General features: G+C 38.6%; 1 protein-coding gene, 1 long non-coding RNA gene and 1 pseudogene across 3 annotated transcripts; 2 read left to right on the top strand and 1 right to left on the bottom strand.

Moving 5' to 3' along the window:
* The first annotated feature begins 13,358 nt into the window (after positions 1 to 13,358).
* On the top strand, positions 13,359 to 15,940 carry LOC141574826 (guanylate-binding protein 6-like). Its single transcript, XM_074352098.1, has 3 exons — positions 13,359 to 13,935; positions 14,687 to 14,967; positions 15,665 to 15,940. Exons 1-3 carry the CDS (start codon positions 13,815 to 13,817, stop codon positions 15,938 to 15,940), a joined length of 678 nt encoding a protein of 225 aa, XP_074208199.1. The 5' UTR covers positions 13,359 to 13,814.
* Positions 15,941 to 28,021: 12,081 nt separating this feature from the next.
* On the bottom strand, positions 28,022 to 60,269 carry LOC141574789 (uncharacterized). 2 transcript variants are annotated; one of them, XR_012501938.1, is made up of 8 exons: positions 57,031 to 60,269; positions 55,855 to 55,950; positions 50,841 to 50,981; positions 47,747 to 47,920; positions 35,121 to 40,930; positions 34,900 to 35,022; positions 32,028 to 32,128; positions 28,022 to 30,072 (listed from the first exon to the last, which is right to left on the bottom strand). It is a non-coding gene; the product is annotated as an uncharacterized LOC141574789 (long non-coding RNA). The 2 variants fall into 2 exon arrangements; XR_012501937.1 differs by having other exon boundaries at positions 34,900 to 40,930.
* A 7,259-nt stretch (positions 60,270 to 67,528) lies between these two features.
* On the top strand, positions 67,529 to 71,381 carry LOC141574825 (diphosphoinositol polyphosphate phosphohydrolase 2 pseudogene; annotated as a pseudogene).
* The last annotated feature ends 708 nt before the right edge of the window (positions 71,382 to 72,089 follow it).

Here is a 72,089-nt window from a genome sequence, read left to right as displayed (position 1 = left end):
TCTTTAATCTTTATTTTCTAATTATGATAAAAGATTTTCATTTAACTAAACATATATATTAAGGAACAGATGTAAAATGTTAAAAGCCCTTTACTAACAAAAATACCCAGGAATCCCCGCCAAGAGGAAAATGCTTGAAATATACTTGTTGTATACAGCCTTGCTTACATTTGTGCCATGGATTTTCTATTTTTCTTGTTTGCTAAGGATACTTAAGCCGCCTTTGGCAACTTTACACGGGGGGAGAGATGTATCAAGAAGGGGGGCTATGAAGGCCTTCCAGTGCAGGGCAGACCACAGAAAGCGGTGGCATGTGTTAAGATGTGACTATTAAATAGCTTTTCCTAATCTCCTCTCACCATGAACTACACACCCATATTCGAAATGTAATCAGTGGATATAGCATGACTCTGCTAACTGAAAAACAGCATGAATTACTTTTGCTTTCAGCTTCAGTTTTATTACCATCATACTAGATGGACCAAGAAAAGATGAACCTCCTCGCTCTTTTTTAGCTTTCATGAAGGAGAGTCAGACTGGTAGGAGGAGCTAGTGAGCAAGGTGTGAGAGGCACTGAGAACCGTTCTTTTATCCCCAGTGTGTGGAGCAGGTATGTCCTTGTCTTTTACATGCAGTGCAAAATTGATGTCTTTTCTGTTTTTATTGAAATAGAGTCGATTTACAATGCTGTGTTAGTTTCTTGTGTACAACACAGTGATTGATATATATATATTCTTTCTCATTATAGGTTATTACAAGATGCTGAATATAGTTCAATAGGACTTTGTTGCTTATCTATTCTGTATGTAGTAGTTAGCAAGATTGATTTCAGATTCAAAGTGACACCTGAGGAAGGGCAAGTGGCCTGCTGTCTGGCATGCAGGGGTCTGTGGCTGGCTTTAGTTCAAAGGAAGCTCAGCTTCTCTGTATGGACCAGTAGCAGCTGCAAAGTGACAGCCAGACACACTGTGTCCCCCTCGATGTGCTTCTCCTTGAGAGAGTCCTCCTGGGGGCCTGCCTGTCTTGCTCTGTCAAGCTCTGTGGGCTGACGTTAGAATTCAGAGAATAAGACAGTCCCTGGCAAGGAGGTTATAGGGAACTGTCATCTATAGAGATTGTTTCTTTTTAATGTTTCTATTAGTCAATTTAAGAAAGCTCACAGTGAGAGATCTGTAAATCTCTATGTAGAGATAAATTTAGTCCCCTCTCCCCTGATCTTTATTACTTAAACATTACGATCACATCAAAACTATCTTTCTCTTTCTGTCTCTCTGGCTCCCTCTTCCTCCCTCTTATTCTCTCTCTTCCCCTGTCCCCCAACCCCCGAACCCGCATTTGTGGGTTTGTTTTTCATAAGAACATTGGAATCATTTGTAGCATGTTTTGTACATACACAACCTAGTTTTAAGAATCCCTCTGGGTGATTTTTTTTCTGTAGATCACATTTTGAAAACCAACCTGGAACAGGATTGAATAGCTGCAGTTTGTTAATTTGATGTTAAAAATTATGTGACTTATTCACAGCTAAGAAATCACAGGTCTGTTTCTTTAAAATATTTTTTATTGAGTTATAGTCATTTTACAATGTTGTGTCAAATTCCACTGTGAAGCACAATTTTTCAATTATATATGAACATACATACATTCATTGTCACACATTTCACTGTGAGGTAACACAAGATCTTGTATATATTTCCCTGTGCTATACAGTATAATCTTGTTTATCTATTCTGCATATGCCAGTCAGTATCTACAAGTTTTGAACTCCCAGTCTGTCCCTCGGCCCGCCCTGCCCCCTTGGCAACCACAAGTTTGTATTCTATGTCTATGAGTCAGTTTCTGTTTTGTATTTATATTCATTTTAAAAATTTTTGAGATTCCACATATGAGAGATCTCATATGGTATTTTTCTTTCTCTTTCTGGCTTACTTCACTTAGAATGACATTCTCCAGGAGCATCCATATTGCTGCAGAATGGCGTTATGTTGTCCGTTTTTACGGCTGAATAGTATTCCATTGTACAAATATACCACTTCTTCTTCATCAAGTCATCTGTTGATGGACATTTAGGCTGTTGACATCTCTTGGCTATTGTAAATAGTGCTGCTATGAACATTGGGGTGCAGATGTCTTTTTGAAGTAGAGTTCCTTCTTGATATATGCCCAGGAGTGGGATCACTGGGTCATATGTTATGTCTATTCCTAGTCTTTTGAGGAATCTCCATACTGTTTTCCACTGTGGCTGCACCTAACTGCATTCCCACCAGCAGTGTAATAGGGTTCCCTTTTCTCCATAGCCTCTCCATCATTTGTCATTTGTGGACATTTGAATGATGGCCATTCTGGCTGTTGTGAGGTGATACCTCACTGTAGTTTTGATTTGCATTTCTCTGATAATTAGTGATCTTGAGCATTTTTTCTTGTTTCTAATGATCATTGGTATGTCTTCCTTGGAGAATTGCTTGTTTAGATCTTCTGCCCATTTATGAATTGGGCTGTTGGTTTTTTTCTTATTATGTCATATGAGCTACTTATATATTCTTGAGATCAAGCCTTTGTTGGTTTCATCATTTGCAAAAATTTTTCCCATTCCTTATATTTTTGTTTTGTTTTACTTATGGTTTCCTTTGCTGTGCAGAAGCTTGTATGCTTAGTTAGGTCCTATTTGTTTATTCTTGCTTTTATTTATACTGCTTGTGTAGACTGCCCTAGGAGAATATTTTTGAGCTGTATGTCAGATAACGTTTTACCCATGTTTTCTTCTAGGAGGTTTATAGTATCTTGTGTTATGTTTAAACATTTGATCCATTTTGAGTTTATTTTTGTGTATGGTGTAAGGGAACGTTCTAGCTTCATTGATTTACATGCTGCTGTCCAGTTTTCCCAAAATCATTTGCTGAATAGACTATCTTTATTCCATTTTATATTCTTGCTTCCTTTGTCGAAGTTTAGTTGACCAAAAGCTTGTGAGTTCATTTCTGGGCTTTCTATTCTATTCCGCAGACCTGGTTTTTATAAAGTTGTTTCTCTCACATTTTCCTGCAGCTTCCTTTAAGTTTTCCATTTAAAGAGGGGGACTGGACAACTCTGGTCATTATAATGTAGCTGTTAGAGGATCCTGTTTTACCTTTGTATTCTTTTCTCCCACAATGAAGAATCAGAAAAAAGGAGATGGTACAGGAGCAGTGTTTGAATTTTCTTGCTGCTTTGCTCTGAAAAAAAAAATTATAGACCTTGTTTCTTAGTAACCTGAAGTTTGCAGATTGTGTTCAAATATGTAACCCAATTTGTTTAGTGCAATTATTGTGGATAAATCTCCATCTAATTCAGTAAGCATGCACTGAAATCCCATTTTGTGCTGCATTCTATGCTCATATATAAGCTTTGACTTATCTGATTTTATTATCAAAACATCCTCCAGACTGGACTTACCATTTTTTATAATACCCCTATAATTATTCTTAAAAACTTAGGTTTAGCTAGGGGAGGCTTCTTGTTTAAGGCCACACAAGTAGTAACTGATAAAGCTGGTATTTTTTAAAAATATTTTTGATAGTATTTGAGGCATCTTGAATACTTGACCAATAAATATGGAACTGAATAGTTGAGACATTTGAATATAATATCATGTTTATATAGTCTGATTATGAAATATGCATAGATATTATAGGGAACTTTTATTATAATGACAATCAGAAATATGCCAGAAGAACCATGGTATAATTGTGTTTTTAGTACTTAATTTTTAAAATCAAATTTGCCTTGGAAAACAATCACAAGGGAATCTCATATCCTTTTCACCTAGATTTACCCACTGGTGGCATTTTCCTAGATTTGCTTCCTCTCTCTAAATATATGTATATGTCTCTCAATATAATATAAAACAATATTTGCATTTTCATTCTTATTTTCATTTATGGGATTAAGTTGCAAAAATCCTGACCCCTCTCAGCTAAGTACCTTGGCCTAAATCTCTCAAGATTCAAGACATCCTCCTGAAACAGAAGAAGAGTGGCAAGTGGGAGAAGGAGCAAGTGTGTGGGAACATTGACCTAAAGTGTGCAGTCTCCTTCTCAAAAAGGGGAGGCAGGAGGGTGGGAAAAGTCTTCAGTAGTTTACCTATGAGGATGATGTTACCTGTGCGTTTTTCCATACATAGACTTCATTATTTTCAGGTAGTTTATTTTTATTCTTAATTGTATTTTGTTTCGTTTTCACATATTTGTAGACTTTGCAGTTTTATTCCATCTATTAAATTCCAGTTTCATTTCATTGGGTTCAGAAAAGATACTTTGTATGAGTTTAACCTTTTAAAATTTGTTGACTTGTTTTGTGGCCAAAAATAGGGTCTATCTTTGGAAATATTCCATGCCCATCTGGGAAAACGTGTTTTCTCTTGTTGGATGAGAGTGTTCTGTATATGTCTGTTAGGTTCAATTAATTTATAGTGTTATTCAAGTACTCTGTTTTTTCTACCTATTATTGCAAGTAAGGTATTAAACTATTGTATTACAGTTAAGTGATCTGTTGCTCAATATTGTCAATGTTTATTTCACATATCTTGGAACTCTGAGGTTCAGGTATACATATTTAGAATTGTTTATCTTCTAGATAAACTTGACTCTTTTAACATAATGTCCTTCTTTGTCTCTTTTAATAGTGCTTGAAATAACTTTTTTTTCTCATATAGATATAACGACAACAGTACTCTTTTTGTTGTTATTTGAATAGAAAATCTTCCTGGGGTGTACAGTAAGGTGGTAGTTGCTCAGGCTGACCTGTCTCTAACCTGTCTGGTGGCAAACCAGCACCCATTCACTCCTTCTAGTCTAGGCTTCTCCAGCCTTTCTATCTGTTTCAGTCTTTCTCCAAGTAGCCAAGGGGATTTGTTTCCTCTGTGCTGGACCCCAGGACTGGGATGCCAAGTCTGTGGATTGACCTACTCACTCCTCAGTGTTAGGGTCTATTTGCACAGTCTTCCTTTTCCTCTTAGTCCTTCCCTAGGTGCACAGGTCCCAACCTGAAGTTTTTACTCCTCCCGAATTATGTGGAAATATCTCTTGAAATCTTGTTTGTATAGGAGTTCTGCCAGTTTTCAGTCACTTTTCTGTGAGAAGTTATTATCCCTCATCTTGACCCCCCTCCTCTGGAAACAGTATTCTTGATTGGTAGGTTCCCCCCTACCCCATCACTCAGTTTTTAGCAATTTAAACATATCATTCCACTGCCTTCTGGCCTCCAAATATTTTGTTGATAAATTGACTGACAATCTTATTGGATGTGATGAGTTACTGCTTTTTGTTGCTTTCAAGATTCTCTCTTTTTCTTTTGACAGTTTGATTATAATATGCCTCAGCATTGGTCTCTGAATATTTATCCTACTGGAGTTTGTTGAATATCTTGCATTTGTAGATTTATATATTTCATTGCATTGGGAATTTTTTAGCCATTATTTCCTCAAATAATCTCTCTGCCCTGCCTCTCCCTTCTGCTTTAGGGACTTTCATAATGTATATACCTGTCTATATGACAGTATTCCATAAGTTTGTTAGGCTGTATTCACTTTAAAAAAATTTTTTCTTCCTTCTGCTCCTGAGACTTGATAATTTCAAATGTCCTGTCTTCAACTTTGCTGGGTCTTTTTGCCTGTGCAAGTCTAATCCCCTTTATATGTATTCAAATGCTCTTCCCCTGAGCTTTATCACCAAGGCTAATTCCCTGTTGAAAATGTGTAAATTCATTCATTGTATTTTCCAGCCTCAGAATTTCAGTTTGGTTCCTTTTTTAATTATTTTTATCTCCTTGTTCATTTTCTAATTTTTTCATATATTGTTTTTCTGATTTTCTTTAGTTATTTTTCTGAGTTTTCCTTTAGCTTTTTAAGCATATTTTTAAAAAGTTATTTTAAAGTCTTTGCCTAAAACATCTAATGAACATGTTTCCTCAGGGTTGTTTTTTTGGTTTTTTTTTTTTTTTTTACCACTTTATATTCTTCTTTGGAAGGGCCATATTTTCATTTATTTTTTATGCCTTGTTATTTTTGTTGTTGTTGTTGAAAAATTGGATGTTTATTTATCTATTTATTTATTTTAAATGAAGGTACTCAGTACTTAACCCAGGATTTTGGACATGTTAAGTACATGCTTTACTACTGAGTTATTACCCTCCCACCCCCTGAAAATTGAGCATTTATGAAAGCAGTCACCTTTCCCATTCTTTGCATACTGGCCTTTTGACAAGGAAGTCTTTTCCTAAGCTGGCTCTTGATTTTGAAACTTGGGATTAAACTTAAGACAAGTTCTAAAGTCTTTTTAGGCTTTTTTGAGCATGCATCTTCCCTGGGCCTGTGTTTTGCTTTTTCAGTTTTCCCATATATGTGCTCCTTTTAAGTATATTAATTTCCCAAAGGATGCCTCCTTTGAACTTTTGATTGTCTATTGTGTGTCTCCACCCTGAAAAGAAAAAGAAAAATTCAGTTTCTCTTCTCAACTTTCTATTCTCTATACTTATTTCTGGTCACCACATACGTGAGCATTTTTTCACAATAAGCAATTCTGACCCTAAATTCCAAGAGTTAGTTTATATCCTACAGATTAAGGGCTCAGTCCCACAAGACTTCTCCTCAGTTCAGATGCAATTACAAATCCAGGTTGTCACCTGTGCTTCTGACTAACTGGCTGTACATTGGAGTTACCCATCTCTTCCCCAGGTTCAATGATTTGCTAGGATGGCTTAAGAACTCAGGAAGGAGAGTTTGCTTACTAGATTACTGGTTTATTTTAAAAAAGGATACAGCCTATAAACAGCAAAATAGGAGATGCAAAGGGAAAGATATCAAGAAAAGCATGTGGAGCTTCCATGACCCCTTTGGATGTGCCACCTTCTAACAACATCCACATATTCATCAAACCAGAAACTCTCTGAACCATTTCAGTTAGGTTTTATTTATTTTTTAATGGAGGACTTCTTAGATAGATATGGTTGAGTAAACTATTGGTCATTGGTGATTAACTCAACTTTCATCTCTTCTCTGCTCCCCAGTGGTTGGAGCATCAAGCTAAATGTTACAACTTTCTAATAACATTGATTCCTCTAGCAAACAACTCCATTGTAGTGATCTAGGGGCTTTACAAAATCACCTCATTAACATAAACTCAGTTGTTGTTGAAAGGTGCTTGTTATAAATAACAAAAGACTCTCCTTTCATCTTTATCAATCTGGAGGTATTTTAGGAATTGAGGACAAAAGACCAAAAGTTACAAGAAAAATAATTTCATCTCTCACATCACATAGGGTTTTAAGAGCTATAAACCAGGAATAAGGACATTGATCAAATTTGTGTTTCTTATTATACATCTCAATATCACACACCCATAATGTCTTGTCATAGGTGTCTGCAGGTCATTCTCCCTGCAGCTTTAACAAGCAATGCCCACTGCTTCTCCCTGCCTAAGATCCAAATAAGGGAAAAGATAACAGTCCTTCAGTCAGCCCATGAGGTGTCAGAACATTGTAAATGCAGTCTGCTCTGCTCTGTTTATTTTGAAAAAGGGAATTGGAAACTCAATTGATGCCTTAGATAGTCTATTTTATATATTCACTGGTAACCTATTGCTCTAGGCATCTGTGGAGCTGTTTCTCCACATTTTTCCTTGAGAAATACCTGCTGCTTCTTTCCACCTGATATCCAAGTTTTACCACCACCTACCCCTCTGCCACCCTTCCCTGAGTTTCATGTGAGGTGAAACAGAGACCTGAAGAGGCAGCCCTGACAGGTTAGAACATTATAAAATTCCCTCTCTCTGAATCAGGGGAGGGAATTGGGAAATGATTTGCCACTTCCTTAAAGACCTTACCACAATGGGGACAGAGGGCAACAGAAAAACCACAGAATTTCCTACCATTTTGAATGAGGCTGTTTCTTGATTTGGTATTTGGTTGGTTGCTTTGGACCTTTGACTGTTTTATGGAACTACTGTAAGGTTATTCTAGCTAGTATTTTGGTTGTTGTTTATATCTCCTTGGGGAAACAAGAGCTTAGAGTTTGCTAGTCTGTCATTTTGCTCAAGTATGTAGATTTTCAATCCTTTCTCAATGACATTCACTCAGCCTTTGTGAGAACCATTTACCTCATTTCCAAAGTAGTTATGTTAATTTCTAACTTTCAGTCTCTTGTGAATATCAGTTTAGCTGGATATGTAAGTTATTATCAAAGGGCTTGGTATATTGTAGGCCTTCAGTGCATCATAACAATAACTTTAATTATATTATTATTTTGAAATAACAGTTTGGAGAGTGATATTATATTATTTCACTACCAATATCATGAGAGACTTGAGGGAATGATGTGGGAAAACCTCTGCAGTATGCTAATTCTAGGTTACATTTTGTCTAATGGAAAGCACAGAACTCTTACTTACCTTATCCTAAGTTGATAGATGCTTTGTATAATTCTGAGTTAGAGAATGGCTTTATAATCTGATTTCCACTAAGAAGCTCTTCTAGGTTGGCAGGTTGCCATGGCATCCAGACCCAAAATGATGGACCCCATTTGTCTTCTGGAAAGTGTCAAGGTTCTTTCAGTGAACCAAAAATCTCTGCAGATTCTTGGTGAGATTTCTTTGCCAGTGCTGTTGGTGGCCATTGTAGGGCCGTATCATACAGGCAAATCCTACTTGATGAACCATCTTGCAGGTCAGAATCATGGTGAGTGTTGTACAGGGTCAAGGACCAATTGCTTGATTCTAGCTAATACCTCAGCTTCTTAATTTTTGTCCTGATCTTGTGTAGGGAAAACCAAACTTCTCTTAACAAATCAAATTTCCACTCCTATTTCTCACTGCTAAACCACTGTCTTACTGTAATTCATTATCATATTGTATGTTTTATTCCTGTAAAGCAAAATTTCTCCTACCAATTCTCACAATCCTACCTTATTTTACATGCTTGAGCACTGGACTCTTGCAATTGTGTCTACTCGCTCTTGAAACACATTTTGCTTTTTTATGGACTATACTCATCAACATATAAATGTGTTCAAATGTCTATAATCTTAAAAATATTTCCTGTATGTCATATAATACTGTGGCTAACACCTCTCCCCACTTTTGAAAAATTTGTCTGACAAAAATTATAATCTTGATTTTTTCCCACCTTTTTCTCTTCCCATGTCTGACTTCAGTCCATTTCTCTCTGGCTTTGAACCTCACCGTTCTTTCAAGATACACTTGTTATGGTTATCAGTGACTTCCATTTTGTCTGATTCATGGATTCCCCTTTGCCTCTATGTTGAGCCCTTGCTTGGTATCTTTATCACAATTAATGTTCCTTCCTCCTTGAAACAGATGACACACAAAGTAGGACATTCTTGAGGAAATGGAGAAAGCACCAACTCGTATGCTGGGATACTGACATTCCAATAGATCTGACTCTGTAGCCCCTTGGTTGTTTAGATTATCTGCTCTAACTGAATGCTGCTTTCTCCCCTCTCCTCACAGGCTTTCCTCTAGGCTCTACAGTGCAGTCTGAAACCAAGGGCATCTGGATGTGGTGTGTGCCCCACCCACACAAGCCCAATCGTACTCTGGTGGTCCTTCTGCACAATTAGAGCCTGGGGGATGTGTGAATGGTAAAGCAGAAATTCACAATTAAATCCTTTTTATTCTGGATTTTCCCCTTATCTCTCCATGGTCCTAGAAATTTTACTGTTTAATCTGTAAAATCTAGAAATCAGTTTTAGTAAATAAGGCAAACTATGTTTTGTTTGAATCTCACTTCTAGGTAAGTTATCATAGTGTCTTAGATAAATTCTTTTATTTCTTGGCACTGTGTGGATGACTTAATTACATTTAGTAAGTCATTATTGAACGGCTGAGTTCCAGGCCTTTGGACTTAGAATTGTAGATATCAGTGACCAAAGTAAATGTCCTGCCCTAAAAGAGTCTTTAGTTCAATTGACAAGACATTATCTGCAGTCAGATTTAATACCATGTAATTGGGAAAGAAGCAGGCTAGAGAGAAGAATAAATTACATTGCATTGCAATCCCCAATTTCTGGGAATTTCATGGGAGCCCCATGGCTGGATTGGCTTTTTTGAGTTATCCTGTGTTTCGGACAGGGGTGCTGATACATTTTTGAAGAGCTGCTCCAGAAGCCTTTCTAATTAAGAGGGCTGACACGTGAAGACTGTCTTCCACCAGCACTCCCAACAGCTGGGGGAATAAGTCCTTCAGTTTTGAAAGGCAATCCAGGCAGCACCTGACTGGTTTTGAGAACTTACAGTTAAGCATAACTAAGAAAGAGAAGTATCAATCTGTGAGTGAGGAAACATTTCTGATTCACCTTCTTAGCTACAAGGTGAAGAGTGTATTTGAGGGTTGGATTTAAGAGACGGGTTTACATTTTCTATGATGAAGTTCATCAACTACTCACAGAGTGTTCTGGAAATCTGTGAGACACCTCTGAATGTGCAAGTTCTATAAAAGTAAGTTTTTGTCCTACAAGAAACATTTTAAAATGGATTTTTGGTGTTTTAGCTTTCTGCTAATGGGTAAAATGAACTATCCCTCCTTTCCCCGTTTTGAGATTTATTTGGAAATAGTACCTACATTTTTATAGCTCTGTCTTTTTTCTCAACAGGAGTTAGAAAGTCTGCTTATTTTTAAAGCCATATATCAAACAATGATATAATCTTGCTGTTGAAATAATTGCTTGTCATAACTGCTACTTCTTCTTATCCTAATTGATTATTTTTAAAAACTGGGTTTTGGGGAAAGAAAGTAATGAATAGACTCTTATCCCCCCAAACTCCCATTTAGAATCTTCTCAACATAAACCACAGTTTTTGCATTTACACTGGGAGCAACTTTACATGCCATTTATAATAAAAAAAAAAAACTATTTCCAGTTTATGCCATCATTTAGACAATGCTATGATTTATACAACTTAGCCTGGGCTTTAGGGCCCTTGATTAGGCTGCATGAAACTCACCTTAACTTCTCCACTTGCCCTCTGCCCTCAAATGACTCTGTTCTAACTACAAGACCCCTGTCTTCTCCCATCTCTAATTTTGTTTCTCTGGATTTTCCTGTCTATGGGATCACCTTCATTTCTTCAGTTCCACATTTACCAGTTCTTTAATATTCAGCTCAAGATATTGAGGAAGCTTTCAGATCACATACTCTTTCTCCAAATTTCATAGCCCTGTTCTTCCTTGATAGACTTCTAAATTTATTTTAGTGTTATAGCTATAGGTTTCACTGCTTATATACATTACTGAGAGTAAGCCTTTTACAGATACTTCTATCTTTGTTGCACTTACTGTTATGGATGTTTGTCCACTGCTTTGAAATTATCATGTTGAAAGAAAATTTTCATTTTTAGCATTGCTTTTTTAAAATCTAAGAACAGTGGGGGATATTTAGTAGCTTCCTGCAAGTATTTATTGATTGCATACAAGTTAAATACCCAGTTATGCCAACTATGGTATATTTTATATGGACTCTGATTAATAAATATATGCAGAATGAATAAGTGCCCACACTCATCACTGAATTCCTAATTACACAACAGGTACTGTATTAGTTTTTCTGTATATGTTATTTTACTTTATCCAATTGAGGAAAAAGAAAGCACTGTGAACACTAGAATCCTTTTATATATGAAAAATTTGCAAACACAAAAAATGTCTCTGTAATTGTCAAAGTTGATATCTGCATTTACATCTGTCTTCAATTTCTTTGCATGGTGAGTATGTTAGCTGAAATAATAAATGAAACCATGATTGAAGAAGTGTACAGATGAATTTCTAATGTAGGGGTAAACTTCTAACTCTCTTGTTCTAATGTGCTTTCTAGGATGAGTCTAAGAAGGATTCATGGATCTTTGCCCTGGCTGTGGTTCTCTGCAGTAGCTTTGTCTAGAACAGCATGAGCACCATCAACCACCAGGCCCTGGAGCATCTGCAGTATCCTTCCAGGTCCTGAACCACCATGTTTCACTGAATTCATGGGGATGAGGATAGAGTCAGTCTCTCCCTTCCTGTCATTTAGTTTCTTGGGTGGAACAGAGGGGACCCATGGCAAAAGAGTGTGTTTATAATATTTTTATACTAGAGAAATGTGGGAATTGTTGGTAGTGAGTTTCTTTTCCCTAACCAAATGTTAGTTATGCGACAGAACTTGCAAAACATCAGGGCAAAGTCCTCTCAAACACCTGATAGAGTAGAAGATTCCACAGAATTTGTGAATTTCTTTCCAGACATTATCTGGACTGTATGGGATTTCACCATGGAGCTGTAGTTATGTGGTCAGCCTATCACAGAAGATGAGTACTTGGAGAATGCCCTGAAGCTGATTCCAGGTATCAGAGTATGGCCTGGGCAGTGTACGGTCCAATAGAGTGTGGGATCTACTAAACAATATCCCTCATCTCTGTGATTGCATTTGTATTTGAGACTAAATCAAAGTCTGTGAAAATGGTGGCTGGAAAGTGGGTTGCAAAGATCTAGGGGCTACAGTTGAAGTTTACTCAAGAAAAGTAAAGTGTAAAGTGAAATTACTCAAAACCAATTTGTTTTTTATACATCTTTAAATTTAGCATCCAGATTTACATGGGTGATGAAACATTCTAAAGACTGGACACTGTGTTTCCTGTTCCATCAATTTTTCTCTGTTGAAGAAAACAACTAATCAGCTAATTGTTAGACATGAAACTGCAGTGAAAAGCTTACCTAATGAACAAAATATAGATTTCACATATTATTCTTTTCAAAGAGGGCTAGAAAACTTTCTAATCCTGTATAATTATATCATCTACAAAATGACTGTATGTTCTAAATAAACCTGAAGAAGTGACTGTCTTTACAATCTATGCCTTTTCAAAAATACTGACAATTATTAGAATATTCATTTTACCTTCCACATCATAGCTTTCTCCTAATTCCCACATGTTTACCCATGAATTAATTACAAGTTAAAAAATTATTTTCATGGGTTACATTTCCAAGGATGTGTGTCTATTGAAACCTTGAGAGAAATATCAATCCCAATTTAGTCATTCTTCCTTTCATGTTTCTATTTATGATTTCTCAAAACAGCTATTAAGAAATTGGCTGGCAGGAGAGGACCAGATATGAACATTTACCTCAAAGAGTTTATAGATTAGAGGTGATACCTTAAAATTATATTTCAGGTACATTTATACTTCAGAGGTTTTTACTAATAAATACATAACACTGCATCAATTATTTTTAGCATCAAAACAGTTTTTCTTAAATAATGAGGATGTCATTCCTAATATTCCAATTACTGTCCATGATCCCTTGTTTGTAGCTCTCCTTTTTGGTTCCACAGCTCAATTCCTACATGAGGTTGAGTTGAGCAGAAAGTTTCATGTGACCTTTCATCCTTTTAGCTGCTAGTTAAGCAAACACATCATAGACAACCACTCTACTATGTGCATGTCTGGAGAGACCAGCCATAGGTTTCCTTTACTGGGTCAGATGTCTCCCTAAATTTCTCTGCAGTTATATCATTGGTATAAGTCTGATGTGCAAAGAAGTATTGAATGTCTATGTTAAAACAGTTCTATGTGTAGAAATGACAAAGACACACAAATCCCTGCCATGAACACCTGTAACCCCCTCGCCTCAAGACTCTACACACTAATCCCTGTTTTTCTGTCCCTCAGGGAAGAATCCCAAAGCCCAAACATCCAATCTACCCAGAGACTGCATCAGGCATTATTTCCAAGATGGAAGTGTTTTGTCTTTGACTGGCCAACATAGGAAAAAAAATTCTAGCCAATACTGTGATGGCATCTGAAGACCAACTGGATCCTAAATTCCAGGAGCAAACAAAAAAATTCTGTTCTTACATCTTCACTGAAGCAAGGACCAAGACCCTCACAGAAGGTATCATGGTCACTGGGAAAGGTGAGTCTCTTTTTCCCATTTCCATGGGGACTGCTATGTGTTGAATATTTTATATAATGTGCTTTCTAGTATTTTTGTTTGATTCTATAAAGGATTCTGATTTTACAGACTTTTATACTCCATGAAGAAATCTGTATACTTTATAATTATCTCACTTTGGGGGATTTACAAATTCCTTCCCCAAATTTCAACTTTTGTCAATGATATCGGTGACTCCCACTTATCTGAAAACATCCTCCACTTAGAATATAATCACTCTCTTGGTGTAAAAACAGAATACTGCATGTTTTCAAAGAAAGTCCTATACAATAAGTGTTCTTCACAAGGAGAATTCAAAAGATAATTTGAGAATTTAGAGTGGTCCAAAAATAAATATTAGCCCATAAATCTCTGAAAATCCATTCAAAGCCTCAGAATTAGGAATAAATTAAACATAGTACACTTTGCCTCATCTGTCTATCTATGTAATCTGTATTGCTTTCAATTTTTAAAATGAGAAACTGTATTTTCCAGGTAGCCCCTAGTATGTTAGATAGAATTAGATATTAACTTTTTTGTCCTGTGGCCTGGAAAACCATAAAAATGAAGAGTCAGAAGGAAAATGAAGGTGATAATAGTAGAAGGAGGTAGGGGTGCGTGTGTGTGTTTGTGTGTGTGCATGTGTATATGACCCTAGAAGCATAGTCTCAGAATCCTGGAGCCATTGATTGATAACTTGATATTTAGCCCCTAAATTTCCTGGCTTCTTCAGGGCTGAGGACTCTGGTTGTGACCTACCTGGATACTATCAATAGTGGAGCAGTACCTCGCTTGGGGAACGCAGTGACAACTCTGGCCCAGCTGGAGAACTCAGCTGCCATTCAGAAGGCAGACAACCACTACAGCGAGCAGATAGCCCAGCGAGTGAGCTTCCCCACAGACATGCTGCAGGAGCTGCTTGAGGCGCATGCTGCCTGTGAGAGGGAAGCCCCTGCAGTCTTTATGGAGCACTCCTTCAAGGAAGACAAGCAGGAGTTCCAGAGGAACCTTGTGGTAATCTGTCTTAGTATTTACTTTATGTCGCCTCCCCTTGAAGAATGAAGCCTAGAAGTGTTGTTACCGGTCCCACGGCTCATCTCTCACTCAAGGATAAAGTAGTCCATGTTCTCATGAGGGACAGAGTTTCAAAGGACTACATTTCCTTCTTTTTTGACTGCCAGAACTCAGGCAGTTTATCTGGAACTCCCTTTGACCTTCAATGAAAAATCAGTATAGATATCCTCTTGAAATAAATACTTCTGTGGATTCCAAGCCTGTCCAGAACACCCAAGACATTCTTTAGCTGGCTTATTTTCTGTGAACACACTCCTATGGCTGGGAACCAAAATTTCTCTTTTCAGATCCACATCTCAGGCCACTTTCAGCTTAGGTTGCTCCTTGTTGTATCTATCATTGAAGACAGAATCACTGAATGTGGCAGCTTCAAGGAACCAGAGAGATTAGGTAATGCAACTCCAACAGCTCAGATGAAATACCCAAAGGAGGTTAGGGAACTTCCCCATGGTCTTCCAGAGTTTTCAGAGCTGTGAATAAATCAAATCTTGTGACTGCTGTTTTATTACATGTCCTCCAACAGAATACTTTTCTCATGAGGAACACAATTAGACCAATTCTTCTACCAGATCCTTTGGAAATTTACTTCCTCTGTTCCTTGCTTCTGGTGACAGCCCTCTATCTTTCTTCCCTCTAGGAAATCATAAAGAATAAGAAAGATGATTTCTTGATGCAGAATGAAGAGACATCAATCAAATATTGCCAGACTAAACTTGATCAGCTTTCAAAGGCACTAATAAAAAGTATCTCAGCAGGAATTTTCTCTGTTCCTGGAGGTCATGAACTCTACAGGAAAGCAAAGGAAATTATTGAAAAGGAATATTACCAAGTGCCCATGAAAGGAGTGAAGGTGAGGAATAAGGGAAACATGGGGAACCTACAGAATACTCAAAGGGGTCTCCTGAAAATCTGAGAGTGCAGCTCCATGCATGCATAAAGAGAGTGTATGGGGCCATTCAAACAGCTGTGGCTTTTAAGGTTCACTGCATGCTATTTATTCCTGAAGAGAGTACAAATGTCAACTCCCAACCATGAGTACAGATTTCTTAAATCCACAAGAGACAGAACAGAAATTATTCATTTTTTTTACTCAACAACATATTTGACGTGTTGAGCACTGATAATTTACAAGTCAGTCTTTGTACACAAGGATGATCACAAGTGAGACAGGAAGTCAACTACATAGGCAAGCTATAACACTCTGGAAAGAGCTACTTAGGTGTTAGAAACAAAAATAATAATAATACTAATACTAATACTAATACTAATAATAATAATAATAATAATAATAATAATAATAATAAAACAATAATAATGCAACTAATATATATTGAACTGTTGTTTCCTATAGCCAAAATGTTAAGCTCTTTCCCTAGACTCTTTAACTTAATCTTTCAAATAGCATTAAGAAGCATCTACATTATCAACATTTTAAAGATCTCAACTGAGAAGCATAGGCAGGTTAAAATAAGTTGTCTAAAGTTATAACCAGCTAGTGGCAGAGGAGAACAGCAGCACAATTTAGAGGCACTATTTCACACTGGTAAAGCAGATATGTAAAAGCACCAGAGATTTGGGGTTTGTAGAACTGAACATGATTCTGACTGGCTGGATTCTAGAGTGGGGAGAAGGAAGTAGCACTGGGCAAGAGACTGGAGAGAGACAGGTCAGTCTAAGGAGCTTGGACTCATTGTAAGGAACCACTGTGGAACTTTAAACTTGAAGCAAAAGTTACATGGACTTAGTTGTCTTTGCATCACTAATTTCCCTTTTGGAAATCTAATTTCTGTGCTCCTCCTTGGTTCCTCAGGCAAATGAGTTCCTCCAGAGGTTTCTGCAGTCCCAGATGGCACTAGAGAAATCCTGCAGGCAGATAAAGCCCTCACTGATGGGGAGAAGCCCATAGCAGGTACAGGGTAGGGCTGGGCTCACAGTGGGATGTATATGATCTTGCAGTGCCCTCTGACAGGTGTGAGAGCAAAACCTTCCCAATACCGGAGCTTCCTTCCTTTCTGTGGAACAACCCTGCTGCATCTGGAAACAGCAAAGGGAACTGTGGTTGGACCCCAGACAGGCAGAGCCTTTTCTCTCACATTCTGAAGTGTGTTCTCGATGGTGTGGACATGGGGTTTTGGGGGAGGACTTCAGAGATTTCCTACCTCTCTCTTTAATTTGGTTTGGCCTCTGAGCTCAGGAGGGTGGAGGTCAATCCTTGCCTATTTTTCCCTCCCTAATACCTTCCTGTGGCAGAAGAGTGGACCTGGAAGGAGACAGCTGAGAAGGAACAGGAGCTGCTGAAACAGAAACTGCAGGAGCAGCAGCAGCAGGTGGAGGCTCAGAAGAGAAGTCTCCAGAAACACATAGTTCAGATAATGGAGAAGACGGTGAGAGAAAGAGAAAACCTGCTGAGAGAGCCAAACAAGATATTGGAGCATCACCTGAAGGTGAATCAGGCTGTGGCAGTAGTAGAGCTTGATAGATTTGCCCTGGTACCCCAGGAATGGAAGGGTGAAGGTTACAGCATGTTCATGCAGAGATCACAAGTGCATCTACTGCTTGTGATTTATTAAAACCCTGAAGCCTTTGAATCCTTCCAAAACCTTTAAATTTGGCTCTGTAAGTAGACTTTGGAGAGTTCAGGATGAGTATTCCCCCCCTCTACTCCAAGCCCTCAGAGAATATAAATAGGGCTGAATAGCCATTTAGAGAATTTTAAAATGACCTCACAGGGCTTCATTGAACAGATATTCCAATTATGTGTGTTTAATATGAACAACAACTAGTATGCTCTACCAAGGTCACTACCTTTTACCAGGAGACCTGCTCAGCCCAAGGCCCTGAGGTAGATCTGTTCTGACATAAGACTACCAGAAATGTCCAGACTTAAAATCACATAGAAATGATAGATTTTACACTTGCTGCATTGCCTCCAGGTGTGGACAGATCCCCAAGCTATCATGTGGCTTGGAGGGATTTCTCTCATTGTTCATCTGAACATGATTTATAAGAGATTTCTATAATTTAGGGGCCATGTGTTTATAACAGATTTCTATAATATGGGTGACAGTGTCATCCTGAGTGGGACTGAGAATTAGTGCAGTCAGACCAAGGCTACCTCTCATTTGCATTTTTTGACTGGAAAATATTACATTTGTCCTCATGCCAGGCTTAGCCTCCTGGCAAATCCCTAAGGTATATGAATATTATTAAGGCTGTAAACTACACTTCTTCTTAATATTTCGGTCCAAACCAGGAAATATTCCTTGTTACAAGAGTCTCCTTTCATGATTAAGAGAGAACAATATTAGGAATAAAACAAAGATAGTCTGACAAAGTTTCAAAGTTTGACAAAATGTAATCCTTGAAAAAATGGGGGATTTAAAAAGTTTTACTTCCTTCCTTATTTTTTTTTTTTTTTAGGTCCAAGAAGATCGGTGTACTGAAGGATTTAGAAAGAAATGTGAGGAGATGAGTACAGAGATAAATCATTTGGGAGAGAGAATTGTTGATACTAAAAATGATGATAGTTCCTTGCTTGCACAAGCCTTGGACAACCTTGGCAAAAGAATCGCTTCGCTATTGCCTGCCCCAGCTAATATTCTTGGTAATGTTATGAAAGTAGAGAGCTCACTATTTAAAAAGAAGTAGCTCTTCTTGTCAAGAAATCAGATATATAATATAATATACATGTATGTTCTCTGGCCTATTTCTGATATGCATGCTTTTCACTTTCATCCAGCAATGCTTTAAATATAAAAAGTGATTTCTAGAGAATACTGATGCCTGGCCCACATTAGATAGAATAAATGCATGGACACTTTGATATAGTGTGTTCAGTTTTAGAAAATATATATGTGTGCAAAATCATATATATGTGTATGTACATATATACAAGAGTTTCACTGAGGCTTCAATTCTAATGGCAAAAGATTGGAAACCACTTAATGCTCATTTATGTAATTTGGTAATATATATTTTGCATGTATTTATACTAGAATTCTATGTTGCTAGTAAATAGATAGTGGAGCTCTATTTGTATAAATATAGAACAATCTGGAAGATAGAATGTAGAGTGAAAAAATGAGGCACAAAACAGTTTGTATAATGTGTTCACCGTAAAAAAAAAAAAAAAGGCAATTATTTTGGGCACTCATAAACATGTATGTATAGTACATTTCTTGAAGATTCATTAGAAATTGGTATCATTGGTTCTTCCTGGAGAAGACAGCTTGGCATCAGGGATGGAAAGGACACATGCTTTTCATTATATACTCTATATTTTCAATTTTGCAAAGTTAGCTTGTGTTATTTCTCGAATAACAAAGAAAACAAACTACAATACTAATAATTAAAATAGTAAATGGAATGTGAATAAATGGAATTGCTCATTGCTTCCAGAAATGACATTAGCCTGCTAAATGAGGGGTATAAGACTAAGATCAGAATACTAGAAAATAACGTTTGCATCCTAATCTTGTTTTTGCTTTGGCCTTGGTTTTTAATCCCTTATATTTGCTTCAAAAATAAGGTATGAAATTTCCTGTTACCCCTTGAAATCTCAACAACAGTAACCTTTATTTCATAGGTTTCAATTACACTTTTACAGTGTTTAGAAACAAATTACTAAACACTAAGAATAGTCACTGGTGAGAGGAATTCCCATCATCCTTAAGTTCAGTGGTGGCGTCTCTGCTGTTGGCAAGTACAGAAGGCGTGATGCACCACTGCAGAAATGGATGCCTTGATAGTAATGGGGAATGAAAAACCCAGACACACAGAGGCCAGGTGTTGGCATTTAAACATCAGAATTCAAGTACATACAATAAGAGTAATGAGCATCGTGGTTTGTCTTAGCTCAGGCTGCTATAACAAATTACCATAGACTGTGTGGCTTACAAAACAAACATTTATTTCTCCCAGTCCTGGAGGCTGTAAGTCCAAAAGCACTGTGCCAGCATTGTTATTTTCTTGGTAAGGGTCCTCTTACAGCTTTACAGATGACAAGGTTCTTACTGTGTCCTACCATGGTGAAGAGAGAGAGAGAGAGAGAGAGAGAGACAGAGAGAATGAATCTCATGATTCTTTGTTATACAGGCACTAATTAGATTCATGAAGGCCCCACACTCATTATCTAATCCCTCGCAAACCCCATTTCCAAGCACATTGGGACATTGGTATTTGGGGTTTCCTCAAATGGATTTTGGAGAACACATTCAAACATTCAGTCTATAATTTGGTTGGAGTGGCAGCCAGCAGACCTGACCAGAGAAAATTCTGAAGATGGCAAATAAAACAAGGTGTCTGTAGAGAAAAAAAGAATGGGGAGGAAACCATTGTAATCAAGGATATTTATAGGAAGCTGAGAGGTAACATTGATAAAAGGTTATAATCCGTAGCCTTGGTCTAAACCAATTTCAGATGATGGAACTATCACCTGGAGGGGAGGGCAGGATCCCAGGAGAGAGGACCTTGCAACTCTGGGATGAGGATAAATGATAATGATTTTCCAGTTCCTCTCCTAGGGGACCTCTGGAAATGTACTTGGATCCATATGCTGGGAAATGAGAATGCCCAAACACTTCAAGGACTCTCAGAATCAGGATCCAAGCTAGGAGTGATGCTCAGATCCTGAAAAGACATCACAGTCTCCCTGTTAGAGGTACATGACATCCTGGTATGAACACAGTCTTGGCCCAGGTGCAACTAACTTGGTCTAGTATTTTTTTCAAATAAAAGTATAGTTCGTCTGAAGACAGACACCATTTTATATATATATATGTATTTTCTTTACATCTTCATAGTGTATGTTTAGGCACAGAGGGTACTTAGTAAGAAACTTCTGTATAAACAAAAAGCTGACACATGTGTGATAGTTTTCAATTGCCAGAATTCCATGATCACACCAAACCTCTGAGATAATAGATTGTTTGGATTTTAGATATTAGATTAAGGTCTCTAATTTGACTTAAGGACCAGAGGAGCAGAAGAAACACTTTTGGTACAGTTTCCCCCTCTGTGACCTTATTCACCACAGTCTCAGTATCTCTGCGAGGATGTTAACTCATCTCCACTGGAGAATTTAAATGACTCCATCTAGTCGTGGCTTCAAGTGTTCAGAAGGAAGAATGAATGGCTTTGCCTTTTAAAGAAGAAACCATAGAGTAATGAATATGTGAACAATGTATCATGGGGTTTAATGCAAAAGTAAACGATTCTACAGAAATATCTGTATATCTGTTCCCACTGAGAGCTTGACTTAAGCAGATGTTCTAATCCCTTGGACTAGACACACCCTGCATTGAAGAGCAAAGAGAAGCCTTGTCTCTTTTAGATTCGACATACAAGTGATATCACACTGTACTTGTCTTTCTCTGACCTATCTCACTTAGCATAATGTGCTCAAGGTCCATTGATGTTGCAAATGGCAGGATATCCACCTTCCTTGTGACTGAATAATATTCCCTTGTGTATATGTATATGTGCCACATCTTTTGTATCCATTCATGTGTTGGCATTTAGGTTGCTTTCATTTCTTGGCTACTGTGGTTAATGCTGCAATAAACTTGAGTGCAGATATCTCTTTGAAATACTGTTTCTATTTTCTTTCAATAAAAAATAATAAAACTGACAATGGTCACTTAGAAAAATAAAAAGGCTTTAAAAAGTAGTTAACAATTTATTCACACATCTATTCTAATCCTCATTAAGGAATGCTTGGTTCTAATTATTTACATTGTTTGTTAAATTCTTATGTCCTCCCTGCCATTGTTCTGGATTATGTAAAGAGAGAAAAGCAAAGATCTTGTCCTCATGCAGCTTACACTGTGTATGGGCCTTACATAATTTTATTTAGGCAGAAATAAATATTGTCATTATATACATGTATATATATATATGTGTGTGTATATAGATGTGTGTGTGTATATAGATATGTGTATGTGTATGTATGTGTATGTGTGTGTGTATATATATAAATATTTTATGTGTAGTGATCAAGAATCTAAGTTGCAACCAAATAGTCATTTTTAAAGTTTGGTTTCAACCTAGTGCATCTTGCCTGGAGATATAATTGTGTATTATAGAGCCCTAAGGACCAAATATGTTAACTTTAATGTAAGGTAAAACCTAGAATGCATGGTGATTGAAACAATGAATAAATAGATTAATGTTTGGACGTATGAATAAGTGTGACATTTTTTTATTATTTCAAAGGGTAATAAATATCCCTCTTATTACCTGTAGGCCAAAAATTAAAGGCTTTGGTGAAGAATTTTGTGTTTTTTGATCTCTATTCCTTTATCACCTGTACAAATTATTATGTTTAAACAAACTAAAGTGGATTCTGTTTCTATGACTGTACTAGGACTGATATGACAACTCTGGAATATTCTTCCTTGTGTCTCTTTTTCCACGGAAGTGTGGTTGTGCCACTCAACAGTGTTATTTGGATGGAATTCCTTTTACTTCAGATAATGTGATCTTATTCCTTAACCACTGTTCTGTGGACAGTGGTCCCAGGCTGCATTGAATATGGTGCTCACTCTTAGCCCAGGAAACAGTCCCTGATAAAACATGAGTAATGAATTCCTCCCCTGATATATTTGGTCTAAGGCCCCAATCTCTCTCTGCCCCTGCTGACTGTCCATTAATATAGAAAATGCAGACAATCAAGTTCTATTTCCCTCCCACTTAAAGTACCTAATTATTTTATTTTGATGAAATATGCACAACTATTTACTATTTTAACTATTTAAAGTGTACAATATAGTGGAATTAAGTATATTCACATAGATGTTACAATCATCATCACTATCTACCTCCAACCCATTGCATCATGCTCAGCTGAAACTCTGTATCCAATAAACAAGTCTCCATTTCCCTCTCCCCAAGCTCCTGGTAAGTGTGAGTAAACTTTCTGTTTCTATGAATTTAACTACCCTGGATACCTCATAAAAATGACATCATATACTATTTTTCTTTTTGTGACTGTCTTATTTCAGTTAGCATAATGTCCTCAGGTTTATTTAGACTGTAACATGTGTTAGAATATCCTTCTTTTTAAGGCTGAATAACATTCCATGGTAAGAATGTACTACACTCTATTTTATTTTTTTAATTTTTAATTATTATAGAACTTTTACATTTCCACTTAATTTGCAGTTATTACAAAATACTGGCTATGTTCCCTTTGTTGTGCAGTACATCTTTGTAGCCTGTCTTATACTCAATAGTGTGTTACTCCCACTCCTCCCACTCCTCCATACCTTTATTGCCCGCCCCACTTCCCACTGGTAACCACTGGTTTGTTCTCTATATTTGTGAGCCTGCTTCTTTTTTTGTTGTTGTTTTTGTTATATTCAATAGTTTGTTGTATTTTATACATTCTACATATAAGTGATATCATATAGTATTTGTCTTTCTCTGTCTGACTTATTTCACTTAGCATAATGCCATCCAAGTCCATCTATGTTGCTGTTAATGGCAAAATTTCATTTTTTATGGCTGAGTAGTATTCTATTGTGTGTGTGTGTGTGTGTGTGTAGTGTACAATAAATATCTATACATACTATATCTATCTATATCTATCTATCTGTGTGTGTGTGCATATCATATATTCTTTATCCATTCACATGTTCATGGACACTTAGGTTGCTTCCATACCTTGGCAATTGTACATAATGATGCTATGAACATTGATATGCATGTATATTTTCAAATTAGTGTTTTTGGTTTTGGTTTTGGTTTTGCTTTTATATACCCAGGGGTGGAATCTGGGTCATATAGTAATTATATTTTGAGATTTTTGGAGAAATCTCCATACTATTTTCCACAGTGGCTGCATGAGTTTACTTTCCCACCAAGAGCCCACCAAGGGTTTCTTCTCTCCACATCATTGCCAATATTTGTTGCTTGTGTTCTTTTGATGACAGCCATTCTGACCAGCAAATACACTACAATTTATTTACCCATTCATACGTTAGTGGATAACTAGATTGTTTCCATTTTTTTCTACTGTTTTGAATAATGCTATTATAAACATTGGTGTACAACTATATATTTGAGTTCTTACTTTCAGTTCTTTTGAGATATATAACTAGAAGTTGAACTGTTGAATCAAATGGTAATTTTACGTTTAATTTTCTGAGGAATAGTTATACTGTTTTCTACATTAGCTGTTCAATTTGTTCCTACCAATGATGTACAGGATTCTCAATTTCTCTACATCCTCACCAAAATTTGTTTTCTGTTTCTAAAGAAATGGCAACCATATTAATGTGTGTGAAATGTATCTCATTTCCTTAATGAATAATGATGATGAGCACCTTTTCAGGTACTTATTGGCCATTTATCTTTGTTATTTGGGGAAGGTGTCCTCAAGTCCTTGACTATTTTTGAAATGAGCTCTTTGTTTTTGTTTTTGTTGTTGCTGAGTTAAAGGGTTCTTTATATATTCTGTGTATTAATTTCTTATCAAATGTATGATTTGTAAACATTTTCTCCCATCCTGTGAGTTACCCTTTATTCTTTTGATATTGTCCTTTTATATGCACAAAAGTTTTAAATTTTTGTAAAAACCAATTTATCTACTTTTTCATTTGTTGTCTACAAACACCTTTGGTGTATATCCAAGAAATCACTGCCAAACCCAATAGAATGAAGAGTTTCCCCTACGTTTTCTTCTAAGAGATTTTGTTTAGCTTTTACATTTAGATCTTTGTTCTATTTTGAGTAAATTTTTGAATATGGAGGAAGGTAAGTGTATAACTTCATCCTTTTGCATGTGAATATCGAATTTCCTCAGTATCACTTGTTGAAAATATTGTGCTTTTCCCACTGAATGGTCTTGACACCTTTACCAAATCATTTGACCACATATGAGAAGATTTATTTACTGTATTCGTCTATATGTCTATTTGGATTACAATAGTTTGTACTAAGTTTTGAAATCAGGAAGTATGATATCTCCCACTTTGTTCTTCTGTTTCAAGATTTTTTATTTGTTTATTTGGAATCTCTTGAAATTCCCTATGAATTTTAGAACTTTTTATTTTCTGGAAAAAATATTGGAATGTTGATAAGAATTGCATGAGATCTGTAGAATCTGTTGAGTAGTACTGACAGCATAACAATATTAAAACTTCCCACCTATGAACATGGATGTCTATTTCTTTATGTCTTATTTAATGTCTTTTGGCAATGTTTTCAGTATGCAAATCATTCTTCTTCTAGGCTAAATTTATTTTTAATTAATCACTTTGATCCTATTTTAAATGGGATAGCTTTCTTAATTTTTTGAATTGTCATGTTAGTGTATAGAAATGCAACTGATTTTTAATTGTTGATTTTGTATCCTCCAAATTTGCTGAATTCGTTTATTTTTTCTATTTTTTGGTGAAATCTTTGATATTTCTATATTTAATATCTTGTCGTGTGTTGAGAGAATTTATTTCTTCATTTCCAATTTTAAATCTCTTTATTTCTTTCCCTTGTTTTATTACACTGGCTAGTACCTCTAATACTATGTTAAATAGAGGAGGGAAAAATGGGCATTACTGTCTTTTTTGTTATCTTAGGGGAGAAGATTTCAGTCTTTCATCATTGAGTAGGATGTAGCTGTGGATTTTTCATGCATGGTTTTTATCATGTTGAGGAAGTTTTCTTCTATTCCTAATTTTTTAGTATTTTTTTAACAGAAAAATTATTAAATTTGATCAAAGGATTTTTGTGAATCAATTGGATGACCATTTTTTTCTTTGCTCTCTTAATGTGGTATATTATATTGATTGATTTTTCTATTTGGAATCTACAGGATGTAATCAACATTTATAGAATACCAAAAACATCAGAATACATATTTTCCTCAAGCTAACATGAAACATTCACCAAGATAGACCTCATTATGTATCATTAAACACACCATAAAAATTGAAAGGGACAGAAATGTTATAATGTATGTCTCAGACTAGAGTGAAATTAAACTAGAAATCAACAATGGAAAGATAGCTGGAAAGTCCTAAAATAACTGGATAGTAAACAACACACTTCTACATTATACATAGGTCAAATAAGTCTCAAGAGGGATTTTAAAATGTATTCAATGAAATAAAAATAAAAATACAACTCATCAAAATTTGCAAAATGCAGTGAAAGTTGAAGGAGACTTATAAGATAGTTTTGTCGTGATATATAATCTTATGGAGACCATAAACTCAATTTTGGGAAGGGGAATAGGAAGACACAAAGCAGCAGTTCCCAGGAAGGGAAATAATCCTAAAATTAAATTCGTAAATGGTTTCCAAGCAAAGAACAAATCCAGGGTGTTGCCAGAAAAGAAAAGAAAAAAGATGGAGGGGTCAAATATGAAATGAAGGACATGACTGAAGATTCTTTTCCTTAAACCTCAGAATCATTACGGTTGCATCCTTGGAGTATGACATAATCAGAAAAAGACTCTCTGAGGAGATACAGTATGTATCATAGATGCTCTCAAACAATTGGTCTTCTGGAAAGTTTAAGGGAGTTTTTCCTCAGACTTCTCAGCAAAAACCCAACGTAGAAATAGGGCTACATTGAAAGGATTTGTGGTTTCAGCATTGTTGAGCCTTGATGAAGCTCACCTCAGAAGGCTTAGACCAAATTGGAGGGTATTTGTGCTAATGAAGAGCTACAGGGGAACCTGTTGATCCTGCCCTGGCACTCCCATGCATGACTATACTTTCATACATTTTTCCTTACCACTTCATTCTCTTATCTATTTTTACCCTTTGTTTTTCTTTCTTTTCTCATTTCTTCACCCCTTTTTGGACAGTTTTGTGTAAGTAATGGACAGAGGACAGGCCTTGGAGTCAGAGAGCTTGCATCTGAGACTAAGCTCTAGAACCAAGCTAAGTGACCTAGAATATGTTAAGTCTAATCTCTTCACTTGCATAAATGTAGGAATAATATCTAATTTACTGTGTGATCATGAGGATTAGAGATAGTAAGTGTACTTCCTTAAAGGTAGAAAGTGTCCAATAAGAGTGGCTTTTATATTGTTTTTATTACTGTTGCTACAATTTTGTTTATGTGGTTGATTTGGGTTCTTGGAGCAGCTGTTAGTAAACTCTACACTGAGTTTCTTTACTCTACATACTCTTTAATATGATTATTTTTATGATGTTGATTTTGATAGCTGATATTGAACTCTCTTAGTCTCTTTACAGCAGAGTATCCATCACAAGATGCTTTGAGTGTTGGCTTCTAGAAATGCTTACATGATATCCCTTGAGAAATGCCTGGGAACTTGCATCCTCCTATGTCTCCACTTCTCTAAAGATTTCTTCTCAGAGGATTCAAGCAACAAATCATCTACAGGAATTGCCATCTTATGCTTTGCTTCTAACATACTAACATTAGAAAATTATTTTTTAATTTTTATTTTTAATACTACAAATATATCTTAGGCCTTCCACTAGCAACCAAAGATACAGCAAGCCCTCAGTTAAAGAGAATGCTAATCTATACTGTATCAGTTTCCCCTTCCTGGCTCCACTTCTGGCACGATGGTGTGCAACTCAGAATCACTCCTCAAAAAAACTGATGAAAACTATTTTTAAAACACATTTAAAAATAGTTGGCCTTATGAGCATACACAAATGGAAATGCCGCTACAGATATACAGCAAATGAAGACACATTTACTAAAGAATATTTACTAAAGCTCCATAAAATGATGAGTCTTTAGTATTTGAAGATCCGCACTTTTCCCCTCTCCACTCATTGAGCTGGGAACTCCACCCAGACTTGTACAACCAAGAACACAAGTTTTTGACTCCCCCCAGGTCCTGGTTGGAGGGTTGTCTTCCTGGGAAGGACATGACATTAGCATTTCTCATACTGCCCCTAGATAATTGTTGCTGAGGCAAAGTTCTGTACTACTGCAGCCAACAGGTGGGGGCCCCATTCTTCCACCACGTTTCCTCTCATGAGACAAAGGTTCTACCTTGGGCATGGTAGGACATTGAGGTCCCAATTGCTATTGACTCAACTCATAGGACAGGGGATTGTGCCAAGGGAGACAAGCCAAGGACACCTGGGGCTCTTGCCCATATAGCCACTGAGCACTTACTTCTTCAAACTGGGCTGTCACTTAGAATTGACCTATTGTTCCTTACTCCAGCACCAGAGTTGTGGCTCAGAGATTTTCCCTGGGAGGAAAGGCAGACCATAGAACAGAGAGCTCAAATTATCTCCCCAAAGGAGCCAACTTTATTTGCAACAGCATATGAAGTTCAAATCTAAGTTTGCTTTCAAAAACAGTAGAAGTGTTGGTGAGAGGCAATGTGGAGGAGACTGATAAATTCATTGAAGATACAGGATAAATGATAAGCCAACTATTTGCTGGAGAAAAATAAGAAACCTGCTGCAAGAACTAGACTCTGAATAAATTTCAAACTTTGACCATCAGGAACTGTCCCTTCATAGCAGTCTGAATTTGACTGGATTAGGGTGTAAATAATTTATTCTCCAAGGCATTGTTATGAACAGTAGAGCTTTTAACCAGCAGTTAGTGGAGTTTCATAGGTTAGTGTGGTCAGGTAACTAGACAAACACTGCCTAAGTCCTGCTAAAACCTTGTTATCCCAAAGTGGCTGGGCATGTCCAAGGATGAATCCCTGAGGAAAAACATCAGAGGCTTTACCCTGTGTCTGTTTAGGGGATAGAGGAGGAAGAGAAGGGAATGGACAACACTAAAATAATCCAGTTAGTCTTTAAACAAGTAAACAAGCTAACAACAATGACAAGCACTGAAAGAGGGGAGAGATGAAGCCAGTACCCAAAGTTGCTGCAATATCTAAAATGTTCATTTTCCAAAAAATATGAGACATGCAAAATAAGCAGGAAATTATGGCCTAGATACCAGAAGAATAGCAGGCAATAAAGCCACCTGCAGGAGAGACCAGATGTGAGAAAAGAAGCCATTATAAATATGTTCAAAGAAACAAAGAAAACCGTGATTTTAGAAGTAAAGCATGATGACAGTGTCACATCACATAGAGAACATTAATAAAGAGAAAGAAATTATTAAAAATAACCAAATGGAAATTTTGGAACTGAAAGGAGCAATAACTGAAATTTAAAAATTCACTAGATGGAATCAATAATACACTTAAACAGGCAGAAATTAAAAGTACTTAAGAATAGATCAATAGAAATTATGCAATCCAAGAACAGAGTGAAAAAAGAATGAAGAAAAAATGAGCAAAGTTTCAGAGAAATGTGGGACACTAATGTATACCAACAGACATGTAAAGGCAGCACCAGAAGAACAGAGAAGGAAAGGAGCAGAAAAATATTTGAAAAATTATTGGCTAAAAACTTCCCATTTCCTAAAAAATTTAAATCTACATATCCAGGAGGTTCAACAAACTGCAAGTAGGATAAACTCAAAAAGACCCATGAATAGACACATAGTAAAAATGCCAAAGAAAATCTTGAAGGCAGCAAGAGGAAAATGACATCTTGCTTAAGATAACTCATATAAGATTAACAGTTGATTTATCATCAGAAACAATAGAGGGCTGAAGGCAATAGGATAACCTATTCTCAGCCCTCAAATTTTAAAAGCTCTTAATCAAGAATCATATATCCAGCAAAATTATCATTTAAAGTGAAGATGAAATAAATAGACATTTGGAAAACAAAATCTGAAAGAATCTGCTGCCAGTAGACCTACCTTACAAGACATACTAAAGTTAGTCCTTCAGGCTGAAAGCAAGTGACCCAAGACAGTAATTTGAATACACACACACACAAAACAAAGAACACTGATAAAGGTAATTATGCAATTATAAAGGAGTATAATTGCCTATTTCTTATCCTTTCTTATCTTGTTTAAAAATCATAAAGCAGTATACATTTAATTGTATTTGTGGGCATATAACATACAGAAATGTAATATATTTTACAATAGCAGGGCAAAGAGGTTGGTGAGAACAAACCAACATTGGGTTAAGAATTGACTCCAGATGTTTCACTTGAATCCAAAGGAACAAATGCATAGAACCTGAAATGGAAAGAAGGCTAATATGAGAAAAATTATACATATAACATAAAAATTGTGTTCTACACTGGAAACTGACACAACATTGGAAACTGACTATAACTCAATTTAAAAAAAAGAAAAATTATACATATAAACTTGCTCTCTTTTCTCCTCTCAGCTTCTTTAAAAGACATAAAATTACATAAAGGAATAATAATTATAATGATGTACTGTCGGGCTTATAACATGCATAGAGATAATACCTATGACAAGAATACCACAGTAAGAAAGAAAAGAGAGTAGAGCTATATGGGAATGCTGTTTCTACATTCTCTGAAATTGCTGGTGTAATTGTGAAACTGTTTTTGATAAGACATATATGGTAAGGCCTAAAGCAATCACTAAGTAAATAACTAAAAATATATAGCAAGAAAATCATTAAAGAAGTTAAAAAGTAATATTAGAAAATATTCAATTAATGAAAAAGTAAACAGTAATGCCAAAAAAAGACTTGTGGTGTAGAGAAAATAATAACTTAAATGAGAAATGTAAATCCTATTGTTTTGCTTAGTTTTGTTTTTATGAACTCTGGATACAAGTCCCTTATCAGATATATTATTTGTGAATATTTTCTACCATTTTGTGGGTTGTCTTTTTATTTTCTTAACATTACTTTTTCAATTAATGCTATGTCTCTCTCTCTCTTTTTTTTTTTTTTTTTTTTTTTACTTAAAATGAATCAGAGCAAACACAACATGTGTACAAATCTATAGATAAAGCTTCTCTGGAAAAAATGCATAAATACATGGCAAAGAAATGAGGCTTGGCATTTTAATGCTGATCATGCCAAACTCAGTGCCATAACACCAAATCTGTGCTTGCAACACAGTGAACTATGTGTATCTGCTATACCCTACTTCTCAAATCCAGGACTTATGAACTCAAATCAGAATTTGCCATCAAAAACTCAAACTTGAATTCCTGTACTAGGAATGTCTCCAGTAGAGAGCACTAATGTTTTTTGAATATTCAGTGTAAGTAGCTTTAATTGAGATAAGGCCTAGGAAGGAGTTACAACCATTTCCCATTCCCATATATCTGGGTACACAAGACATAGGCAATTATTCCATATCTATTAACAGTTTACAGAGCACCCATTGTCCCCAGGCACCACATTAGGCCTTGGGATCCTGAGGAGGAAAAGATACACTCTTACCCTCAAGGAATTTGGCCTAGTGAAGAAGACTGTCTCAATCCCCTAATAACATCTCTTTGCATCAATCAAGGAAAGCATTTACTAATCATGCACTTTCCTATCACAAACTACATACATATATGTAGAAAAGCACATGGACTGTAAGCATTTGCAAACAGTAGGTTCAGGAGGGCCTTAGAGAAAATCTAGTCAAAGTCTCTCATTTTATACCTGGAAACTTTAAACCCAGAGTGGATAAGTGACTTACCCATGATCACGACAAGAGCTAAGATTAATATGGCACTTCCTATATGCCTAGAACTGCTCTAACAGTATTGTTTATTTAATCCTCACCACAACTCATTTTTGAAATACAAAACAAAGGCACAGAGAAATTAATTAACAACAAAAATCAAACAGCTCACAAGGGCAAAGTCAGGATTTGAATCTAAGTAGTCTTGCTCCAGAATCCATACTTTTAGTCACCATGCTATATTTAAGTAGCTATGTCTAAAGGCAGTCATGATTTTCTGACTCATGTTTTTACACTGTCTTGTTATTTTATACTGTCAGGGTTTCCAGCAACTCTAGAACCCATTGGTCAAAAATTATCAAAGAAATCTCAAGATATTATGGTACTTCAAAGTCACAAGATCCTCGATTTGGGGAAAATGGCTCAATTCAACGTGGATGTATATGTTACCAGAAGGTGAAGATGAAGACATGCACAGACATGAGAAATATAATAAGTAATCTTGTAATAAGTATTTTTTTATCTTACTTTGACAAATGTTGCCACTTGTGTCTCATTTCCTTGTCTTCCTGAATCACTTCCATGTACTCCTTCTCACTTCCAAATCCCAGTCTTTAAGTGTGTTGATTCTTCAATCAAATAAGGACATGTTAATGTAGACAGAGCTAGGGATTAAATCTTGAGAGGACCCTGCACTATACAAGATAGAGAAAATGTGCATTTCAGAAGCCTCAGACTTCACTTCACCCATTCATTTATTATCTAACAAGTATTTATTGGGTGCCTGCCATATGCACAACAATGCACTGGGTTCTGGGGATGTGCTAGTCTATGTGATGGATGTGACCTTTACCCTCCTGAGGTCCACAGTCTTACAGCATTCCTCCAGAGTAAGTTAGGGATCAATAGTTAAGCACTTGTCAATTCTCAAACTGTTGGGCCTCTGAATGATGCCTGAGCTACAGGAGGATGAACAGAATGACTCAGCAAGACTGGGGACTGCTAAGAGATGCTGTCACTCTCAGGTGTGCAGACTACAGAGGAGAGAGCATGTTATTTTGAAATGACAGTAATACACTGTTTGAGTGATATGCATGAACTATAAAATAGTTTATAAATAGAAATTATTTGCATTATGATTATGTTTTGTCAGAATGCACACATATTTTTTTGTGTGTTTGTGTCCTTGAGGACCCTGAAACAAAATTTTGTATCTGATTATTGAATTGGTTTAGTAAATTAAGCAAATCCAGCCATTTTATTTGATAATTAAGTTCACTCAAAGATGAAGGTAAAATTATAAAATTTACACCCACTTACATATTTTTTCATCCTTTAGTATGCTTCCCCCCTCATTTTTACTTGTAATCAATCTGTCTGTAACTCCCCCAGTTACACAGAGGCCTTTACCAGACACAAAAAGCTATTCTGCTCACAAAAACAACAGGCTTCCTTAAGCCTTAAGTTTTTTTTTTTTTTAATTTGCCCTTTAGGTCTCAATTTCTCTGAGAAATCTGGGAAGTCCTCTCCACTTTAGCCCACTCTTTCATCTACCAATGTAAGACCCATCTACTTTTGCCCTTCAATTTTGTAATGAGATAAAGGACGCCTGATTTATTATCATACTGCTCTTTTTCATAAGGTGACCTGGTTACATTCAGCTATTATAAAGCATATTTGAGTCATAGGCTCTGAACCATGTCAATATCCTGTACTAGGAGATTTTAATCAGCCCTGAATTTGCTCATATATCCAGCTACATATTTGCCTCTATTTTTTTTTAAACTATAATTTTCTTGAGGGCACATGTTTATTTGTTTTTAAATCCTCCAAAAACAATTTGGTGGAGAGACTGAATTGGAGATAAAGAAGTTAGCAGAGATAAATTAGTAGAATAAGTGGATAATTGGAAGGTGTGCCTGCATTTGGATACATAGGATTCAGGAGACAAAGACAAAGAGAACTGTGGTGTGGGGACACACTGGTGTTTGGTTAGTTAGTCCCCACTGATTTATCATGTCCAGCCTAACGGTCCCTGGAGGAATGCTTGGAGACTTGTGGACCCCAGGAGGGCAAAGGCCACATCCATCAAATGGACCAATGTATCCTCAGAAACCAGTCCAGTGTTTTGCACACAGTAGGCATAGAATAAACATTTGTTGGATGATAAATGAGTGGTAAGATGAAACGAAGTCTGAGATATCTGGAACATGAAATATTCCTATCTTCTTTTCTGATATAGTCCAGGATAGTTACATTAAACACATAGAAAACAGAAACTCCTGCCTAGACTGTTAGTGGCTTGCCCCAGATCTCACTGACAGAAGAGCCACAAGCAGAAGCCAAGATACCAATTCTCATACACTTTCTGACTCATATCTCTTTTCCTCTATTTCTAAAATGTTCTGAATCTTGTTCTTTTACAATTTATATTGATTCTTAAAAATTCTTCACAAACTATATATATGTGTGTATATATACATACATACATACACACACACACACACACATACATATGCATACATATTATGTCCTAGTCTTAGAGAATCAGTTAAGATTAGAATTGAAGTTCAGTATTAAATGTGTATTACAATTAACAAATAGCCTAATATTAGGCCAAGAAACACATATGCACAAATAAGTACACGCACAATCATTGAGGAAAAAAAGATGGGAGGGGCATGGAATCAAGGCCTAGCTGGTATTAGACCTGGGTTACTTCAAATCAAAGAAATGAAAAAGTTGACTATGAGGAACCTCAGAAACCAGCTGCTTTCACAGTATCAGGAAAACTTTTGCCCAGATTTCAACATGGTCCAGGGAACACAGATTGAATTCTTACAGGGATCCCAGCAAGCACTGTCTCAGTCACTAGCAGAACCCATCAGGGCTTTTTTTATATCACTTCACAGGAGCTAAAGAGCACTAACTCTGCTTTAATTCTAAGCTTTCAGCCTGGCTTCACTTGCAAATATTTTCTTAGAATTCTTCATTTTATGGATGGGAAAGAGACAATAGTCAATAACTGGCTGGCTCCTGTGTGGCAGATTCCAATATGGGACCCAGATGACAGTACATATTGTTTAAATGGGATGCATGGGAAACTTTCAAAGAAATATTTGGACATCTTCCGAGAAGACAGATTAGCTGGAGATGGCGGGCATCCTGCTGCAGGAAATCGTGTTTTTCCCTTGAAGGAGAGCCTGGAAGATCACCTTCCTAACACTTGTCATAAAAGGAAGGGATGTCATATAGTTAAGGCAGAGGGTCAATCAGCATAGTGGGCTGAGAACACAGAGTAATTGGTCGTGAATATTTAAGACTGGGACCATGATAAGGGATCAGCTCACACAGAAGTGCACAGCTGGCCTTGCACAATTACAGTTTCTATTCAACCTACCTTATTCCAAAAACACTTGCAATGTCGACCTCATCCTGTCCTTGGACTTCTCACCACTGAGCTCATTCTCAGGGGTCATTCTCAGAATTTCTCCCAGGCCCGAGGAGAGCTCACGTTAAAACTCTGCAAACAGGAGATTGAAAAGTTCAGGAAAACATGGTGAAGTCTTTGATCAAAAATAAATAAAAATTCTTCATCAACGACAATATGCTCAATCATACACAGTTGAACCAGCAGGATGACTTTCTGAGAATGCAAAGCCATGAATGCCTTCTCACTTTTGTTCTTTTCTTCTGACCTGATGTCTCAGTAGGACTAACAAACTTGAACCCTGGTGTTGAGAAAATATTCCAAAGTAGTATTTCAATTGAGCACTGTAAAGCTAGCCAAACTTTCCCAGACCCATGTTCCTATGCTCCTCCTTCAACCCTGCGTGGCCCACAAACCTCTCCTCCCCTTTCAGGTGCTGCATGCTTCCCCTGTAGATTACATACCTCTGAGAAAAGGAATAATGATTCCTGTTTACCTTCGTATTCTGCCTCACCTCTCCAGAACTCCAGTGCTTTCTTTTATACACTGTAGAATTTCAATGTTTTAATTAATTGAAAGAAATAAAGAATTTTCCATTATCAGAAATAATTTTATAATACAGAATTGGAAAATAACTGTTAATACTGGATAATATTCTGTCTTCCATTAATCATAAAAATTTTCTCATGACACAGAGAAATCTGAACTCTTATCAAGGCAGCCACATGGAGCAGAGATGATGACACTCAGAGTCTCTCTTTTTTTAATTTTTTTTTGTTTGGATTGGGTTTTATTGTTTTGTTTTGTTTTTCAGGGAATCAACTCATAAAGGCCCTGCCAAACCTAGGAGTGAGTTGATTGCTCCATGTAGGTCATGCAGTTCAATAACACAATTTGTAGTGATCCTTTCATTTCTGTTATTTTGACTCTGCTTGTGCCATTGGGCAGAGGAACCGGCCACATTGCTGCTCACAGTCATCTCCTTTATCATATGAATGTGAGGAGCCTACCACTAGATATGTCCCCAAACCAATGGGATGCTGTAGAAAACAGAGTATTTCTATGTCTTTTTCTTCTGGATTTTCTCAGGTTACCAGAAAGAGATTGACTGAGCCCTGAGGGTGGATTGGTCATTTTTAAGACAATATTTGGGGCAGATAAGGCAAACATATAGAATTTAGGTCTTTCTAAATTTTACTTCTCTTTCATGAGTCTCTTTCTGATTATTATCACCTGCACTGATCCATCTATTCATGTAAATAGTACTTGGTTGTTTTCTATGTGTTCACCTAAGTTCTGAGCTGCTTGAGGTCAGAAACCAATATTGATGCTTTTTGATATTGTTCTTGATATCTAGCATACTGATGGGCACAGAATGAGTGCTTAATAATTATGATGAGACTTCTAAACACAATTTTACACTTTGACAAATTTGGCTGTGGAAATAGTGACTGAGTCTTTTAGAATTTTCTATGAACAGAATAATAAATGTATATAGGAAATTTATAAAATATAGATAGGAAATAAAATACAGCAGCATCTTTCAGAGACACAGCTTCTCTTTCCTTTCTCTTTCCAGATCCATGCAGGTGACAGATCTTTCTCTGTCCACCTCTGATGGAGACTATATTCTTTACTGTCCAGTAGCATATTCCCTTTGATTGTCTCTTAGGTATGCAGAATTGCGAGCATATTCGAACTTTCCTTCTTTCCTTCTGTCAAATTCTTGTTAGCAGTTTTACACACACACACACCCTTCCCGCACCACCAATCTTTTGCAGATTATAATCAGGAGTTCTTCAGGCTTCTGCCTAAGAGGGTGGACTTTGCAGACTGGTGGGCCTGGGTTTGAACCTTACATGATCACTTTGGATAAGTTTCTGGATTAGTTAAAATTAGCTGCCAGTTACAGAGACTGCAAAGAACAGTGGCATAAACAAAGTGATGTTTGTTTCTCTTTCACATTAAAAAAATTTCTAGAGAGACAATCCAGAACTGGTATTATGATTTCACAAATCTCCTGAGGCTTAGGCTGGTTCCACTTTTTAGGTTTGCTAAACATCAGATGAGGTCCTCAAACTCATAGCCCTAGATGGAGCTTTATCCATCACATGCAATGTAGAAAGGAGGAAGGAAGGAAGGGAAGGAGACAGAGGAAGGCAAGCATCTATGATCTCTTAAGGAAATTTCCCAGAGGCTTCTCAGTCATACACTTCCTGTTACATTTCATTGACCAGAATTTAGTATTGTGACCTCACTAAGCTGGAATAGAGACTGGGGAATGTTGTCCTTATTCCAGACAATACTCAGCTGAAATGTGGGCGGTTCACATCCTTAGAAAGAAAGTGGGAAAGGAGCATCGGAGTAGCCAAATACCAGTTACTCTATACCACTTTTTTCTTGACTGTTATTACCCATCTCACAGGAGTCTTAGGATTAAAATAAATGTTACTATGAAAGCATCTAATACAGTATCTAGCATAAAACAAGCTTTCGGTTAATGTTAGTTAATATCCCTCCTTATTCCTTTTTTGTGAATTTTCTCATTTCCCTGATACCCCATCATTGGCATCCAAATTCTATTTTAAATACTTGCCCCAGTTGATGGTACTAAGCTGTAGTCTTGTACCTTTTCATAAGAGGGAGCAACAAATACATTATTATTCAAAGCCAGCATTAATTTTTTAGCTTAAAGTTTGGCTTAGATTTAAGACATAGCTCTTGGAATCAAATAGACCTAGATGTGAATCCTGGCTCTGCCACTTAGTCAGTGTCTAACCCCAGCCTCTTGCTCCCTCCATTTCCTCATCTGTGACCTGGGGTAAGATTCAGATATGAGGATTAAATGAAAATAATAGAGAGAGAGCGCCTGACAAAGTAAGTGGTAGTTTTTCTTATCTTTTTAAATTTGGCCGAATCTGGGTGAACCTTTTTGAAAATGAACTCTTATTCCATTAAAAAAAAAAAAGTTTTAAAATTGGTCATCTCCATACATATACAAATGAGTGTTGTTAAATTGTTAGTCAAACCTTTTGATAAATGTCTCCAAAATCAGTTTAAACCCAAATAGCAGCAAAGTCTTTCTTGTTTTGTTTTTAAAGATAAAAACAGCATAGCTGAGCCTTAACCTTATTTAGCCTTGATTTGAATGATTTTTGGCAGATCCACTCTTAGAAGCAGAAACATTTCCACCAATGAGTATATTTCATAGCATCTTTCCCCCAGTGGCTACTTGTTAAGCCCCTACTGTGTCCCAGAAGCTGTGCTAGTTTCTGGGGACATATTGGCAAGCAGAAATGCACATGGTCCCTGCTGCTGTGGAAGTCGCAGTTACTGAGGGAGACAGGTGAATAAATCACTGAAAATAAATGAAAAATTGCCATTATTAAAGTTGTTAGGAAGGAGACATACCGGTGCTGTGAAAGTATGTGTGAACATCTTATGATCCAAGGTTGAATGGTGATTTTAGGAACAAAAAATTGACCAGTCAGTTGAAGTAAATAGATATTATGAGCATATGGTTTGAAATGAGCTCAGACTCAAGGTGAGCCTGCCCTTGGCATGGACCAAAACATGCCACAGTCTCCAGCACCACTCCAAAGAATGCATTTCATGGTTTGGGGCTGTATTTAAAATAAGTGCCCGTGATATATAACTTCTCAATGTGATACTCTGAAAGGGACTACATAATTTAGGAATAATCTAATTATTTCATAATGTATTCATGCTATATTGATAAATATTAAATTCACATACTTTTTTTTTTGATACACCAAGCAGAGATATCTGAGAAAATTGGCTGTAAAGTAGGATCTTTTCAGAGAGGGTCAGAGTGTTGATCTGCATTACCTGTAGTGAGAATTTGAATTTGAAGCCATTTGGCTGAATGGGGTGGCATAAGAAACACTGTTGGCAGAAGAATAGGTAACCCACAAAGTAGCAGTGGAGGATGACCACAGGATGAGAGGTGTGAGCAGTGTGTTCCAGAGAGCAGGCAGGACTGTGCTTGGGATGGCCCATCTCAGAGCCAGCAGGCAGCCCCAATGTCCCATCTCTCCAAGGCATTCCAGGTTCACATAGACAAGAACCCAGCTTGGCACCTTGGCAGTGGGGTACCATTTCTAATTGTCCTGTCCAGCTGAGCTAACGGGGCATCCTTTGGGGAAAATGTTGCCTCTCTGGTCTCTTTTAGGGGTTTGGAAGTTGGCTGGGAGGCTCTGTTCCCATGTAACATGTTAGGGCATGACTGAGCCTCAGGGGAAGAGCTGCCTGCCATTGGACTTTAGGTGGTTTCTTGTTCTGAGCTGATAAATTTAAGATGAATTCCATTCATCTAAAGATTTTTAAGTTCATCTCTGTAGGCAAACCTAAATGAGTTTTAGTTAAATGAGGTACCAAAATAGGCAACTGAGCAAGGGCTTGTCTTCCAAAAGCATTTGTGAGTCATGATGCAGTTTCTAGAGGCATAGTGTTGTGCACGGTGGGCAGGTTCCCAGCCCTCCCCAAGAGTATTTGTGCTAGGTATTTACCCTAAGGCATCACAAGCCTTTCACTTTCACCTTCCCAGGAATGCCACTGGAACTAGGAATTTCCCCAGCTCTTCAATTGCTCTGTAATTGGAATTCCTCCCTCAGGGTGCAGCAAACTTGTTTCGACCTCAGGGACTTCTCAATTGCTGTTCTCTGCCTAGAAAATTCTTCCCCTAAGAATCTGAATGACTGCTTCCTTCTCAATGGAAGGTCAGCTCCAGAGTGACCTCAGGGATACTTTCCCTAATATCTAGATAAAGTACCACTGCCTGCTACCATCATAGTCCTTCAGACCTGGGTTCATTGCTTGCTGACTTGTTCATATTCTGTTCCCCCCAACACAAACACAAGAATATAAGTTCTGTGAAAGCATGGTTCTTGTCTCCCTTGTTTACCTGTTCTTAAGCTTGGTAGAGAGTAAACTTCCCAACCTGCTGCATGTGATAGTAGGCAAAAAGTTTACCCCTTTGGACATAAAATAGGGATAACATCACCTGTGCTTCCTGCCTCATAGAAAAACTGAGGACCTGGAGTTAGGGTGCCGAAGATACTTTCTCTCCCAGAAACTTGTGACTAATTTTTTGATTCCATATATATATATATATATTGCAAATATCAATACCATTTACCCAATTACATAACCCCAAAAGTCTTAGAACACATTTTGTGCTTGTCTTTGCTTTGCTCCCCACTAAACTACTCCTTAAACAATAGTAATCAGTTTGTCCAGAGGCCATATCCTTAAGGTCCCTCCCTTCAGCACCCTTCCTTCACAGCTCCTTGATTGCCTTGAGTCTTTCCAGGACCACTGATAATTGTCTTATAACCAGCAGTTCAGTTTGTATTCTTTCCCCTCTTCCACCTCCCAAATTTGTCATCCACACTGCAGGAAAATAATTGTTGTGGAAGGCAAATTCCACACCAATACTGCTTAGTTTAATAATCATGTAATGACTTGCTTTGCCACAGGATCATGTCCAAATACCTTGAAGAACCATGTAAGGCAGTCTTCCTCTGTGTGCTTCTGCAACTCTCCAGCTTCACCACTTGCCCTTCTGTCATTTCTAAATCATCAGTGCACACAACATGGACAGAATGTGCACAGTCATGTGCCATATGCACCAACCATCCCAAACTGTTTGCAGTGCAGAGAGGAAGGATTCCAGGTGGCTTCACTCCCCTCTATCTGTGGTGTTCACATTGCCTTGTCAAACACCTGCCCATCTTTTAAGAGTCAGTTCAAGTGTACCTATTCTTAAAGAACATTCCAAACACTTGCCCTCTGCCCACCACTTCCAAGAGCTCCTCATTTCTTCCTCTGCACTGCCTCTGAGCCTTGTAGTATGCCTATTATAATACCCATGCCAGAGATCATCTCTGCCTCCTCCTCAGTGCTCCTTCATGGTCAAGTTATTTGATTCATCTCCTGAGCTTCCTGAGCCAGGCATTATACTTGGCATGTTAATCAGTATCTGGAAAAGAACAAAACAACCAAATTCAGTGTACTTATTATCTAGTAGAGGGCTTCATTCAATAACATACTTTTGACTGATATTTGAAAAATTGAAAGATCTCCTTGAAGGTTAGAGTTAGGAAGAAGGGATATTGTATTTATGCTGTTAATAGATATCAGTTGAATGGCCAAAATATTTTGTCAATGAGCTAGTGTTAACTGAACATTTACTGTGTTCAGAGTTCTGGATGTGGCCAATTGCAGGGGATGCTTGAAATAGCTTTTGGACATTTCTGAAATGACTCTGGCTTTATCATTTCACTGGGTCAAAATGTTAAATGGTCAGCACAGGTTCTCAGCTTCCAGGCAGTTTAGAACATAGTGCCTGAATGTTTTTTCATCCACTAACCTCTTAAAGGATTTTGAAACACTGTGTCCTTTCCTCATCCATTTAAAAAGATAATATGTAAAAATTTTATCTTGACTTTAAATCATTATAAAAGATGGTGCTTCTTACATTATAAATATTGATTTACAAAAACCACTCTTTTTAATGTACACAATGGAAGCTAAATTAAATACCAAAGTGATTTTGTATCTACAATGTCATCCATATAAAAAAAAAAAAAACACACATTATAAACAAACTGTTCTAGAAAAGCCAGGAATTTTACATAGTTGTTTCCCTTGTAGAACTCATTTCATTCCTCTTCTCCTATAAAACTTAATCCCCATATAACATTCTTGTGTTTGATATATTTTCTTGATTACAAGTGCATTCTTAGCTCACTCTCATCCATGTACACCCACCCCTTGGCTCAGGACACCTGCTGGACATTGGCTGAACATCAATTTCACCCTTTCTGTCTCTTACTTCAAGAGACAGAAAAGGTCCTCACAAAATTGGGAAGGAGGAAAAAGAAAAGTAGAAAAGGAAATCAGTGCAGTATCTGACTTTTGGTGAGGGAGCCAAAAAGGGGAAAACACTCTTTTACTGGGACACACACAGAGAGATCAGTTGGGATTGAAGGAGATCCAATGAGGGTGAGAGGAGTGCACAGCAGATGCCTGGCTGACAGAACTGAAAGAAACCAGCACAAAATATCCCTGTAATCAATCCCCAGACCTTGACTTGAGCTGTTGATGCTGAACTAGGAATGTCTGCTGAAGCTGAGGGAGAGGGCTGTGGCTGATGGCACAGACTGAGTCTCATGGGGTTGGAGTGTGTTGTTTTCTGTGATTGGTAGTGTCTATGGAACAGAACTGCCTGGGACCTGAATTCAAAAAGCAACATTGCTGATGCACATGGTGTGGATTATCTAGGTATCTCATGGACATATTCACTATCTCTGCAGGTCCAGGGCCCAATTTGGCATTTTTGCAATAGAAGAGAAGCACGGTTCTATCAGAATCATCATAATTTTGGTCTGAGAGACCCAGGGGAAGTTCGGGTTGAAATCAGAATCCATGGCCAAAGAACCTGCATATTTCATAGGCACAACTGTGATTTTTATTGGGTCCAAGGCAGAGGGTGTGGATATGCTCTGTGGTTGTCTTGGTGGTCCCATGCCACAAGGAAGAGAGAGCCAAGAGCAGAGATCTGGGTGCACAGAAGGGGAAGTTGAAGCCTTTCCATCAGCCTTGTCTACTACATGAAAATGTGACAATAGGGATGGCACTGACCTGATACTGCACTGAGGACCCAGCTGGGGGACTGAAGGATCATTACAGGAGGCCCTAGTGCATGACATCTTTAGATTTGTTTCCACTGGTGTTTCTGTGTAGAATTTGGACATACCCATGGCAATAGAAAGGGCAAAGGAACTGTTATGAGTGTGTATTGGAAACATTCCAACACCACATACCACAGCCTGCACCCCAGAAATGGTTTGGAAGTCTCAATTCCAATAAAAGAGAAGCCCTAGCCACTCTCCAATCTGTGATAAACACCTAATCAAAATGAGGCTCTGTTAAACAACAAAAGTAGATTGTGTTCACCACAACAAAAACCACATTGGCAATCATAGAAATAACAGGCAATGCACTCACAAGAATGACATGGCACCACACCATACCAAAAACAGATCTCACAGCAATATCATAGAAATGTGCGCAGCCAACATAGGAAATCTTCCACTTAAAAAAAGCCCTTCAAGTCTACAACAGATAACTGACAATCTTTAACCCATAAAGATAGAGAGCTATAATAAAATGAAAAAGAAGAACCATTCCCAGACCCAACCTCCAACACACTTGGAAACTGAACAAAAAATAAATTAAAAAAAGGCAGCATGTGAACACCCTTATCTACAGAACAGACTGAAATAAAAATTAGATTATGACTACTTCTTAAAAAAAAATTTTAGTTTTCTAAAATGTCTAAATTTTCAAAGCCACATTTTATATTCTCCACCACCTTTTTCTTGTCAATGAGCCTGAGTAAGGTGTTCACTCAGTGACCAAGAAGATCTCAGGTGTTGTCAGCAGGACCTAAAGCAAGCCTCTTCCTACTTGCTTCATCAAAAGAAAATCGACCTATAGTTCCTGCCACTGAGCCAAGAAAACAGGCAGTGAAAAGACATTCAGTGTTGTTAATCATCAGAGAAATGCAAATTAAAACCACAGTGAGATATTACCTCGTGTCTACAAGGATGGCTATCATCAAAAAGAACACAAAACCACAAATATTCAGCAACAATGTGGAGAAAATTGAAACCATATACACTGTTGGTGTATAGTTTATACAGAGACTAGTGTGTGAGAGCTGAGTCCTGGAGGCCTGTGATTTATCCAGGAGGTCAAGTCATTGCAGGCAGCATGTGCTGCTTGAAGCCAGGTTTCAGCCCTGGCTGTCCATGCGCATCAGTCTCCTCAGGAGCTGAGTCCCCCAAAATCACAAACCCCCACCCAGAGATTCTGATATAATTGGCCCAGGCATCCTGATTTGAAAAGCTTCCCACTTGATTCAATGTGTAGTCACATTGAGAGACACTGTGAGCAACTAGTTCACTCTGGGTTTAGTCAGTATAATTTATACACCCAAACTAGGAAAAGAAGGAACAATAGAAATGCAAACTATTACAACCACAATGGAAAACAGGACGGTGGCTTCTCAAAAAACTAAAAATAGAACTAATATATGATCTAGCAATTCCACTTCTGGGTATTCATCCAAAGAAAATGAAAACATTAACCTAAAAATATATATGAACCCCAATGTTCATGGTAACCTTATTTACAATTGCCAAGATATGGAAGCAAACTAAGTGTCCATCAACAGATGACTGGATAAAGAAGTTGTGGTATATATAAAATGGAATATTACTGAGCCATAAAAAAGAATGAAATGTTGCCATCTGCAACAATATAGATGGACTTGGGGAGTATTATGCTGAGTGAAATAAGTCAGACAGAAAAAACAAATACTGTAGAATATCACTTATATATGAACTCTGAAAAAGAAAACTAGTGAACATAACAACAACAACAACAACAACAACAACAACAACAAAATACAGACTCACAGGTATGGAGAACAAACTAATGAGTATCCATGGAGACAGGGAAGAGGGGAGGGCAAGACTGGGATAGGGAATTAAGAGGTACAAACTACTACTTATACAATAAATAAGCTACAAGGATATGTTATACAGCACAGGGAATATAGCTGATATCTTATAATAACTATAAATGGAGTATAACCTTTAAAAACTGCAACCTGGAACTTATATAATATTGTACATCAACCCTACCTCAATTAGAAAAACGTCGAAGACCAGTTTGCCCCATGTGACCCAGGTCCCTCCAGTTTTGCCTCCTTTTCCTATCTGTAGGGCTCAGTGTCATCATCTGTTAAATAAGGTACTCAGGCTAGAAGGCCAGCTCTACGTGAAGAATCCTGTAAATCTATTGAAAGCAAACTAAATGATCAAATGAGAAAACTCAACCCCAGCATGAGCAATCCTTACTGCTGGCAGAAGTTCCATCTCCACCATGATGAAATGAGGACTAGATAGTGCACACTTGTTCCTTGCTTTCATGGACAGGAAGACACAGCTGATGTTATGTGAGATTTAAGAAGTAGGGAGAACAAGCCACATAGTGCACTAAACTTAATACTCTCATCTGCCTTTGCTTTCCCTTCCTTGCACATTTACTGGAGGTGAGATGTGTTTAATTAAGGTTATATACCAATAAAAACCAAATTATTATTTGCTTTTACCCATCAAATTTGTCTATATAGAAAATGTTTTCCAATAATAAAAATAACCTGTATTAACCTAAAATTTCAAATAATTTTAAAACACAAAGAGTAGAAAGTAAGAGTTATCCATCTCTTGCCCAGATATATTTTATTTCCTTTAAGGAGTTTAACACATATCATTCAATACCTTTTCTTATATATATATATATACATAAAGTATATTTTAAATAAAATGAAATAATACTATGTGTAAATTTTACAACTTGCTTTTTCATTTGACAATATATACTGTAGAAATCTTTTCATTTGAATTTACATTGCTTTACCTCATTCTTTTTAAAGGCTGAATAGTATTCTACTGTCCAGATGAAATAAACTGTATTAAGCCCTCCCTACTGAGCCTGGTCCTCTCCCCCCTAAGGTGCAGGCCCCTGCATCTGTGAAGGGGAGACGTGGTCTTGGGGGAAGAGCAGGATGTGCAGACAGAGGTGAGCAGGCAGGGAAGCAGGGCCAGCTGACTGCCACTTTCTGCCCCTCCCCTCTGGCTTTCAGCAACACTTCCTTCATCCTACAGTTACATGAACTGCCTTTTTCTCCTTTCAAGTTTCAAAATTCCCTGCACTCAAAGAATTTTGGAGAAACATTACATGAGCATATTCTGATTGTTCATTTCAGATTCCTCCTTCTCTTTGACAACAACACATCTGGCACTAATCTAAATACTCATGAAGCAAGACCAGCAAACTAACAGAAAGCAAGAGGGGAAGGACCCCCTTGATCTTTCAGTCAACATGGAGGGTTAAAATTGTCCAATTTAAAAATACAGCTGGGCAGATAAGAATAAGAGATACTAGAATATTTAAATCAAATACTTCTGGCTAACTGAGTTATATTGCCAAGCATTTAAGTCACCCTCACTCCAAGAAAAATATTTTACCAGGAATCAGGCCCTTAACAAATCTTATAAAACAGAAGTCAAATAGGACTATCTGCAGACTGATGGTAAGGGTCTATTATTCTCAGAATGCTGGGCCTTTAATTTCAGAATGAAATCCAAGCATGTTACCCAAGCAGCTTATACCTTATATAGCAGATGGTGGACATCAATGGGACAGTTCTGTGTTACTTTGTCAATAACATCTGAGATGGATTGCATAAAATCCAGGTTGGTGAACAGAATTTTGTACAGATATAAAAGAAACAATACACATTTCTCTCAACAACTTTTTTAAAATGTAACTTTAACAAATACAGAATTCACTATGCCTTTTAAACCATCACATTGGAATGAATGTGTCAAATTAATCCAAGTGAATCTGTGCATGGAGTGATGGTGACATGTCCCTTCAAGAGATGAAATGTGTGGGTTTAGAGAGGGAAAAGAAATCAAACAGTAACAAAGACAGGCCAGCCCTGCGTTAGAATACACAGTGACTCAAACTTTATATGAGATTGTAAAAAGCAAGTGCTCAGTGTATGTGGCATGTAATGAAAAATATTGTAGATAATGAGCATGTGATGTATAGACACTAATGTCATGAAAAAGTTAGCCAGGATATAAGAAAAAACCTAGTCAGTGACTCACACTGTAAATCTGAGCTAGAAGACTGGGAATGGGGAATGGTGGTGGCTTCTAGGTGAAACAATCAATATGGTAATAACCGTGTTATTAACTAAAAAATCTTACATTCAATTCCATAAGTGAAATAAGCTAAAGTATAAGTAATTCAATTACAAAATTCTTAAAAATGCTTTAAAAATCATGAAAAGTGTCAATGTGCTCGAGGGAAGAAGAAGGTGTCTTGCAGCTGTTCACTGGACTTTGCTGGTTTATGTCTATTTTAACTGAAGACTATCACGAGCGAATGAGTGCCGTGATATCAGGTACTGTCAGACATACATTGTGTGCCATTTCCCTGAACAGTCATACACATCGAAGAACAGGCAGTGGTTTGTATTTACCTATTAAATGTAAACTGAATGAGGCAGAAAAATATACCAAAATACAAATAAAGTCCATTTTACTTAAACCTTAAAATATTGCCTCTTAGTTACTGCTTTTACAAACGCAGTAATAATTCTTTGTGACTACTTGCTAAACTGATGATATCTTTAATTCTTCTTTCCAAGGCTGTCCTCAGACAGAAGCTTTATCTAACTTGCAGCAGGGAACACAGCAGGACCAGCTGTACTGGGTTAAATGTTGGACTGGGGATGGATCGTCATGTGTGATGGGAAGGTTATATGTACGCTATCGTACTCTTATACAGAGGCAAATTCCAATCAATCCTCGAGATTAACTAGTTTTCATATCAGTAGGAGATGAATTTCAAATCCATTCTCTTCTATTGCTCTTAAAGCTTCTTCCTAACCACTCTTGGTTTAACCAACCATTAACTGTTTAACAGATAGCCAGACCCAAAGAGGAGCATGATGAAACACCCAGTCAAGTGCGTGGGCCATGCAGGAGCCAGAGCAGCCACTGAAGCTGCAGCCTACACTCCCAAGGTCCTCCCTGAAAGGTGGCCACCTCACTTGGGAGCCCAACGGGGAGCCACTCTTGCACACAAGAGGTGACAGCATTGCTCCACACACGTCATTCTCTGCACACTCAGAAAGCAAACGTCTTACCTCTGGGTGAAAGAAAATTTCAGGGCCTGGGAAACATTCCTAGCCAACATCGATAATGAATTTCTTCTGGCTTATGTCATTGTTCCCTGTTTGCTGTTTGATCCACTTCCGCTGATCCACGTCATACTTGGCAAACTTCTTGACTATATTGGGGCAAATGTGACAGTACTTCTCCTGCAGACACACACACAGAGATGTCACCAGGCATTAGCGGCCACCCAGTCTGCCCTCCGGCAAACACCCAGTAACTCCAGCACCACAAACCCCCGACATCAGTCCTGCCCAATGCCACAGCTCCAAGGGACACTTACTGGGCTCAGTGATGTCTAACAGCTATGCTCTGGCCACGTACTCTGCTTTCTTTCCAGCTCTGCTATTAGTCCCAGCCTCACTGTGTCACATGTTGCTGCCTACTATCTGAGATGATGTCTGACGGTGCCTATGAAGTCTCTAGTCTCCATCTCCTCTCTTCTTACTCCTTGTAGGCCCCCACGTGACACCTGCCCAGGCACTCGCTGTCACCCACTGGGACAAGCAGACCCGCATCGCAGCCCAACCCAGATCTGAAGGCAGCAGATCTGGCCCTGTGGTCACCACATCCGATTGGCAGGTGCTTAACCTGCTCTGCGGTCTGACACAGCACACTCAGTGGCTCCATGACAGAGAGTTAGTGAGTGCCTAGGCACGTGGGATGCACAAGTGAATAAAACACACACAGACCCCTGCCCACTGGCCCATACACTGGCTGAGAGTCAGAGTAACAAGTGACAGTGATAAATAAGTAAATTGCAGAGCACTTTATAAGCTGCTGGGACCATGAACCAAAGGAAAGCCCGACTTTGACAGGATGGAGCTGCCACACATTGGGGCATGAGAATCCGCTCAGTGCCAGCCCCAGCCTGTGCTGTGCAAAGTGTTTCCTCAGCTGGTGATGCCTGACTGGGGGTCTCTGGGTTGATCATCTGTCCTTAGAGCTAACCTCACAAGAACAGCAGTTGGCCCCTGGGTACCGGATTCTGAAAGTCAGCTTCCTGTGGGCCAGGTGGGCTTTGTTCAATGCCTGCACTTTGTCAGGCCTAAAGCTGGTGCTCAGGAGGACCTCTGAAGTCATTTTCATGATACTAAGTTAAAAATTTCTTAGAATCCCTGAAATGAAACCTAATACCATCCTTGGTATACTCTGCACAACTGTAAGACTGATGGGCCAGTCTTGCTACACACCCCTGTTCTCACTGATAACTGAGTGAGTGGGTCACCCCATACAACTTCAAATCTACCAGGCTGAGGGCAGAAACAGTAAGTTGTCCTAAGACACCAGGTTAATGTCTTGCAGCAACTCAGAGGCTTAACTGAAGGCAGGAAGTGCCTCCACAGTGTTGATGGTGTGCAGTGTGTCAGCCCCAAGTCCTGGACCACCACTGTCCCCACCAACAGAATCCACGCATCCACAGGCCCTCTCCTGCCCACAGGGGCAACAAGACACAGGGTAACTCTGACCCACTCCCACAGAGGGAAGTGGGGCAAGAACTAACTGACAGCAGGGATGGGGTGGCTGACCTGCAGGGAACACAAGGAGGTCTTCCACTGCCTACCTTCATGGCTGAGTGATACATTGTCACTGCCCAAATGGGCCAAACCTGGTTCAGGGTCAGAGATGGACCCCAGAGAGCCAGTGAGGAAGGTAAAGCCCACCACGAGGACTAGGAGAGCAGCCTCTGTCACAGTCAGCATACTCAGGGCCCTTCTCACCTGCATGGCCACCCCGACAGTCAGGAGCCAGAGGCTGTGAGACATATTGGTAACAGGAATGGGGAGGTGAGGGAACTTGGGTCAACTATCCAAATTTATTTCCTTGAAGAAACACAAGGAAAGGACTAGGGGAAGTTCTAGGAAATATTTTAACATAAAAAGAAAGTCTTATGCTACTTCTGTAAACCTTCCCCAAGGGGGAAAGGATTGACTCCCATGGGCTGCCCAGGACCACACACCCAAGCTGTGAAGTGACCCATCCCTGGAAACTCTAGTCCTGGGCACACCCGGGCACCCAGCCACCCTACTCACACGGGCCCTGACTCACACCTGTGCACCCTGTCCTAAAAATACCTCTCCGTCCACCAAGAGTGTCATGCAAAATGTGGGACTCCCCCCAGGCACTAGCTTTCCTTCAACCAGCTTGTTACTGGGTGCAAAAGTGGGAGGGAAGGGGGGAGGCTAACCTCCCTTAAACTCCCCTGCAGCTCAGAAACTGTGTGTTCAAGGTCACATGTCACTTCCATGCTTAAATTTTTCTCCAAAAACAAAATCTTTGCTCTTTATATAATAATTATCCTTGTATTACTAAGAATCTCTTCATTTTGACTAAAACAAAACAAAAACAAAACAGTAATTTGTCCTGATTTTGCAACCTGAAGAGAAAATTGCTTTGAAAGGGGTCTGTCAACTGCTACCTACAGAGTGACACAAAGACCAAACCGATGGATCAGTCAAGTGGGCATTTTAAATAAGGACCAATGAGCCATTTTCCTCCGAATCTTACTGATTTAATTTTAGAGCTTCCTGTAACTCCTCCAGCATGGTAACGGAGTCTAGAAAACACAGGTGGACTCTGTTCAATGATTCACCCTAGAACAGCATCACTCTGAATGGTAATTCTCAGGGTACAGAACCACACACAGCAAGAGCTGGAAATGAGTTTGAATTCTGGCTGACTGCACAGGATTCCTCACAGTCACTGCTGCTACTGTCTGCTCCTTACTCGGGAAATGAAGCCTGGAGGGAGAGGTGCAAGACACATTGGCTAATTGAAGGTTCTGTCTAATCAGGCTCCAATTAAATGACATTGTACTAGGCAGGATGCTCAATACCAGTTATCAAGCTGCTCTCATTTACAGCTGGAGAACTCCACAAGCATCCATGTTCAGAGAAGAGGCTAAGTTTTCAGCCCCTTAATTCAAGTGGTAAACAGATGGAGACCCACATTCATGGGGAGGGGAGGGAAGGCATAGTGGGAGCAGGGGTGGTGGCCACAAGGGGAAGTGTGCAAACACTATTTCTCTCTCACCACCAAACTGGCCCATTTCCCATCTGTTTTTACCTTAATGGCCTTTGTGGTCTCCAGTGGTTGCTCAGGAGGGATTCCCACCTCCCTCTCACTTGGCAGCTGTTGAATGAAATACATATCTCTACCTGCAATTGGGATGTGTTTGACGCAGCTTCCAATTACCTAACCTTCCACCTGGGGAGACAGAGAGGCAAAACAACATGTGAGTAACTCCAGGAGGAAAGCCCTCCCTGGACGGTAAGTTAGACTCTTGCCCCCACCTGCCCTGGCAATGCAAGCATTTACTGACTCTCCACTCTGTGCAAAGCTCAGGACTTGGGGAGGGGGAATAAAATGACCATGCATGCAATTCCATTAGGAGAACCTGAGATGCTCTGTAAGCAAACAAAGTGGCATTTCCATTAGGAATGTGAAGAGAAAACCACAGAAGGCAGTTAATTTCCAAAATGCTGTTGTCTGTCCGAACAATGGGTCATTTTATTGTTCCTCTAACAAAAAGGAAAAAGTTTTAACTATTAATTTTATAAACATTTTTATTGAGTTATAGGCATTTTACAAAGTTTTGTCAAATTCCAGTGTAGAGCACATTTTTTCAGTTATACATGAACATATATATATACATTGTCACATTTTTTTTTGCTGTTTAACTATTAATTTTTAAACCAACTACAAATTGGCTTGCATTTAAAAGTCAACCACCTGGTTAGCATGCAGGACTTAGAGTGTGACAACCTGGACTCAGATCCTGGTTCCACATCTGTGGGCAGAGTAACCATGGCCACATCTGTTAACACATATGTTTCAGCCTTGGCACCTTCACCCATCATATGCGGTGAGTGGGTGCACAGAAGAGACCCAGTGACAGGCAGCGGGTCAAGTACACAGCATGGTTTAAGCATGCATTAAAGACTCAATAACCGATCTGCTCACTCTAGTAAGAGCTGCACTTGGTAGGAAGGAACATTCTGGCAGGTACCCCTCAACCCTATACTATGTGAGATCCATGCTGGGGGGAGTTTGGATCCGCTCACCCAGCTGCCCTCCCGGACCAGTGACCAGGCTGTCAGCCATCACCAGCAGGAGAGGGCCAGGAGCTGCTGTGTGGTCCCAGGTCCTCACCAGCCCCCTGGGGTGCCACTCAACATGCAGGCAACAGGCTGGGAAGGTCCAGCTCATGCTGGTGGGAGTAGCTGTGCAGAGTGGACAATGTCCCCACCTGCACCAGGTAGAGGAGGCACTCTGAGCTCCCTGATGGCACTGGCTGCTTGTCACACAGTCATGGAGACAGAAGGCTGGAGCAAATCCTCATCCATCTGACAGATGGATCAGTTCCACTATGTACAAGCACAGTTACCACTGAAGTTGCAAGAACAGGTGACTGAATTCCTCTTATGTCTTCTGAGGTGCCCAACTTCTAGAAGTGAGAGAGTGTGTAGCCTTTCTCAGGAGCCCAAGCCAATTGTAAAATATTTAAGATCAAGATAAAAGATATGTACACATTATTAAAATAAAAAATCATAAGAACAGTAGCTCTCACAAACAGAAACTATTCACAATTTCTATACTCAATACATTACATATAACATTTTCTAAAATTAATTCAACCCATGTTGAGTATCAGCTTCATCACAGATTAAATATATTAAAACAAACCACAGCCAATGGTAGGAAAACAAGTAAGTGAGTTGTGCTACACCCACATGATGGGCTGTCAGGAAGTTACTAAATATCTTTCCACAGAGTATTTAACCATAAAGATACATCAGGGATAAGTCAATATGCAAAATACAACCTCAGGAGCACATTGTACAATTAGAACATGAAATCAGATGGAGGGTATCCCAACTGTGCTTAAAATGTGTGTTGTTTGTCTAAGAAAAAGAGCTCAGTAGACTATACCAAAAAAGTGTGGCACAGTCCTCTGGGCAGGTTTGTGGGTCATTCTATTTTCTTCTTTACATTTCTCCATTTTACCTAAATTTTGTACAGTAAATGTAATTTTTATAAATAGGGGGAAAAAACTGCATTAAGAAACAGAGAAAAATTTGAACAACAACTTTCTCTGTGGGCCTGCACGTAGTGTGAAACTTGTTTCAGATGCACAGGGGAGGCCAGGAAGCAGACCCACAGGCACAGGCCCTGACCTTGGCCTGCACTGACCTCTGAGGACGTGACCTCAGAGAGGAGACAGGCAGGACCACACAGCAAGTGGCACCTAAACACCTCACACCCAGGAGGGGGCAGTGTTCCGAGACTGGATGAAGGGGCTGCGAGCACAGAGCATGATCTGCAGGCCTCCTGCCTCTCCTCACCCCCGGGCAAAGGGGACACTGGCAGGGTGCAATGACAGAGGGGAAAGATTTGGCTTTTTCCTCCTGACTGTAGACACATCAGCCTCCCCCTGCAGTGATTTCTGAACTTTGAGGTATTAAAGCACCAGCATATTAGTACATCATCTCTGCAATGTCTTGAAATAAAACAGTGACTATTTTTAAATGAAATAAATGAATTGTTTTTTAAAAAAAACTAGTTTGCATTTTTTAAATTTGTCTTAGTTGATTTACAAAATTCTGTTAGTTTCCAGTGTATAGCATAGTGATTCATTTATTGCATTTTTAAAAGGAGCTTAGCACATAAACACACAAACCTATATTTGCACAAAAGATACTTGTAATACACAAAATAACAAACATTAGTATCAGGGGTTGCCTCCAAGAAGGGACGTGGAGAAGGAAAGGCAGGTCTGAATTCCCAATGTAACCCCCTCCAGATAGCTTCAATTTATTAAAAAAAAAACTTTAAATAATTCATTTAACTAGTCCATTGTACCAAATATATATATATATATATATATATATATATATATATATATATAGTCTCTTGAAGCCTGAATTAGAAATCACTTCTGTTATATTTTGAAAATTAAAACCAAAAAGTGACATTGCAGAGCATCCTACAAGTCAAGGTGAACAATCTCTCCTTCTTGGCTCTTAAATAATTTTTAAAAAGCAAGAAACAAATCCTCTCCAGAGGATTGTCACAGAACACAAAATCATCCTCCAAATGTTCATGTGCCACACCCACTGATACCCAGATTACAGTTCAGAATGAAAGTCAGGAAAACCCTCCTGGCAAAGTGACACCGGGGCCAAGCAGAGCCCAGGGACATCAGACGACTACTGACACCAGACTGCACAAATCTGCTACTGCAAATTTCCAAGTGCCAGTGCCACAGACACTAGGCATCTTCCACTTTCTCACACAATTGTGTTTAAAGGCTCTTGTTACCTTTGCTAAGTACAGGTATGTCTTCAAAAGTGGTGCTTTAATTAACAGAAGGGTTTTTTCTTTCACTGCTTCCTTCACCTCAAATCAGGTTAGGCCCACAGACAGTGCAGAACTCAGTGCCCTGCTGACCATTGGGAGAGTGTGAGTGATCCCATCCCTGCTGTCAATGATGATTCCTGTTAATGTGTGTTAACCAACTTGTCTTGATGTCCACCTCACAGCTAAGGCCAGCACTGCCTTCACAAATACCACAGAGACCATCAGCATGGGGACTTTCTCAAGTGTTCCACAAGCCTATCTTCAGGTTGGAGCAATAAGCCCTTTCTTTCTTACTGAGTCTGAATGACCTTTCCCTTCCCTACCTTCCATCTTCCTCCCAAATCCAAATTCCAAAGTGGACAACTAACATGTAAATTCTGTGCACTTAATCTGGAGGAGTCAACTTCTCAGTAAGATAAATCAAAGCTTTGCAAAGAAAAGCCAGAGAGAAAGGAATTTTATTGTAGAATCAGGAGGTTTTAATTTCTAATCCACTGGTTCCCAGTGTGGGTCCACAGATGGATTGCAATAAGACTACTTGTGGGGACTTTAGAAAGACAAAATACTGGGCCTGGCACCCAGAAATTCTCATCTGGCAGAACCAGGATAGTGGTTCTCAACCAGGGGCAATTTTGCCCCCAAGGAGCACCTGGCAATATCTGGTGCCATTTCTCGCTGTCACACTTGAGGGAGGGGAGGCTGGTGGTGGTGCTTCCCCTGGTGGGTCAAGACCAGAGATGCTGCTAGACATCCAACACACAGCTCAGTACCCTCCCCTCCCCTGAGGACTGCCCGATCCAAAATTTTGAGGCTGGAAACCCGTGGTCTGATATAAATTCTGAGAATGTGTATTTTGAAAAAAAACCCTTTTGAGGAGACCTTGCTGCATAGATCACTTTGAGAACCACTGGGCCAGTGTTTCCTGAAGTGTCTCCTACTCCATGGAACAGAAACAGCTTAGGGGTGGGGGAATATTTCTGGTTAAATTTGGAAGTGGTGGAATAAACAGAGTTTTCTAATGTAGGCATTTTCAGAGCCTTTAAGACATCACTGTCTACTGAGAATCACCACACAGAGGACACAGCATGTGGAATCTTCCAAGTTAAACATCTATGCAACTCCTCCTCTTTTTTCCTACAAGTAAGGGAATAGAATATGCAGGAAGCATTTTGGAAAACAATTTTATCATTTATTCCCCCAAATTTCAGTCAATTCCCTTATATAGAGGCAGATACATTACACCTAAAAACAACAAACCCCCCCACGAAGAACAAGCAGCTTCAGGGGAAGTTCTGCAAACTCATGGAACCACAGGAGCTCAGATCCACAAAGGGAAACCCTTGAAAGACATTTATTTTGTTTCATTTTGTTTTGTTTTAACAGATTCTATAGTATATTTTCTTTTTTATGATCAGAAGTAAAAAAAGCCAAAGAACCACACCTACATCTTGATCTTGTCTTCCTGAGGATACCTTAGATTTTAATGAATGTAAACAGACAAAAGCTGGACAAACTCTACACCAGCAGTAAAAACATAAATCACAGAAATTGCTCTGTACAGTGTTTGAGCTCAGACCTGAATGGGATGAGTTCATGTGCACTTGAGTGCATGGGAAAGGAAACCACACCACACAATCTTACAGAGGCCTCTAGAATCACCATTTCTTCCACATTAGACAACTAAGGTCACTTGGGAATCATGAAAGTCACTTGTCCTTACCTGAACTTCAATGTAGAGTCCCGGTACATTAAATAATTTGAACATAATTTCTGAAAGATATTCTTTATTTTCTGGTGTATTCAGAGGAGGTTCTGTCTGTAAGGAAATATTCACTATATTTAGTGTTCACCCAAATTTCATGTAATTACATCAGAACAGCAAAATGTTAATCTAAAAGCATGTTCATTAAGATGCTGTACAACTCCTTAATTTGACAGACAGAGTACACCCAGAGTGATTGATTAAACATATTTTGGCTGTGAGGTTTAAAATCTTTGAGAGAGTAAAGCCTCTCTAAACACTTCTGCTCTGACTAATCCACCCCAAAACAAGAACAAGCTACAGAAAAGGAAACTCCACCTCGGATAACAGAACACCCAAACACCGTGAATCTGAAGAGACATGCACTGAGCTGCCAAGGGCAATAACAGCCCCACTGAGACCAGATGAGTGAGGACATGGAAAGAGAACACCAGTGACTTCAGATACCAGGCAATATCCAGTTTTCCAGAGAAGAGCAAAAGCAGAGAGCCCTTGCTTGGAGTCAGAGCAGTCTGAGCAGCACAGCTGCAGGAGCCTCGCTCCCCAGGCCCCTCCCCTCAGAGCACAGGCAGCAAGATGAGAAGTTACACCTCCACCATCTGCTGTGAGAAAGACAAGCCTGGGACAGAAGCTGCTTCAGCCAGACACTGCACACCACCCAGCCTAAACCAGACACACAGCCAGTTCAGAAAGAGCTCCCCTCACTCAAAGATGAGGAAAGAACACAAAAAGACTAGCCAAACATCAAATAAAAACACTCATAGAAAAAGAGAGTGGAGAGAGAAAATAGGAAAAAACAAATGGCAGATAAAAAACATGTACCCAGAAAAATATAAAAATAAAGCAGATGAATATCATGACATAGATATCTGAGTTTTTTAAAATGTCTATTTAAAATAATAACTATTATCTAATAGGAGGAAATTAACAGGATTACAGAAAGATAAAAATAAATAAAACTGCTTTTTGTCATTCAGCAATATGTTGAATAATTTTCCATGTTAATAAATATGGATTTACATCACATATTTAAGCTAAGGAAAAAAAGAGAGAGAAAAGGAGAAAAAAAAAAAAGAAAGGAAAAAATATCTAGGCCTTTTGGCAAAAAAATAAATAAATAAAAATCCACATTACCCTTTGTTATATACTGAGCTGTGTGTCCCAAAACTCTTATGCTGAAGCTGCAACCCTCAGGTGACTGTGTTTGGAGATGAAGCCCCTAGAGGGGTAATCCAGGATCAGTGAGGTCACAGGACAGCACTGACATCTCTGCAGGATAAGGCAGAGGGATCTGGGAGCTCTCTCTCACTCACACAGAGAGGAAGAGCCACACAAGGACCTGGTGAGAAGGAGGCCATCTGCAACCCAGGAAGAGAGATCTGGTCATAAACCAACCATGATGGCACCTTGATCTCAGACCTAAAGCCCCCAGAGCTGTGAGGAAACAACTGTCTGTTGTTGAAGCCACTCAGCCTATGGTGTTTTGTTAGGCTTATTGAGCAGAGCAACATACTCTTAAAGCAGGAAATGGGCAGCCTGTCTTGGCCATTGGCACAGCTGCATGCAGGACACTGGGACACACAGGGCCACATTTACAGACTTTTCTGGCAGGAAAATATGACCCCAGAATTCTATATCTGGCCACACTGCCAATCAAGTCTGTTGCAAAAACAAAATATCTTTAAACATACAACAACTTGAGAGAATTTGGTTTCTATGAACCCTTCATGAATTAACCATCAGACAATAAGCTTTAGCCAAATAATAAGAATGCATAAAGTACAGCCAAAGACTTACAGTGAGCATGTAGTCCATTTAAGATGTAGGGATAAATGCTTTTCTTTTCTGGGAGAATCTATAGCTATAGAACAGAATGTAAATATTATAAATTAAAACAACAGGAGTAGTATCAAGTTGACAGGCACAGATGGAAAGGAGGAAAATATAAAGACACTGATGCCCTTGTGTCATGGAATCAAAAGATATTGTTTTCTTGGTAGAGCAGCAGAGACACCAGTAAACATAAAGTCACAAACATAAATATCAGAGTAAGTTCACTAACATAAACAATCAAAAGCAGGTGATAGGACAAAGGAGGAGGAGGTAAGAAAAGTGGCCATGTACCAACGTGGTCACTAAGCACAGTAGGAAGTAATCATCCCTAAACAAATACAGGTAAATATCTTATACAAAAGTACAGTTATGTTAAAATATGTTTTACCAATTATCAGAACGAATATGCACCCAATAGAAACCAAAGAGAAAGCCAAGCCTGAGTTTTAAATTATCCATACATAAATAAAACACACTAAAACCAGAAAGCACAGCACCAGAAAAGCAGCTGTGACCACACACACCTGCCACACAGCCCAGGCCATTTCAGCACGGGCAACGGGAGAGCTCCAACTCCAATCAGCCCAGCTACACCCCACCTTCGATTTTACCAAGTTTGGGAAGTGATTTCCTCTCTCCATGCATAATTAGCACTGACTTCACAGGAGTCTAAACAAAGTGCTCATGGCAGCACCTGGCATGGGGAATGTACTCAGTGAAAGTGCATTATTATCACTAAAATCATCAGCATGTACCAGTGAGAAACTCACCTACTGAAGAGAAAGTCTCTGAACAAAGACTATGAGACAAAATCAAATTCCATTGTCAAGCCAAGGGACATCTAAAACAAGGTGCCTCAGAGAGGTGCACAGTTGTCACAGCTTCCAAGATCAGAAAAAACATAACTGCACATAACAAGGAACTGATTACACAGATTAGGTCACATCCATAAAATGTAACACTTTGAAGCAATTAAAAAGGATGGGCAGTGTGTCTGCAGATATGAAACAATATCTACTATAAATTTGCTACATGAAAAGAGGCCTCTCCATACATACACATTCTTAAATATACTTCTGTATCTACAACATTTTTTTTAAAAAGCAAGGTGTATGAGGAGAGAAATGAGGAGCTGTTTATGGGCACAAAGTTTTGATCTTGCAAGATGGAAAAGTTCTAGAGTTCTGTTACATCACAATATCAATGTAGGTAACGTTACCAAATGATACATTTAAAACTGTGTTAAGTGGGTAAATTTCATATATTTCAAATTATAATTTCTAAAATTTTTAAAGTAAAAATCAAAATGTACCATAGTATGTCAATTTTGTTACCATTTTATGAATCAAGCTTATGTATAATCCATGTGCCTGCACATAATTATTGCTGGTTAAGCACCAGTAAAGTTGGTTTCCTCCAGGAAGGGGATCTGGAAGGCAACACAGAAGTGGGAAAGAGACACTCTTGCACTGGAAATCGTACTGCACCTTTTGAATTCTGTGCTGTGTGTATGCTAACTCTTCAAGCAAATAATCAAATCTGGCTATCAACTAGCTGGGGGCTTTAGTTTATACTCCTGTCTGATACAAAGCTCAAACATCATGCCCCAAGTAAGTTTTAATTACTCTGATTAGAATCAATACACTCCCTGAATGGGAGAGAGAAAGCAATCTTAAGACATAGACAAGAAATAATAAAGTCATCAAAAGCAGATTGTAAGTAAGTGATCTAAACGTTATTCAACAACACATTACTTATTTTAATGTGCCTACCTCAAGGGGCTGAGATCAAATTAGTTAATACCTTAATGTTCCCAGTACACATTTAGCACTGTGTTAGTGATTACTATATCAGATTTTTTTTTTTAGTTTTCTTTCATTTAAAGCACATGAAGAATAGCTGTGGATTCCAATATTTAGGTTACAATATATCTCCTTATGGCACCTCCTATCAACCTGAAAAACAGGCCTAATAACTACCTACCCCACAATTGTCTGTGGGATTAAATAAGTGAGTTAATTCATGCAAATGCTTGGTGGGGAGAGGGCTGGGCCTTTAGCAAGTGCTGAATATATCAACAATCAACTGTAATATCAAGAATATATCTCAGGCCAGAAGAAATTGAATGTATTAACTCCAGAGACCTAGAGTCTTCTCTTACCTTGAAGAGGAATCCAAGCACCTTAATAAGTTAATTTTATAAACATAACATTTAAACTGATTAGAGGGGGGAATAGGATGAAGAGAGGAAGGCTAGAAAGGTATGCAAAGTGGGAGCATTGTCATGCAATGTTTCCTTCCTGCCTGGTTTAAAAAAAAATTTGAGCCTATAGAAGGCATTCCAACAAGAAGTAGATTAACCCTGGCTCTGGATTCTTCCTGGGTTTAATTTCAGTGTCAAGTGATGTTCCAAATAAATCCCAGATGAATGAAAAATATATATAAACATCAAAGGAAAGTAGGTTTACTTACATAAAAATTTACAATTATAGATGTTCAAAAACATAACCTACAAAAAATCAAGTGAGAAAAAGTATCTGCTTATGACAAAAAATTCTTATCTGTTATATGAAAGATTTCACACCATAAAAACATTGTGGCCATACATACGACAGAATATTATTCAGCCCTAAAAAAGGAAGGAAATTCTGACACATGCTACAATGTTGCTGAACCCTGAAGACCTTATACCAAGTGAAATAAGCCAGTCATGAAAGGATTAATACTGGATGATTCCACTTATATGAGGACCCAGAATAGTTACAGTCATAGAGACAGAGGGGGGATGGTGGGGGCTAGGGCTGGGAGAGGGGGAAAGAGAGTTATTCTTTAATGTGGACAGAGTTTCAGTTTGGAAGATGAAGAAGTTCCTGAGATGGCTGGTGGTGATGGTTGCACAACAATGTCAATGTACTCAACTCACCAAACTGTACATTCAGAAATGGTTAACATGGTAAATTTTATGGTATGTGTATTTTATCACAAAAGAAAAATTTAAGTAGAATAAAGTTCAAAGAAATCATAGCAACAATAAAAGCAATAAAACACTGATATGTACAAAACCCAGGACATGAATAGGCAATTCACAAAGGAGAAAATATATCTAATAAATACATGAAAAACTGTTTAAGATCAAAGGTATTCAAACTGCAAATTAAAAAGTCAAATAATCAAAAATGATATTAATCAATCCTAAGAGTTCAAATAATGTGGCTCCTTGTACATTGAAGATTTCAGTGTGAAATTGTATACCAGAGATTCAAAATTATTAACACATCTGGACCTCCAAATTATATATATATATATAATTTTTATATTCTTAATATAAAAATGCTCTAAATGTAGAAAAAAATGTGCAAATATTAATTTATGTTATGTCTTACAAAACCAAGAAACTGGAAACAAAAGTAAACATCTAAAAATAATGGGGCTGCTAAACAGACAGGAAACAACCACTGGATACATGATTGCATGACCATTAAAGCGAGGATTATGAAAACCGTGCAAGAAAATGGGGGAGAGGGATGGAGGACACAATATTGAATGCAAAATCATATAAAAACATGAGTGAAAAGATTAAGTATAGCTATACTAAATGATAATATTTATGATAATGGGATAGGAGTGTGAAAAGCCCCACAAGAATCTTCCAAATTTTCTAAATCGCACTTATAGTTCTATAATAAGAAAAAAAAAATTCATTACAATAGATGTGAAACCCTGAGTTACAGCCTGTGTGCGAAGGCCACAGAAACTCCCAATACAACTTCCTGGTTTATTTCTCCACAGGCGGAGAAGCTAACAGAAGAAAGACTTCACCCCAGGGCAGAAGCCACAGCACATCCTGGTGTGGCTTTTCCCTAGCCTGTTGGCTCTGTAACGTGGAAAACACTTTCCATATCCAACCACAGTTGTGAAGACAGCTGAATACTTGATCTGCCACTGTCTTCATACCTGTAGTCACATCATTATGGCAGGCACTGCAATTTCCCTACCCATTATCTATTCTGCCTTCTGCCTTAATGACAGGCCACTGATCAATCACAGGTCCAGAAAACAGCATTTCCCAGACTTCCTGGTGTACAGGGATGGCTAAGTAAGTTCTGGCCAATAAGAAGCAAAAGTTATTGGATGTGTCTTCTGGGAAAGCTCCTTACAAGGTTGGAGGTAGACTCATGTAGTAGGCCCACTTCTGCTCTTAACCCCTTCTTTCCTGGAATATGGAGGTGATGACTGGAGCTGCAGCAGCTAACTTGTGATCTAAGGCAATCTTAGAATGGAAGCCATATGCTAAATATACTAGAGCACACAGATCCCTAATGACACCAGAAACCTGACATACCAGCACTGCCCTCCCTGCTACAAATAACTTTAAGAAAAATAAAAACTTTAACTTGCTTAAATCACTGATTTTTACACTTTAGTACTTGCTGCCAAACAATTCACCATCTGTGAAGAACTAACATTAAAATCTATACACTTCCATTAAGAGAATGTTTACAATAAAATTAGGTTCTCCTGGCTATTGAATCAAATTCAGCATTATTAAAGACACATTCTTCTGGGTTCTCAGAACCATAATCATAAATCTATGTTTTCCTCAATCCTCCTTTTCTCCTATGTTTACCACAAGTAATTGTTCTTTAGAGGACTAATTTAAATAAAACCTTCCAAAAACCATTATTTATATATAACGAGATCTAAATTGGAGATATCAAGTTTTTCTTATTTTTTAAATACTGAAGTATATGATTAAAACTTCACATGAATGCAAGTTACATAAGCATTGTATTCATAATAATGGTAAAATATCATCAAGTATTAATTCAAAAATGAATAATTAGTCAGTACTATAAAAATCAATCCATATTTCTGGATAAAGAAAGCAAGCTGAACACATGCAACTAATATTGCTCCAGTCCCAAACCTCTCCATAACTGCAGTAAAGAAATATTTTTAAAAGCATAAATCCTCAAGGAAGGGCAAGTAGGAGTGGAGATGACAATATACTGAAAATGGGAAGAACACGGGCCAGCAGTAACAGACTCAGTAGCGCCAAGGATGTCCAGCTCCACACCGGCCAGTGCTAGTGTACAGGACAAAGCAGGTCTGAGCCACCCTCATGAACCAGGAAGGGAGTTACTGCGGTAAGCCAGGACAAGCCACATGTCATGGTGATTATTATGTGTCAGCTTGACTGGGCTAAGTGGTACCCCGAGAGCTGGTAAACCATTCTTTCTGGGGTGTGTCTGAGATGGTGTCTCTGGAAGAGCTTAGCATGCAGCAGACTGAGAAAGGAGACCTGCCCTTGCCAATGTGGGTGGGCAGCACACAGGCTACTGAGGACTTGATTAGAACAAAAGGATGAAGGAAGGGTGATCCTCCATCCCTGAGCTGGGACACACATCTTTCCTGCTCTCAGGTGGATGGCAGAGCTCCTGGTTCCCAGCATCCTTGGGCAGCACTGCTGCTTGCTCTTCCTCCCCTGATTCATATTCAAAAAGGTTTGCAAATCTCCTCTACAGTTACAATTCAATTTCCCTTCAAGAGCACTGCAGTTCTTTAGAATATATGATTCTGTCTTGAACTCTGGGCAATTCAGTATTAGAGAAAAGAGTGTGGTTCCCATTTGCTATCTGTTTAGTCCACGTGACCAACATGAGTTGAGTCTCTGAAACTTCTTGAAAAACATGAGCCCTACTGAGCTCATTCCCACCATGGATGTGCAGATGTCTGTCATAGCAGTCAGAAGGGACAATTTCATAGGCTACTGAGGGAACTTTAATTTAAAACTTTTAGACTCTTTTACACCAAGAAGCCATTAGCTGATGTAGTGGTTCAGTAAATGTCTTCAATGAATTTCTGGACATGGCCACAAATCCCTGTACCTGCTTCACTTCCCTTCAATTATCCCATTAACTGATGAGGAAGGACATAAGCCTGAGATAAAACCACCCTTCTCATAACTTCCTCTGTCACATCATGCAGCAAACACACCTCCTAACTTCAAAGTACAATAAATGTAACACAATATTTTCTTATGTTTAATGTAATAAACAATTATTTTTGAAAATTCTCTTCAGATACTCATTTTTGGCAAAGGACTTAAGCTTTTCCATATTCATACCAAACACCTCCATTTCGTTCCCAGCAATTGGTTTTATTGTACTGCGGTGTATATGCCAGCTAGAGCAGAAAAATTCCTGGTAGGAAAAATTTCCTGTGGGCTGTGTCCTGGTGATTGCATTTGCTCCACGGGCCTAAGACTCAGACTCCATCTGAGCAGAGCGGGATGGGGCAGGCAGGGAGAGGAAGCTGGGCCCCAGGCCCATGCCTGGAGTCCTATCAACAGGTAGTTATGTGACGTATGAGAGAAGGGAACATGCCAAGCATGGCAGGTGGGAGTCTGTAATTTGTTTTGGCTGTAAAGACAAAGCCACTCAGACATACTGTCAGTTTCCTGGCTCCATGTATTTTAAATAAACCATCGTAGACACACAGGAGAGAAAATACACAGTGGCCTGTAAAACACAGTACTTGGACGTGGCAATTCCTAGTTGTGAAGATACAGCCAGGAAAAAGCTTAGAGCACTTTCAAGGACTTGATTTAATAGACACAAAATATATAGATTCCACTAACTACCATAACAGCCTTGTACTTAACATATTTTAAGCCAGATAATTCTAAAGAATATTCCATATTTAACATTAGGAAGAATTATATAATTGGATCAGGGACCATTTGACAATGCACTAGCATGGAAAAAATGCAAAGCTAAATTATGTAGGTTTTAATGTGCAGCTTATGTTACATGCAATTTCTCTAAATAAAGTAAGTGTTTTATATATGTAATTAATTTTAACTTAAAAAGAACATAAAACAATGAAAACAGGCTCCACAACCAAGAGACACTTCTCTTCATTTCTCTGTATTGTTTTATTTCATCTGAACAAGATCAATTACATCCACAATATCAGGGCCTGTAACTCAGCTCAGAGTTAGTGTGAGATTTAACCTTGGCAAAACAGCACCTTGACTCAGCTCCCTCTGCTGTAAGAAGCAAAGGTCAGAGCCAACCAGTTATTTCAGGAGGACACCTAACTACACAGGTGGTTTCCTACCCAAACCCATTCCTCCCTCCTCATTCCTTGCTGCTGGAGGCCGGTTTAGGTACATACCTCTTGGGGCCAGGTGATGAGATGTGGTCCCCTCACCAGCAACAGGAGAGAATCTTGACTCATCAAAATGTACCAAAGTAATTTTGTTCCCCTCTAGGGCCCACACTGTACACGGACAGACAGGGCAAATCTGCTAGGAAGGTTTCTGAGGATGAGAGTCTTAATTCTAAAACTCTGAAAGTAAATACACCAAAAGTCAGTACAGGAACTCGGGTAGCCACCCTGGGGCCTGAGGGGAACCAGCACAAGAGGCCAAACAGGTGAATTAGGCTGGGTTCTCACCTCCATCTCTGAGCTGCTCAAGTAACCAGTCCTGAGTGGCCTGACACTGGCATCCTGTTTTGTGGGATAATAAGCCCTCTTTGGTTTTGGACATTTTGGTTTAGCCTTCTGTTATTTGCCCAAAAAGCACTCCAACTCATACAAAGAGCTTTAGTGGGAATTAAAAACTCCCCAGGGAAGAATATCCTGGGTTTAAAATCTAAGCAACCAAGAATCCATAGTGCTCTTTTCTCAGTCCCAGTTACTCACCATCAAAAAATGATGGCCCTCAGGTTCAGCTCAGGGAAAATTAAAAATAACTTGTTCCATGAACCTCTCCATTAGATCTCAGTCTTCAATTATTCCATGTCTTATTGGCCACTAAAGCAAGAGAAATCAAACTATGTCAAGCTTCAGTCCATGTCAGTAAGAGCAACAGTTTTAAAAACACTGGCCCAGAAGAGACTGAGTTATTAGAGAAAACAGGTCCTTTGAACTGGGTGAATGTTAATTTATGTAAAGAAATAACAGGCACTTTACCAGAAATATTAAGTTATATTATCATTTATATTCTACTTCACATCTCTAAGTACAAAGTATCATCTTAACAGTGGAGTAATAGATGCAAAAGTACAGCTAATCTGCCATACCATTCCATTTGGAGTTTGGAGGTTTTTAGAACAAATACCTAGTTAAACAATTTTAGTGCTTCTTTTTAATTAATCAGTCTACAGCTCTTCTACATCTGACAGGTCAGTGAGTCAACCTGCAATTTTCCACAGAAGCAGATCTTGCTCTCACATGAAGCCCAGCATTCCCAGAGTCAATCCTGCATTCTGGGGTTTCTTAAATTCACTTGATTCCCCACATGAAAAATACCTTGTTCAACTAACACAACACTGTAAATCAACTATACTTCAATTTTGAAAAATACCCCATTCAAAACCAACAACAACAAAACCTCTTTCCCAACACAAGAATAAAATACACAGCTCACAAGTACAATTGCTATGAAATCTACCATTTTGCATGATTCATCCTACTCTCTGTTCTTGGTGATACACTTACAGAAGCAAATCCCGGTGGGGAGTTTACCTTTGTGGCATACGTGGGTTTATCTATGGCTTCATGCCCTATGAAAAAGTCCAGGTCATCAACTCCCCTCAGCACCCTCCTTTGGGCTTGGTCAACCACTTTTGCTGACTCTCTGATGGCAATACCTTAGGGAGAACAACGCAAAGATTTCTGTCTGCATCCATACTCATTTCAAGGGTCATGGAAGCATAATATAACCCCTGTGTATGTACAAGTAAATTTTCAATGTCAGGGTCTTATTTGGAATTGAGAGTGTTCACAGAAAAGACGCTATCACAGAGCACATAAAGTAATACAGAAACCTTTCTTATGTTCTGGTATTATTCTTAGTGAGGCACAAAGGAGCCTAGCTGGTCTGCTTTTAATACTGACAAAAGATGAATTACTAAATTTTTCAGTTTCATTTGAAAAAACATCCCTCATGATAGTGAAGTGAAAAGCACATATCAATCGGTTCCAAATTTTAGAATACAATGTAGAAGGACACAAAATTAAAAATATAATGTGAAAGAAGAAAATAAACTGAAAAATGCTCATACACTCTCAAGTCATTTTAATAAAACTGTGTCACACAGATTTAAAATATATTTTTATTCTTGTTACAAAATCACTAAAAGAAAAAACTGAGGTTGCTGACTAATATCCCGCAAGAAAAATTCAATAATCAAACAACTGTATTATGTAAAAATATTAATGGCTTTATGATATATTATTTTAATAACAGTTTAACCACGATATTTAGGAATATACTTATAGTTAATAATCATATGAAACTTCACTGTAGAATTTAACATCTAATGAAATGTGGAAAGCTTCATGAAGATTCAATTTTCCACTTAAATTCCTAACCCCTGGTCACACTTTGCTTTCCCATAAACTCATCTTCATCAAATTTATTCCAAAACAAATGAGTAAACATATACAACCATTTTTAAAAGTAGAGTATTTGTAGTTCCCAATTTATTAGAAATGAAGAATAACAGCAAAGCTAAGGGAGTGAATTTTAAACCTTGCCCTCAGAAAGGCATCTTGAAATAATATCTTGAAAAGGTAGGAAAAAAAAAAGAGGTACAGGACAGAAATCACTTTGCTCACCTCCTCTTCTCACTCCATCTCACTGCCGCACTTGGTCCAGAAGCTTTCAACTTACAGAAGGTGGCACAAACCCAAAGGGCAGGATTTCTGCAGGACTAAGGCAGCAGGCGTGACGTGGACGTGCTGGGGGCGGAGCCCAGAGGAAGCATCCGGGGCAGAAGCAGCGGGCATGCCAGGACCACGAGGCCGAGAGTGGGGCTCGGGAGGTCTGGAGGGCCGGGACGAACTGCGGCAACTGCAGCCACAAAAACACCCGTTCCCGAACACAGACCCCGCCACGGGCGGCGCACTGACGGGCACCGCGCAGCCACCTGTGCACACGCAGCACGTCAGAGGGCCCTGACGGGACGGCCCGCAGCCGACACCAAACGCCTCGCGCTGCCGCGGCGCTGCTGCCGGGCCGGCGGGAGCCCCTGCAGCCAACTCCCCGCACCTCGGGCCCCGCTCAGCCCTGGGAGGCGGCGGCAGCGGTGGGAACCGGGGCGAGCGGGCGGCGGGCTCCGGGGAAAGCCACAGACGCCCGGGCGGAGGCCGCGCTCCCTCCGCGGCGCCCGGGCTGCAGGGACCAGCGCTCGCGCCCCGCCCCGCGTCGGAGCGGCCGCCGGCTCCGGGACTGGCCGGCCGCGTCGCCCTGGGCCCCGACACGCCCTCGCCCCCGCGCCCCGGCGGGTTGGCGGCCTCCGCAGGGGCCGCGGCAGCGAGAGCCCGCCTCTGCGATGAGGTCCAAGCCCCCCTAGGCCGCGGACCTAGGACCGCGAGGGCTTCAAGAAGCGGGCGGCGTCCCTGTGCTTCCGGAGCGAGCAGGAGGACCAGGTGCTGCAGGTGGGCAGGCTTCGGTCCCGGACCAGTGGACTGGCCCAGGAGGAGGACTGGAGCCCCAGGAGGAGCCTGCCGGTGCTGCCGTGAGGGAGGCTTACCAAGAGGCTGGAGTCAAAGGAAAGTCAGGCAGATTCCTGGGCATATTTGAGAACCAAGACAGAAAGCACAGGGCATATGTCTATGTCCTTAATGTCACTGAAATATTAGAAGACTGGGAAGATTATGTTAATACAGGAAGGAAGACAGAGTGGTTCAAAGTAAAGGATGCCATCAAAGTTCTCCAGTGTCATAAGCCTGTACATGCAGAGTATCTGGAAAAATTAAAGCTGGGTTGCTCGCCAACCAGTGGAAATTCCACAGTCCCTTCCCTTCCAGAGAGTAACACCTTGTTTGTAGCTGCTGCACTGCGAACCTCTGGGCTGCCATCCAGCATAAGATAGACAGGGTTGGAAGGACCTCTTCCACCATGTGCAATCTCATGGGCAGAGGCTTCTTTATTTTCCTTGACAAATATCTGAATGACGCTTACAAACTGAATTTGCCATGCGGGATTTTTTTAACAATCTGCTTGATTTTTAGGTGCTTTCAAATCTTCTTTAAAAAGAAAAAAGATAGTGTAAAATATTTTAATAAGCCAAAGCGATGTGGAATTTTTTTTTTTAGATGCCTTAAATGTGCTCTCCCACCCAGCCCACCCACCTTGTTATTTTGGTTGGCATTTTCACTTTTTCCCCAGTATTTTTTTATCCATTTGATATCAGTCTGTGGTTTTTGTCAGATCAACATACATGTGGATATATTATCCTGGTGAATTGTCTTCTCATTCAAAATATTAACATATTCAATGAATCCATTTGTCAACTCATTTATCTAAATTTTCACAACTGGTACTATGTCACTAGCTACCTGATATGGCCAATTCCCCTGTAACTCAATAGTCCTTTAATACAGAGTTTAACTCTATAGAGCTGGTGAGTTTTAGGCAGTTACTGTAAGCAAAATGCATGTAGTAGATATCTTATCATGGAACCTGTATTCATGGAATTGAATTAGGGTGCTCAGTTGCCAATTCCCTTTATTCATAATCTCTCTTTACACAGAACACACAAGAACCATATTTCCCTCAATGTAAATTGCTGCTTTTAAATATATATTTTCAGTTTGAATTTAGTGACATCTCTTCAGTTAAACTTGCTGGTTACCAGTAAACACCTTAAATAGCAGTCAGTGGTGACTGCATCAGAATTGAGTAAAATGGCCTTCTTGTTCACCTGTTACAGACCTAGGTTTTTAGGGTGCCTCGGAATGTCTCATCTTTTATAGGTGGTCAGCAGGTAGGTACTATTTATCATGTAACTAATTACTGGGACACTAGAATGTACCTAAGAATTATTTTGTCTTATTTTTATATTCACATAAATCCAGGAATCCCATCTAAAACACATAAATACCTAATCTGAAATGCCTGTACTTCCTCAACCAAGTCAGAGATGAGATGGGGCAAGTAAAAGATGGTTCTCTATGTAGATATTAGCTTTTTGTAAAGATCATAACTGTTGAGTAAAAAGTAGGAATAAGCATAGTTAGACATTTGTTGTACAAATTGTTAACCTTTAAAAATATAATTGCTGCTGAAAATAGTGCTGTTATAAGGAAAATCAGTGCCACCATTTTGAAACTGGGCTCTTGTGCCATAAAAGCAGCTGAGCTAAATACGAGTATTAGTTCACAAATTAAGGCTGCCAAAGGAATAAGACAGAAAAACTTTAAACCACTGACATTTCATTCTAAATTATGTAGTGTGATCAGACATGATCTTCCAGAATTTTTATATTTTTCTTTGTACAGAGGTTATGTTTTCTGGGTGTTTTTTTTTTTTAAAGGAAATACTTAAAAATCCCACAGATTGACACTTGTTATCAATCTTCAGTGGACTAAGTTTTTCCTCAGTAATCTCTGAAGTTTCTTTAAATTATATACTTAACACAGAAGATAAATTGATTGTTTTTGTACATAACACTGTGTCCACCTGAAATGTCACAATTACTGGGGGGCCTGGGTATGTTGTACATTGATATTCTTAAAGGTAATAATGCATGAATTTCTTTTATAAACTCTTGGACTATGTATTTGATGTGTAAAATATGTACAGTATTAATGTCAACCATTTCTTAAAGGTGAGCCTATAAATATTGTTGTATCATTTTCTTTGGTCAGTAACATTTGGACCAAGTAGTGCCACTTGGGTCAGGATTTTCTTCAGTGCCATTTAGCAAAACATCTGTCTTTGGTCTATGCAACTAGCAAAATTTTGTATAATGAATCAGAATATTTCAGAGTTGTCACACTTTAAATTTCACATGAGGGGTTCTTCACTATTCTTGAACTCAGCCCACTGAAGCTAGAGGAAAGGCCCTGAGGATATTTATTTCTGTTAAGAGAAAAAAGCCTACATTTGCAGGCTCAACAATTGAATCTACTACACATAAAAAATAGTGTCTACTCTCTCAGTCCCTCAAAGTTTACAGAGTGTTGGGACTTTCATTTGTGCTGCTTTCTGTTGGGTAGTTGGATAAAACTGGGCAGCTAAAATTTTCAGTCCCCAGTGCCTACTAAATTAAAAAAAAAATTTGTAAATTGACTTGCAGACAAAAAATAGCAAGTATCCTACATGTTTGATTTTGAGATTTCTTAATTTCTTCCTTTTTTTTTTTTGTAAGCAGGTGAAATTTTCCAACTAGGCGCATGCCATTCAATTTTCTGTCTATCCCATAGTTGTATAAAGTAGCAAAACTGAAGGGGGGAATGATTGTTGTATACACTTTAAAATTGCTTTGTATGGTCTCATTTGAGATAACTGGTGTAAGAATCTTGATGTTTTATATATTTTGAAATATCAAATTAAAAAATTGAAATTAAAAAAAAATCCTCACACAGTCTGTCAGTGCAAGTTCCAGTCTATCAGTGCAAGTTCCAGACTCCATCCTCTGTGCAAGATCAAACTTAATTATGCATGGATTTAGCATTAAACTGCCAAGAGAACATGAAATACTATCAAGAGACAAAGGCAAAAAGGTTCTTCAATTCATGACTTTACTCAAGTTCACCAAGAATTTGAGGGCAATATTTCTACTCAAAAGAAAAAAATCACCACCCTAAAGAAAAAGTGCTAATTTAGTGAGAATGAAACTACCATGCTCAAAAATTTAAATGATAACAAAATCAATCTCATCTCTCCCAAAAGGTAGATACAAGTATCTGACCCCAAATCATAGTAGACCTGTGTTTTCATGCCCCTTAGAAATAACAACAAAGTGCATACATTCTGTTAACTGTTATGTGGAAGCACCTAAACCCATGAAAGTGAATAAGGGTATATAGAGCTTATACCCAAAATCTTTTGTTGACACCTATGAAAAGCAAGCTGTGGACCAAAGAGCCCTTGTGAACATGATGGAGAACCAAGTCTAGGAAAGCAGCTGTAATGAGTATCTCCAAATACTTATGGAGTATACATATGACTTATCATAAAATGAAGACTTCAGTCACAAGCACCTGTCTCCAACACACTTCAGCTTACACAGGACCCTGACTCCGGTGTACACAGAAAACACAAGAAATGTGCAGAAGACACTAAGATGGAAGGGAAAATAAATATATCAGGTAACAGGACCAACACCTAAACAGTGCAAGTGGTTACATACACATGGCATCTCCATGCACTGGAACAGCATGAAGCCATGAAAAATGATAAAGAAGTTCTTCTTGTATGAATCCAGAAGGTTCACTAAATTGCAGTGTTATGAGAAAAAAAACAGGATACAGTGTATGCAGTATGCCACCACCTGGGTAACAACTCATCTGTGTATGTCTGCTGGTATCTATAAAGTTACCTCAGAAGGAAGCACAGT

Source organism: Camelus bactrianus, chromosome 23 (genome assembly GCF_048773025.1).
Source record: "Camelus bactrianus isolate YW-2024 breed Bactrian camel chromosome 23, ASM4877302v1, whole genome shotgun sequence".
Classification (NCBI taxonomy): Eukaryota; Metazoa; Chordata; class Mammalia; order Artiodactyla; family Camelidae; genus Camelus; species Camelus bactrianus.
Note: the sequence above shows the minus strand (reverse complement) of the source record. Positions and strands in the feature narration are given on the sequence as shown.

Bases quoted from the DNA above. Each gene is read 5' to 3' on its own strand.
- LOC141574826 (XM_074352098.1), top strand. From the start codon at position 13,815: ATGGCATCTGAAGACCAACTGGATCCTAAATTCCAGGAGCAAACAAAA. The intron at 13,936-14,686 runs GTGAGTCTCTTT...TGGCTTCTTCAG, and splicing joins TATCATGGTCACTGGGAAAG to GGCTGAGGACTCTGGTTGTG. The intron at 14,968-15,664 runs GTAATCTGTCTT...TCTTCCCTCTAG, and splicing joins AGTTCCAGAGGAACCTTGTG to GAAATCATAAAGAATAAGAA.